We start from the raw sequence: 72089 nt of genomic DNA on the forward strand, positions 1-72089 counted from the left end.
TAATGTTACCGAAGGTTGTTTTGACTTTCCTGTATGTTGAATCTGTCGTTCCGATAATCATTTCTTTTTAGATGTCTTCACATTTTTCCTGCTGCCGTTTCGTCTTAGCTTCCTGCAATTCTTATTTATTTCATTCCTCAAGGACTTGTATTTCTGTAATCCTGAGTTTCACGAAACATTTTTGTACTTCCTTCTTTCATCGATCAATTGAAGTATTTCTTCTGTTACCCATGGTTTCTTCGCAGTTACCTTCTTTGTACCTATGTTCTCCTTCCCAACTTCTGTGATGGCCCTTTTTAGAGCTGTCCATTCCGCTTCACCTGTACTGCCTACTGCGCAATTCCTGATTGCTGTATCTATAGCCTTAGAGAACTTCAACCGCATCTCGTCATGTATCCCACCTCTCTGCGTAATGATTCTTCCTGACCAATGTCTTAAACGCCAGCCTGCTCGTCATCACTACTATGTTGTGATCTTAGTCTATACCTGCTCCTGGGTACGCCTTGTTGTACAATCCAGTATCTGATTTCGGAATCTTTGTCTGACCATGATGTAATGTAACTGAAATCTTCCGGTATCATCTGGCGTTTTTCAGGTATACCTCCTCCTCTTGCGTTTCTTGAGCAGATTATTCACTATTACTAGCTGAAACTTGTTACAGAACTCAACTAGTCTTTCTCCTCTCTCATTCCTTGTCCCAAGCCCATATTCTCCTGTAACCTTCTCGTCTACTCCTTCCCCTACAACTGCATTCCAATCCCCCATGACTATTAGATTTTCATATCTATATACTGTATTACCCTTTCAATATCCTCATACACTTTGTCTATTTCTTCATCTTCAGCTTGCAACGTCGGCATGTATACCTGAACTATCGTTGTCTGTGTTGATTTGCCGTCGATTCTGATAAGAACAGCCCCGTCACTGAACTGTTCACAGTAACAAACTCTCTGCCCTACCTTCCTATTCATAACGAATCCTACTCTCGTTATACCATTATCTGCTGATGTTTATATTACCCTATACTCATCAGACCAGAAATCCTTGTCTTCTTCCCACTTCACTTCACTGACTCCTACTATATCTAGATTGAGCCTTTGCATTTTCAGATTTTCTAGTTCCCCTACCACGTCCAAGCTTCTGACATTCCATGCCCCGACTCGCAGAGCGTTATTCTTTCGCTGATTATTCAATCTTTTTCTAATGGTAACCTCCCACTTGGCAGTCCCCTCCCGCAGATCCGAACGGGGGACTAGTACGGAATCTTTTTCCAGTGGAGAGATCATCATGATACTTCTTCAATTACAGGCCGCAAGTTCTGTGGATAAACGATACGTGTCTTTAATGCAGTGGTTTCCATTTCCTTCTGTATCCTCATGCCGTTGATCATTGCTGAATCTTCCTCCTTTAGGGGCAGTTTCCTATTCCTAGGACAAGAGAGTGCTCTGAATCTCCGTCCGCTCCTTCGCCCTCTTTGGCAAGACCGTTGGCAGAATGAGGGTGGCTTCTTATGCCAGAAGTTTTCGGCCGCCAAAGCTGAATGTAATTAAAGTGTTTGAAATGAGCAATAATTTCGCTAATAAAACGTTCGCTTGGTAGTTGTTTAAAAACTGTTCCCAATCGAACCAATCATTGTTTGCTTCCTGAACTTACCCAGTGAACTGAATAAATACATTACTACCGGTAGGGAGTGGAGAGAGACAGCACCATCGTTTAGCAGGTCTTGTTATACAAGGAGACCGGTGACAAGGACGTCGCATGCTGCAACAGTCTTCGGATCCGAAGCCAGCGTCAATGTATGGGGAGTAAATTTTGAATTTTTAGCGGAACCTCAGTTTTTCAAACAACACTGGACAGGAAAAAAGATGTCGACAGTGAGCTATTAGTTGTAAATCGCGACTGCAGTGCACTTACTTAAATAACGATGACGGGTTAAAAAAAGAATGGTGACGCAATTAAAGAGGACAATGTTAATCAGGACATTGTTGGTACAGATCTCAGTAATGAATGGGGCTAATTATCAGAAATAAATCTGTAGGTGTAGCTGAAAATGGAAATTCTAATTTCAATGGAAAGATTGAATCCCGAGATTCTGGTATAGACCGAAATCATGTTGCTAACGTGCAGATTATCAAAGAATATGTGCATAGCTCGGTGGGTAAGGGTGTTCTCCGACTAATAAGTCGCTGGGTAGGGCCGGCGTTAAGCCTGGAGCGTATTACGGACGATTGCTTGTGTTCTGGTCGAAGGACCGCTGGGTGCGACTGGCATAAAGCGCAGAGTGTGAACAAATGCTGGCTGCCAATCGTCCATTAGCGTTTAAGTAGGCAGACAGATGGATATCCGCATGGGACACATGGCTTGCTTGTTGCACCACAGACATTAATTGCAGCGAGGCTGGTACCTCATGTGGCGTCTGCTGGAGATACAGTATGTAGGACGTTTCCGGCGGACGAAAGGTGCATGGCAACCCGCCAGTCGCAGCTGTACATATGGTAGCAGAAGTGGTCGGCGAATGGCCATGGACATATGCGATGAATTACTCATGAACACGAAATCTTGGAATCTGGAAGTTTTTGACGAATTTAAGCGGACTGAGGGTGACTTCTTATGCCGGAAGTTTTCGGCCGCCAAAGCTGAATATAATTAAAGTGTTTGAAATGAGCAATAATTTCGCTAATAAAACGTTCGCTTGGCGGTTGTTTAAAAACTGTTCCCAATCGAACCAATCATTGTTTGCTTCCTGAGCTTACCCAATGAACTGAATAAGTTGTCTGCCGAGTAACATGGATAGACCATTTTTTGTTCACTAATGAGTTATCCTGTTTTACTTTTCTGGCAAGTCAAAGTAGTCCCATATTCAGGGAATTAAAGTAGGAAACAGAGGCCAACGTCTTCGTGGAGCGGGTTTGCCATTGCCTTCCTGTGACCTGTTGTGAGGTGTCAAGTTTGTATCTACGTCATGTGAATGTCTGTGATGACAGCTTTTACAGTGTAGTGTTGGGTTTGTGTTGTTATGGCTGAAGGGAAGGGAGAGTGTGAAACGGGTTCTATTACACAGGCTGCTCTTTGCGAACAGCACCAGAGGACCGCCGAGCTTTACGTCCCCACCCAATGGACGTATCATCATCAGTAGTGTCACACTGTGGAGAATTCAACCCAGGACATTCGCTCATTAGTGTAATTCGGTGATATGTCCTACATGATAGAAATGATTTCGTTCGTTTGAGTCTATTTCCGGCAGTGGTCGACGCTACAACAAGATTTCATCATTCTACACTTCCATTGTGGTTATCGTAATATATATGTACTGCTGATATCAATGTCCTCTTTATACGCTGAATGTCAATAACAAAATCGTCATGTTTCTCAAAAGTTGATTTCATCATATTTTTTATTTATTACTGTGAGGGCTTTCTGTTCGTACTTGGGGTACTGTTTTTCTTATGTACATAAGCATACATAATACTTCTGCACACATTTTTAAGTTTTACTCTAAATACATATCACGTTTCGGAGTTTTTAAGAAAATTACATTCAGTAAACTAGGTCTTCTACAGATTCATTGTCAACGATCGGTTTAGTGTTGTTGGGTACCATAATGAGTAAAATTGTCCAGTATGTGGGCTCCTCCCTGCTGGCATCAAACCCTTCTTTTTCACCTTTTGTATTTCTAGTCTGCAATAGTCGTTCCTCAGTTTCAGTACATCTACATCTACATACATACTCCGCAAACCACCGTGCGGTGCATGGCGGAGGGCACCCTGTACCACTCCTAGACATTTCCTTTCCTGTTCCACTCGTAAATAGAGCAAGAGAAAAATGACTTTCTATATTCCTCCTTACGAGTTCTAATTTCCCTTATCTTGTTTTCATGGTCCTTACACGAAATGTTCGTTGACAGCAGTAGATTCGATCTTCAATCAGCTTCAAAAGCCAGTTCACTACATTTTATCAATAGTTTTTCCCGACAAGAACGTCGGCTTCCCATCAGGGATTCCGATTTGAGTTCCCGAAGCATCTCGGTGCTACTTGCGTGTTGTTCGAAGCTTCCACTAACACATCTAGCAGCCCACCCCCGAAGTGCTTTGATGTCTCCCTTCTAGATTTGATCGTGAGTGTGCAGCTGTTCTGATCTTAGCAACCGTAATTTCATCCGAAATGACTTATGTGCTTCGAATACTTTACATTTTGTCAATGTACTTTACTTTTTACATACTAAATAGAAATTTAGATATAATACAACTTCTGTACTCTCGGACTTGTTTCTTTTTCTTTTCATCTATATTTACAGTTTCCTAACATTGTCTGTTAGGGTGTTAAGCCACGCAGCTAGCATATTAACTTTACTCATATTTCGTGTTAATCTGTTGAATGCTCGTTTCGAATTTTGTTTTAACATCTTCAGCACGCGTTTCTCCTTGAGCATTCATATCCCCTGAGACTTGCTTGAACATTTCAAGTTGTGCACTCACTTACACACAGATATTGCGACTGAATATGTGTCACGCATAAGAATTTATGCATACTGTAATGTATAATGGTGTAATTACCATCCTGTACTATGTATATAAACTATGTGATCAGTATCAATACGCGCCTATGTAATGCGGAATTGACCACTAGATGTCGCTAGGAGCCGACCTATCAGTATAAAATGAGGTGAGGAGTACTGTGTTGTCAGCAGAGAAGCAGTGACAGCAGAATGGATCGATCAAGTGGAGTTCAGTAACTTACTACAGTAGTTGTTCAGTGTCATCCAAGTAACAAATCCACCAGGTGTAATTCAGCCTTATAAAAGTGCCAAAATCGAGTATTGTGATTGTGAACAGGAAACGCGAAGGTACTACCACGACAAAAACAAGACTTGACAGAACTCTTGCACTGTCGGACAGGACGTGTTGACCATTGCGGAGGGTGATTGCAAAATATCGCGTGGAATCACCGGTAGGAATACTCGAGAGCTCGAAAGAGCTACCAGAAGTCCAGCTGTCGCAATGACAGTCAGCAGGGAATTAAAAGGAATGGGATACACTGGTCGAGCAGCTTACTGTAAGCCACACATTTCTGTATTCAGTGCTAAGCGACGCTTGTGGCAGTGTGAGGAGAGACGCCAGTGAGCAGAGAATGAATAATAACGTGGAATGTGGTGTGATGGACCACGCTGTGGCCCGTCGCAAACCGAGGGAAGGGTCTGGGCTCGGCAACTTCCTGGAGGACATGTCATCTTGTGTAGTGTCAACAGTGAAGTACAGAGGGAATGATGTTATGGTCTGCGGCTTATTTGTACATTCATGCTCATAAATTAAGGATAATTGCAGAATGTGGTGCCACACAACGTGGCACTACACAGAACTGGCGCTAATAGCATAGGCACATAGGGAACACACACGACACATATCTGTAAGTCCACGGTATTGGTGATACGTTGAGAAAACCGTCCCTAAACACATGTGCTACAAAACGCCACTGTTTCCTGCGCATGTACCCCGACATCAATATGGGATATGATCACTATGCACACGTACACAGGCCCCAAAACGGGTTGGCATACTCTGGATCAGGTAGTGGAGCAGCTTCTGGGGTATAGCCGCCCATTCCTGCACCAGTGCCTGTCGGAGCTCCTGAAGTGTTTTAGAGGATTGAAGACGTGCAGTGATGCGTCGACCGAGAGCACCCCAGACGTGCTCTATGGGGTTTAGGTCTGGTGAACAGGCAGGCCATTCCTTTCGCCTGATATCTTCTGTTTCAAGGTACTCCTCCACGGTGGCAGCTCGGTGGGGCCGTGCGTTATCATCCTTCAGGAGAAAGGTGGGACCCACTGCACCCCTGAAAAGGCGGACATACTGGTGCAAAATGACGCCCAGATACACCTGACCTGTTACAGTTCCTCTGTCAAAGACATGCAGGGGTGTACGTGCGCCAATCATAATCCCACCCCACACCATCAAACCACGACCTCCATACAGGTCGCTTTCAAAGACATTAAGGGGTTGGTATCTGGTTCCTGGTTCAGGCCAAATGAAAACCCGGTGAGAATCACTGTTCAGAGTATACCTGGACTCCTCCGCGAACATAACCTGGGACCACTGTTCCAAAGACCATGTACTGTGTTCTTGACACCAGGCTTTATGGGTTCTCCTGTGACCAGGGGCAGTGGAATGCACCTTGTAGGTCTCCGCGCGAATAAACCATGTCTGTTCAGTCGTCTGTAGACTGTGTGTTTGGAGACAACTCTTCTAGTGGCTGCTGTAAGGTCCCGAGCAAGGCTACCTGCAGTACTTCGTGGCCGTCTGCGGTCACTGATAGTGAGATATCGGTCTTCTTGTGGTATTGTACACTGTGGACGTCTCGTACTGTAGCGCTTGGACACGTTTCCTGTCTGCTGGAATCGTTGCCATAATCTTGAGATCACACCTTGTGACACACGGGACGCCCGTGCTACGACCTGTTGTGTTTGACCAGCCTCGAGCCTCCAGTCGCCCTAGTATTCTACCCCTGATCGCGTCATTAATATGTGTTCTTTGAGCCATTTTAAACACACAGTCACCATTAGCACATCTGAAAACGTCTGCACACTTACTCGCTGAACCGTACTCTGACATGCACCAACACACCTCTGCGTATGTGGACTGCTGCCAGCGCCACCGTGCGACGACCGCAGGTAACGCCTGGTTATACCCTGAGGTGATTTAAACCCGCAAACTGCCCACCAGAGCGTTGTTTCACCATGTATCAGCATTGTCCTTAATTTATGAGCATGAGTGTAGTTGTGGTGTGGTCACCTTATTGTGCTAAGAAAACATTAAATGCGGAAAGGTATGAACACAGTTTACAGGACTGTGAATGCGTACATTAGAGGAAGGGCTCGGAAACGATGAATATATCAGCATGAAAATGCAGCACCCTGTCATAAAGCAGCATCTGTAACGTAATTGTTTGTGAACAAAAACTTACCAGAAACGGAAGGATTGCGGAGAGGCCCAACCTTAACCCTGTGAGAACGTTGAATTCGCTGCAGCCCCAGCGCCCAACAGCGCTACCTTCTTTGGTTTCATCTCTTGAGAAAGAATGGGATATGTACACTATCAGATCAAATGATCAAAAGTATCTGGAGACCTATCAGACTGGGTATCTATGTGGGGTATAACCACCACCCTTCGCTTTTAGGACAACTTAAACTTTGATAGCGACAGTTTCAATGAGGTGCCTGAGTACGAACGGTAGCCATTTTTCCTCACAAGCCGAAACCAGATAAGGCAGTCACATTGGATGCCGAGGTTTGCGGCGAAGTCACAGTTCTAACTCATCATCTTCGAAATGTTCCACTGCCGGACAGAGTGCATAGTGCTGTGAAATGTATTACTTTCCATTTGCATTTCGTGTTTTCGTATAAGCAATATGGGGACCACACACTAATGACGAAAAACATACCGTAACACCACCTCCGCCGCGCTTCACTGTTGGTACTGTACGTTGTGGCATGTAACGATGTCCAGAACGTTCTCCAGGCAACTACCAAGCCCAAACACTTTCATCGGATTGGCACAAGGCATAGCGTGATTCATCGCTTCGAAACACTCATTTCCGATCATGCGTTGCCCAGTGGTCTCGCTCTGTACGCCACTTCATGCGTCGCTTAGCTCTGACTTCAAAATAATGTGACTTAAGAGGAGTTACTCGAATATTCTACACCATTATTTTTAGCTCCCTGTGTACCGTCGTTGTGATTCACGGGCTTTTGTTTCCTTCCGCTAATTTCGTATGATTTTTATATGACCCCCCCCCAAGGCTCGACGGTTCCTGATCATGAAGTCTGCTTTGTCTTGGATGGATGTAGAAGCGCTGAAATGTCCCTGATGACTTTTTACTCAGATGATATCCAAAAATTAGTTCACAGTCGTAATAAAAAAGCTCTCTCGATCGACCAATTCTCCTCTTGCTGTGTCTCTAATAACAACACGATACTCCCCATTTCCTTTTCTACTGATGGGGCTACTGCTCGCGACCGCTAGTGATCAATTCTGTAATTCATATTGGTCTCTGGATCCTTTTGGTGAGACAGTGTATCGTATACGTGTGTCTATGTATGTTTCACATCTGCTGCTAAGCTACTGAACCACTTTTAGCCGAACTTGGTACACATGTCACTCTTTGGAGAGAATTGGCGCGAGGGTAGGATCCATGTTGCTATCAAAGGGGCGGCGGTAAGGGTGAAAAAGTTGTGTAGCTCACACACGATGTGCGAATTTGCAAATTTTATTCATTCAATATTTGAGAATGAGAGCTCTTAGTGACTTACAATAAACTTTGCAGACAATTTCAAACTATACGAAACTGTTTCTCGCTGGTAAGTCCCGCAAAATAATAAAAGAAAAAGAGTCACTTACTGAATTTTTTCTGTTCATGCAGTAAATTTGCCCCATTAAGCACGAAGTTTTAAATTACTACTTCTTTACTCCTAACTTCTTTACTACTGACTTGATTGACGCTGCATTTTGTGGACACTATTCACACATACAACCGAATGTACTTACAAAGTTATATTACTGTACGACACATAGTATAGGAGATATGGCGTCATAAACATTGAGCTGCATGAAAATAAAAACTAAAGGGCAAAATTCGCATTACGTACAGGTGAAATATGTGTAAAAATACGTGCGAAATATGTTAAAAACATGTGAACTATATCTGACACAGCCACGTTTAAAAAGCTCATCCTACGCCCCTGGAACGATTTCAACCAAATTTGGTACATTTCTACCTGTCACAAGGAATTAACTCTAAACATTTTCATACCTACCAATGATGAACAAAGTTACATTGACATCTGTCCATGTCTTCTGGATACTTTACTTTTCGACAGGCAAAATATATAAATATATACTATATGACAACTTAGCATTGCATGATCATGTATTTATTCCAGACTTCTATTAATCCATCTCCTCCTTCCCCACACTTTGTCCACCTCCTCCTTCCCCTTCTCTCTATCCCTGTCTTCCGCTTTCTGTGTACATCTTCTCTCCCTATCCCCCCCTTACCTATGTCCGTCTCCTCCTTCTCTCTCTCTATCCGTCCATCTCCTCCTCCTCGTCCCAACAGGAAGCTAATATATCCTGGGCAAGCCTCTTCATCTTCAAATAACCTACTGCGATTTACAGTCTTCTGAATCTGCTTAGCGTATTCATCTCTTGGTCTCCCTCCACTATTTTTACCCTCCACGCTTGCCTCCAGTACTAAATTGGTGATCCCTTGATGCCTCAGAACGTGTCGTACCAACCGATCCCTTCTTCATGTCAAGTTGTGTCACAAATTCTTCTTCTCCCCGATTCTGTTCAGTACCTACTCATCAGTGACGTGATCTACCCATCTAATCTTCAGCATTCTTCTGTAGCACCACTTTTCGAAAGCTTCTATTCTCTTCTTGTCTAAACTATTTATCGTCCATGTTTCACTTCCATACACAGCTGCACTCCATACAAATACTTTCAGAAAGGACTTCCTGACACTTAAATCTATACTCGATGTTAACAAATTTCTCTTTTTCAGAAATGCTTTCCTTGTCATAGCCAGTCTACATTTTATATCCTCTCTACTTCGACCATCATAGGTTATTTTGCTTCCCAGATACCAAAACTCATTTACTATTTTAAGTGTCTCATTTCGTAATCTAATACCCTGATTTAATTCGACTAAATCCCATTATAATCATTTTGCTTTTGTTGATGTTCATCTTATATCCTCCTTTCAAGACACTGTCCATTCCGTTCAGCTGCCCTTCCAGGTTATTTTCTGTCTCTGACAGAATTAGAAAGTCATACCAAACCTCAAAGTTTTTATTTCTTCTCCATGGACTTTAATTCCTCCTCCAAATTTTTCTTTTGTTTCCTTTACTGCTTGCTCAATATACAGATTGAATAACATCGGGGAGAGGCTACAATCCTGTCTCACTCCCTTCTCAACCACTGCTTCCCTTTCACATCCCTCCACTCTTATAACTGCCATCTGGTTTCTGTACAAATTGTAAATAGCCTTTCGCTCCCTGTATTTTACCCCTGCCACCTTCAGTATTTGAAAGAGAGTATTCCAGTCAACATTGTCAAAAGTTTTCTCTAAGTCCACAAATGCTAGAAACGTGGGTTTTCCTTCCCTTATCCTATCTTCTAAGATAGGTCGTAGGGCCAGTAGAGCCTCGCGTGTTCTATTTCTACGGAATCCAAACTGATCTTGCTCGAGGTCGGCTTCTACCAGTTTTTCTCTTTGTCTGTAAAGAATGCGTTTTAGTGTTTTGTAACCATGACTTATTAAACTGATAGTTCGGTAATTTTCGTACCTGTCAACACCTGCTTTTCTTGGGATTGGAATTATTATATTCTATTTGAAGTCTGAGCGTATTTCGCCTGTGTCATATATTTTGCTCACCAGGTGGAAGAGTTTTGTCATGACTGGCTCTCCCAAGGCTATCAGTAGATCTAATGGAATGTTGTTTCGATTTAGGTCTTTCAGTGCTCTGTCAAACTCTTCACGCAATATCGTATCTCCCATTTCATTTTCATCTATGACCTCTTCCATTTCCATAATATTGAGCTCAAGTACATCGCACTTGCATAGATTATCTATATATTCCTTCCACCTTTCCGCTCTCCCTTCTTTGCTTAGAACAGGTTTTCCTTCAGAGCTCTTGATACTGAAACAAGTGGTTCGCTTTTCTCCAAAGTTCGCTTTAATTTTCCTATAGGCAGTACCTGTCTTACCTCCAGTAATACATGCTTCTACATCTTTACATTTGCCCTCCAGTCATCCCTGCTTAGCCATTTTGCACTTCCTGTCGGTCTCATAGTCAACATCTCTTCTGTTATCCAAGGATTTCTACTAGCCCTCCTCCTTTTACCTACTTGATCCTCTGCTGCCTTCACTATTTCATCTCTCAAAGCTACCCATTCTGCTTCTACTGTATTTCTTTCCCCTGTTTATGTCAATCTTTCCCTAATATTCTCTCTGAAACTCTCTATAACCTCTGGTTCTTCCAGTTTATGCACGTCCTATATTCTTAAATTCCTACATTTTTTTAGTTTCTTCAGTTTAAATTTAAAGTTCATAAACAATAAATTGTGGCCTGAGTCCACATCTGCCCATGGAAATGTTTTAAAATTTAAGATCTGGTTCCCAAATCTCTGTCTTACCATTAATAATCTATCTGAAACCTTCCAGTGTGTTCATGCCAGCCGGCCGATATGGCCGTGCGGTTCTAGGCGCTTCAGTCTGGAACCGCGTGACCGCTACGGTCGCAGGTTCGAATCCTGCCTCGGGCATGGATGTGTGTGATGTCCTTAGGTTAGTTAGGTTTAAGTAGTTCTAAGTTCTAGGGGACTGATGACCACAGATGTTAAGTCCCATAGTGCTCAGAGCCATTTGAACCATTTTTTGTTCAGGCCTCTACCATGTACACAACCTTCTTTCATAATTCTTAAACCGAGTGTTACCTATGATTAAGCTATGCTCTGTGCAAAATTCTACCAGGTGGCGACCCCTATCATTCCTTACCCCCACTCCATATTCACTTACTACTTTTCCTTCTCTTCCTTTTCCTACAATCGCATTTCAGTCCTCCATGATTTCTAATTTTCGTCTCACTTAACTATCTGAATAATTTGTTCTATCCCATCAGACATTTCCTCAATCTCTTCATCATCGGCCGAGCGGTTCTAGGCGCTTCAGTCCGGAACCGCGCTGCTGCTATGGTCGCAGGTTCGAATCCTGCCTCGGGCATGGATGTGTGTGATGTCCTTAGGTTAGTCAGGTTTAAGTAGTTCTAAGTCTAGGGGACTGATGACCTCAGATGTTAAGTCCCGTAGTGCTTAGAGCCATTTGAACAATTTCTTCATCATCTGCGTAGCTAGTTGGCACATAAACTTGTACCACTGTGGTAGGCGTGGGCTTCGTGTCTATCTTGGGTACAATAATGCGTTCACTATGCTGTTCGTTTCATTTACGTCAGGAAATGTATACTGAACTTAAAATTTGCGTGTTTCACTTTGATGATGCAGTTTGTTATTGTACTGACCTGGATGTTCATGACTGGATACGTTTGCCTGATAATGCTTTAATCGTGGTTAAATGTTGGTTCAATAACATATAATATATTTATGGGGTTAATACTTCGGCAGGCGATTCTGGGTGTGAGGTTCAGATCATTACCCATTATTTCCTATATTTCCGTTAAGTAACATTCATCAGCTGTCAGATAGCTCATGCTTACATTTCTCAGACTGTAGCTCGGCGTGGAAAGGCACTAGAACACACATGGTCAGCTTTCGTGGAGAGAGACGACCTTCGTCTCCCACCATAAATTATTAAATGACTACACATTGGCCATCAGCATGACTGTAGTACTCAATGCGTAGGGAAGGCAGTAGAACACATAGAACTAGGAAAGGACTTCATATTGCGTAACAGGCTTGGCAGTGTGAAGTTCATCTTTAAATACTTTGATGGAATATGTATACAAAGCAATTAGTACATATGAAGTTTTAAAACAGTTGTTTTATTAACCTTAAAATCAGAAATTACAGTCATTGAAAGAAACGTTCAGTGCAAAATCATCCGTAAAATTCTCCTGTTGGCCGGATAATGATGTCATGAACCTGAAACAAATTAAATGTATTAGTTAAGTAGAGAATTAGGGAATAAAATAATGATAGTATATGCTAAATAAATTCGGTTTCCATAGCTGCTATTTTTTTCATTGACTTGGAGCAGGACTTCTTACCTATCGCCAGCTTCTGCATCTCTGACAGTAGAAAAATTCTCTAACCGCCCACCGGCTCCACAGTAATGGTGATTTATAAAATAGGGAAAAAACGCTACTTGGTGAAAATGATAAAGCAGAATTATTGCAAGTTAAATCGTATAACCTATTACCTACCAACTACTTTATGTCAATTTTTTTTTTTTTTTTTTTTTTTTGTAAAGCTAACGGAAATGCTTTTAACAACCAAACCGCCTGCTGCCCACCATGAATGCTTGAACGCCCACTAGTGGGCAGAAGGGACCAGGTCGACTGCGTCTGACTTATTCTATGACAAAGCATTGGGACGGTGACAGAGGATGACATCACAAGTTCATTCCGCTGCTGGGTGAGTATATGCTGCAAGACGTTAATTTTACATTATTGTAGGCTCCAGCCAGGGCCGTGGTCAGCGAGTCGCATAGCGGCTCCCTGTGCCACGTGGCTGACCACCGGCAGTGGCCGGCCGTGCCACGTGGACCTGTCAGACTCAAACCAGCTGGTGCTACGTCACTTCCGCCGCTAGCATGCCCAGTCGGTACCGTTCCACTGCTCCCGTTTGATCACCTTGCGGCACAAACCATGATAGATACACAGAAGGACGAGGTGTCAAATTAAAGAGGAGATCAAAGATCTTCTGCCAGTATGCAGCCGAGATTTGTTGTGATTAATATAGGTGGGTTGTCCAGAAAGTAAGTTCCGATCGGTCGCGAAATGGACACCACAGTGAAAACGTGATGAAGCTTTGCATAGATGTGTTGGGTAGCGTTTCTAGTATGACTGTAGATCGCATCAAGACGCTCTTTTCAGTTGCGAGCGCACTGTGAGCGAGTAAAGGTGCCTACAACAACGATGTCTCCCACCAAGTAGGAGAGCCCACTGAGACGCTTCGCCTTAATGTATGCAACCCATCTAACACAACTGCCATGCACTTCTTTCTTGATGGCAATTATCAGCTACACTCTGTAGGGACAGTGAAGACGCTCCTACAGCCTTTTCGATGGGAAGTGTTCGATCACCCACAACACAGCCCTAATTGGCTCGTCCTGGGTATCATCGCTGTTCACATGAAACGCTGGATACGAAGACAACACTTGGGTGCAGGCTACGCGCTATAGACCAGCGTAGAGCATTATCGGAAAGCACCATCGTCCAAAATTTAAAGTTAAATATATGCAAAGTTTTGTTGCAGTGTTAAAAATCAGTTCTTAGCCTCTGTGCTGTAACTTATTACAGTAAATATGTATGTGGCGTCATTTTCTTATGAGACTTTTCCTCCTCTTTCCATTGCACTGCTCAGAATTATGCTAGTTGTAATAATTTTTAACTTACAGGTGAAACTATGCAAATTAATAAATAATAAATTAAAGCTTAGAGAGTAAATGTTGGACGTGGCTTGTCATTATGTCCGCCAACACATGCTGCATTGCTAATGGTTTGTGTATCTTTTATTGAATTATATGCTGATTTTAATCAAAGTTAAAAAGTGTCTCACAACTTAATCAGTTATGATATGTTACATGTGAGTAGATCTATCGTGATGCATTACTACGAGCCACAATAAGCACTTGATCTTCTTTGTAACACAAATATTAGAAAAGTTATTAATGATATGCTGAAGTTCAGGTACATAAATCTTCTTGGAGCTGTATCTTCTCATATACGAGGGTTGTCCAGAAATTAAATTCCGATCGGTCGCTAAATGGAAACAACATTGTCAATCAGAAACATTTTATTTGCAAGAGTTAGCTACACTTTCCAGATACTTCTCTAGATAGTAAAATTATGTGTAAAGTTTCAGTCATGCTTAGGATTTTAGTGCACAGCTAATAGCGCAATCAGGTTTTGGATATCTTGCATGTATTAAAGGTTGTGAATCAGCCTGTTGAATGTACAACACATTAGGCGACGTAGGTTCTGGGTGTTTCCATGAGGGGGAGGTCTGGGGCCTTAAAAGGGCGACGGCCACCTCGCAGTCGCTCACAGTTTGGTGTGAAGCTGAAGAGGCAAAAGTTATGTTGTCTGGGTGGTATACTAGCTGCACACGTTTTCGGTGACCGAGATATTCTGTGTCGTCAGTCGCGACACTTAGTTCGTTGGGCTTTAAGATTTTGCTTCTATAGCCAGGACTCTGATTTATTTCTGCCAGCAGTTCAGGAGAACTTTTATTTTTGCGTCTGAAGTTGATTTGGACTCTAAATTTGTGCACAGAGTCTGGAATTAATTTCAGTTTGCCGAGACAGAAACATTGCACGAGGCGCCTCGAATTCGTTTCATTTTAAGTTTTTAGTAATTGTCATTCTTAGATATTTAGTCGAACAGACAGTCTTTAAATTTTTGTGATTTATCGTGTAACCGAAACTGAATGGATTTCTTTCCGCACTCATGTGAATGATCTCACATTTTTCCTTACGAGGTGCGGCTAGAAAAAAACCGGACTGATGCTGGAAAAAACATTTATTTACAATTATTTACAATTTCATGTTATCTCCTTCAATGTACTCTCCTCCTCGGTCTCTACACCGCTCCATACGAATTTTCCACTGTTCATAGCAATGCTGCAGATCATTTTCGGTAAGTCCATACATTACTTCCGTCGCTTTTTCTTTTACTGCTTCAACAGTCTCAAATCTAGTTCCTTTCAAAGCTGACTTGACTTTAGGGAAAAGAAAAAAGTCACAGGGGGCCAAATCAGGTGAGTAGGGTGGATGATCTAAGATGGGAATGTTGTGTTTTGCCAAAAACGTCTTCACTGACAACGCACTGTGAGCTGGGGCATTGTCTTGGTGAAGGATCCATGACTTTGTTCTCCACAAATCGTTCCGTTTTCTCCGTACTCGCTCACGTAGGGTAGCCAGGACGCTAATGTAGTAATGCTGATTCACTGTTTCTCCCCCTGGTACCCAATCAATGTGCACAATCCCTTTGATGTCAAAAAAAAAAAAACAATCATCATTGCCTTGAATTTCGATTTTGACATTCGTGCTTTTTTTTGTCGTGGAGAACCAGGAGTTTTCCAATGCATCGATTGGCGTTTAGTTTCGGGATTGTAAGTAAAAAACCACGATTCACCGCAAGTAATAACATTTTGTAAGAAGGTGGGATCACTTTCAATGTTTTCCAGGATGTCAGAACAAATCATTCTTCGGCGTTCCTTCTGTTCAATTGTGAGACACTTTGGAACCATTTTTGAACACACTTTATTCATGTTGAAACTTTCATGAAGAATCTGCCTAACACTTTCCTTGTCAACTCCTGTTAACTCAGACACTGCTCTGATTGTTAAACGGCGATCTTGTCGAACAAGTTTACCGATTTTTTCAATGTTTGCATCAGTTTTTGCTGACAATGGTCTGCCAGTGCGAGTGTCATCACTGGTGTCTTCGCGGCCATCTTTAAATCGTTTAAACCACTCAAACACTTGTGTTCGCGATAAACAATCATCGCCGTACACTTGTTGTAACATTACAAACGTTTCACTTGCAGATTTTCCTAGTTTGAAACAAAATTTGATGTTAACACGCTGTTCTTTCTGTACACTCAACATTTTCCGACGCACAGACAAAACGTCAACTACTTAAAACAGACGCCACGGGCAGACTGAGTGCAGGAGGCAGATGAAACGCGAGCAGTAGGCGGAGCGAGAGTCACTTGACAGGCCACGCGACTTTCAGCCTTATTGCATTCGTTTTATTGTTTCACCAGTACTAGTCCGGTTTTTTTCTAGCCACACCTCGTATTCCAAGGGAACTGCCACTTTTTGCGTCAAAGTCATTTTGCAATTGGTTTTGATCTACTGATAACTTTTCTAGACAATAAATCACTGCATCATCAGCAAAAAATCCAAACGCACAACTCAGATTGTCTCCTAAGTCATTTACTTAGATTAGGAACAGCGGAGAGCCTGTGACACCTTCTTGGGCAACGCCAGATATCACTTCTGTTTCACTCCTCGATTTTCGGTCATTACGACGTACTTTAACCTCTGTGACAGGAAATCACGAATCCAGTTGCATAAATGAGTCGATACTCATTAGGCACGCAATTTGATTAGTGGTTTTTTGCGACGAACCGTGACAAAAGCATTCGGAGAATCTAGAAATAGTGAGCCAACATGAGATCCCCTATGGTACGAGGAAACAGCTAGTTGCGTTACACAAGAGCGATATTTTCTGAATCTGTGAACTACCTTCATTATCAATAAAATTCAACAACAGCCGTGTACTTTAAGAAATTATTTTATTTTATGCTCAAGGCTACCAATTTCGGCACTTCATTACGCCATCTTTAGGTTCCATACGCTTCTGTCCAAATAAACAAACATGTCGTATAGCGCCATAAATCAATGGATATCGTGAATTCAATAGTGACACAATTGCTTCATCCGAAGACCTGACAGCAACTTCAAGGTAATTCGTAATGTTGGAACAAAATATATGTTCCAAAACTCTACTTCAAATCAATGTAAATGTCAGCGGATTATTGCAAATCCCTTTCTTGAGTATTAATAAGGCCTAGGAAACTTTACAGTCTTTTCGTACGTTATTTTCGTCGAGTGAGCGATTGTATATGATTTCTACGTAAGTAGTTATTACACTGAGGTGACAAAAGTCAAAGCGTACGTCCTAATATCGTGTCGGACATCCTTTAGCCCCGCGTACTGCAGCAGCTAGACACGGCATGGACACTTCTAGTTATTCGAAGTCCCCTGCAGAAATACAGTGACATGATGTCTCTGTAGCCGCTCATAATTGCGAATGTGTAGCCGGTGCAGGATTTTGTGCACGAACTGATCTCTCATTATGTCCCGTAAATGTTCTATGGGTTCATGTTATGTTATGTTCCTCGTACGTCCCACATTGATTTCTACGGCTGCTTCACGCACTACTTACAGAATGAAATTTTCACTCTGCAGCGGAGTGTGCGCTGATATGTTACTTGTCTGTTAGCACTGACTACTCTACGCAACGTAGCTGCTCTGCCGGCCACTGCGTTGTCCATGGTGAGAGGTAATGCATGAAATGTGGTATTCTCAGCACACTCTTCATACTGTAGATCACGGAATATTGAATTCCCCAACGTTTTCCGAAAGTGAATGTCCAATGCGTCTAGCTCGAACTACCATTCCGCGCAAAAGGTCTGTTAATTATGGTCGTGCGTCCATAATGACGTCAGCAATCTTTACACTTGAATCACCTGAGTGCAAACGACAACTCCTCCAATGCACTGATATTTTATACCTACATCTACATCTACATCTACTTTTATACTCCGCAAGCTACCCAACGGTGTGTGGCGGAGGGCACTTTACGTGCCACTGTCTTTACCTCCCTTTCCTGTTCCAGAAGCGTATGGTTCGCGGGAAGAACGACTGCCGGAAAGCCTCCGTGCGTGCTCGAATCTCTCTAATTTTACATTCGTTCTCGCCTCCGGAGGTATAAGTAGGAGAAGCAATATATTCGAGCCCGCATCTCGTGGTCGTGCGGTAGCGTTCTCGCTTCCCACGCCCGGGTTCCCGGGTTCGATTCCCGGCGGGGTCAGGGATTTTCTCTGCCTCGTGATGGCTGGGTGTTGTGTGCTGTCCTTAGGTTAGTTAGGTTTAAGTAGTTCTAAGTTCTAGGGGACTGATGACCGTAGATGTTAAGTCCCATAGTGCTCAGAGCCATTTGAGCCAATATATTCGATACCCCATCCAGAAACGCACCCTCTCGAAACCTGGACAGCAAGCTACACCGCGATGCAGAGCGCCTCTCTTGAAGAGTCTGCCACTTGAGTTTGCTAAACATCTCCGTAACGCTATCACGCTTACCAAATAACCCTGTGACGAAACGCGCCGCTCTTCTTTGGATCTTCTCTATCTCCTCTGTCAACCCGACCTGGTACGGGTCCCACAGTGATGAGCAATACTCAAGTATAGGTCGAACGAGTGTTTTGTAAGCCACCTCCTTTGTTGATGGACTACATTTTCTAAGGACTCTCCCAATGAATCTCAACCCGGCACCCGCCTTATCAACAATTAATTTTATGTGATCATTCCACTTCAAATCGTTCCGTACGCATACTCCCAGATATTTTACAGAAGTAGCTGCCACCAGTGTTTGTTCCGCTATCATATAATCATACAATAAAGGATCCTTCTTTCTATGTATTCGCAATACATTACATTTGTGTATGTTAAGGGTCAGTTGCCACTCCCTGCACCAAGTGCCTATCCGCTGCAGATCTTCCTGCATTTCGCTGCAATTTTCTAGTGCTGCAACTTCTCTGTGTACGACAGCATACCTTGTGAACGCGATACGACCGCCATGTGCTTTTCGCTGTCCCATGCTTATTCACCTCAGTTTATATCAGGATACTCTTAAAGGAACTTAACTGGTATGCTATCTGAACCGGTAGACTTGACTTTGTTAAATGCTATAGGTTTATCTACTACCAAATTACTCACATTGGCAGTGGTTCATAGTGAGAAAGTGACGAAAAACACTTGACACGATGGCATAGTACCTCAACATGTGTGAAACAGGAGTAAATGAATGACTGCCTTGAAAGGAAAACTTTCATTGCAAAACGAATACAGGGGTAGGCCTAAACGTGATGACAGACTGATAGACCATTCGGAATATATCAAACGTATGAAAAAGTAAGGTTTTTGGTGATTGATAAATGGTTTGAGCTTTCTTAAATTTAGCTCAGTTTTATTCGTATTTCACAGAAGAATAGGGCCACACATTTTACTGTTCTAGCAGAATTACATTTTACGAACGGTAGACTGACGGAAGAAAACGGCTTTTGCGATTTTATTCGGAATTGCAGTGTTCTACCTTTGAGGTATGGTGTGTCGACAGCACATAGGACAGAAAGTACCATTGCAATTCATGCAAATTTGTTGGAAATATTTCTAAGTCCACGTATACTAGAATTCAAATCTCTTATAGTCAGCAGAATGGAGTTATTGTATATAAAGTCCCACGAAAAACTCCGAAAGCATTTGCTACTATTCTAACTGACGAGGTATTGCTGTTTTTAACTGATCACTGAGTTATAAAAGCATACTCCCCCCTTGAATTCCGGAAAGAGGTTTATAACATGTGTGTGTGAACTTCCCTTGTCGTCTCTGGTCTTGCCACCACAAATAGTTGTGTTGCAATGTGTTGAGGCGGCCAAACTATAATATCTCATTATGAACTTCCTGACTAGGACAACTAATGTAACTGGCACCAAAGCAAATTTTGACACTATTCCCGCTACCTCAACCTGACGAGTTGATCACTTTCTTTTGTTTAAACTTCATCGCTGCTCCACTTGTATAGTTGTTTGTTGAGATCAACAAAATTTTACAGTGGAGTAGGAGGTAGACATTCATCTTTTGCTTGAAAGAGTTCAAAGAATGGAACAAAATACAGCCCGTCGCAATAGTTACAAGTCACGCGATTCCTTTCTCTTTCTTGCATTGTTGATCAACGCAAATACGTGTGAAACAAAACAACAAATGCGAAACATACTATTTACACTAGTGTTGATTCACTTGGTAAGAAATGAGTTACCCCAACTAGAAGCTGAAAATAAGAAACAAGCGTCTACATACAGGGGAAAGTTATGTCTTAGGCAACTATTATTCCACATAGTTCTAACAAAATCTCATGATGATTCCTTTTCACACATTTTTGCCCCATCCCAATTTTAGTGACTTCAGATTCATTCCATTCTTCTTCTTCTTTTTCTCCTTCTTCTTCATTCATGACTTCACCTTATTTCACCACACAAATCCGTTACCAGGGCACGCATCCATACCCCTATTAGAATAGCGATGGATAACCAACAAAACGTGTTCCTCCTTCTCACACTGTTGTCAATAAATCACTGTCGATTTCCCTTGGCGGGCACTGAAATGCGGTTACTGCTTGGGTAAATATTTTTGAATGTGTGGACGATTACCATCTCCATAAGTACTTGTTTTATAAGTAATCATTAAACTACACATATGTGCACTACTAATAAAATTTAAATGGAAATTTTCGAATATCTCTAGAATAAGGTAACTTGCAGTAGCAGAAAAACTCACTTGAACCCTGGGGTGCTGGGAAAGCATATAGACCACGGCTTTTGCTATATCTTCCGCTTCCAAGTAGGGCATTGATTTGAATGTCTGTGCCCACCTTTCAGACTGGTTCATCGCATTGGTTAACACGACCCCCGGAGAAATTTGCTGCAAAGAGAGGAATTAAATGTTAGTTTTCCATATATGTACAGCGATAGATGATGTTTGTAATTCTGTTTTGAATACGAAGGAATTTTGTTATGTATTTTACATATTGCAATTTTTCAGTAAATGGTATCCTAGATTTTTTTTTAAATCGGGAAAACCTAATTCGGTCACAGTATGTTTTGTTATTATACATCTCGTTGGAAATGTACCTTCTTACTAAATATACCTATACTTGAGCTGAAATCTTTTCTTCTAAGCTAGAGTAATACCTACACTAATAAATTTTGACAAAATTATGTCTGAGACTGAGATTCGAGGCCGCCTTTCACATGGGATGGTCAAACAGAGTCTCAATATAGCACCCAGTTTTGTTAAATATGTACTTGTCTACTGCTGTAAAAATATATTTGTCCCTGAAACTTCCTGGCAGATATTTGTCCCTGTTCATATGTAACGTAGTCTGAAAAACTTACAATTACCAAAATTGTATTACTGTGTTTATTTTACATCCGATATGTTATTTAACTATAGATTAAGACAGATATTTCGAAACTAGTTGCTTATGTGGATTACAACCTTACTTTATCGTTTATGAACTCCACATTAAACTTCCTGGCAGATTAAAACCGTGTGCCGGAATAAACTCATAATGAAAAGAACCAATATCAAAGGTAGCATTAAGCAACGATCGACTGAAACAAGGGAAAGTAAGATGAAATAGTCACGGAAGCATAGAGTCATAGAGCCAAAGGATAAGTCCGAGTTCAATGTTCTTGCATAACAGGCGAGATACTGAATTTTACTGTCAGAAAATAAAAAAATAAGCGTGACAGAAAGAGGAATATGGCATAGAAGGAATGGCAGGAGGAGAAATGCAAAGTTGTAGTAGCATGGGGAATGAAGACGCCCCCTGTTGGAAAATTAAAAAGACCTTTGGAGAAGAGAGAAGTAGCTGTAGGAATATCGAGAATTAAGATGGCAAAACAGTACTAAGCGAAAAGAAAGCGATAACTGACATTAGCAAGTATTACCGAACCATTAGTTCGATAAGTCGTGGTTGCAAAATATGGGCCAAAATTATTTACGGGAGAATGAAAAACCTGCTAGCCGCCAACCTCGTGGAAGGTCATTTTGAGTTCCGGAAAGGTGGAGGAATACAAAGACAAATAATTTGAAAATGTTTACTGTAATAGTGTATTTGAAACTCTGAGACTCTCTTTCTTTCTTTCGCTTACGCCATAGTACCACAGCGGTCGCAGGGTCGGCGTGGTTACAACGGATTTGGCACGGATTTGGCAATGTTAGTTTTTAGGGATGGCCGGATGCCCTTCCTGCCGCCACGCCATACCCCCCAGGACGGAATCAGTGTACCCCAACTGTCTGTGTCTATTGTAAGCGTGAAATGGTGCGGACGTGTTTCAAATGTCTGCGACGCGTATAATTGAGGCGGAACTTGGGGACCAGCCCGTTATTCACCTAACGGGATGCGGAAAACCGCCTAAAAACCACATCCAGGCTGGCTGGCATACCGGCCTCCGTCGTTAATCCGCCGGGTGGACTCTATCTGGGGCCGGCGCGCCTCTCTGAGTCCAGGAAGCAGTGGTTAGCGCTCTCGGCTACCCTGGCGGGTATTTGAAACTCCGAGACTAGTAGGGATGAAATACAAGGAGCAAAAATTTATTTACCACTTGCGCAGAAGCCAGACTGCAGTTGAGTCGAAGGACAGAAGCAGAAGTTGAAAAGCGTCTGTGAAAGAGATGAAGTCAAACTTTAGGATGAAGAAATAAATACTTTTACGTTTGCTGATGACATCGTCATTCTGTCAGAAACTGCAGAAGTGTTGGAAGAGCAGTTAACGGAATGGATAGTATTTTGAAAAAACAAAATGAAAACAAGCACAATATAATGCTGTCGAATTACATCAGGCGAGGCTAAGGGAATTGGATAGAAAATAAGACACTGAACGCAATAGATGAGTTTTATTATTTGGGCACCAAAAAGACTGACGGTGGACGTAGTAGAGAGGACACAAATTGCTATTGCCAGCCCGCATTTTGTGTCCCCTCTACTACGTCCATAACTGGTCTCTGGCCTTCCTTGCTATTGCCAGTCCGCATGTTGTGTCCTCTCTACTACGTCCATCGTCAGTCTTTTTGGTGCCCAAATAATAAAACTCATCTACTGCGTTCAGTGTCTTATTTTCTATCCAATTCCCTCAGCCTCGCAAGGAGAGAACAGACGCTTTTTTAATGTTAAAGATCAGATGTCTGGATCAAATAACTAAGAAGAAGGTAACGAATCGATCGAATTGGGAAAAAATGAGATGTATGGCATAGATTGACTAAAAGAACGGAATGTTTGATTGCAAACATCCTGAGACATATTATGAAGAAAAGTGTGTGTTGGTAAAAATTTCAGAGAGAGAACAAAGTTTGGCTTAAACAATCGTCCTCAAATGGATGTCGGCTACAGTAGTTATTCAGAGAAGTGGTCAGGATAGCTTAGCGTGGATCACTGCATAGTACCAGTCTTCAGACTGAAAACCACCGTAGCAACATATTAATCAAAAAATCATTGAAAGGGTGAGAAATGTTGTCTTACCCCAACACGAATGTTGCTCTTTCTGGCGACGAGGTCCTTCCTGAGTCCTTCAGCCATGACCCTCACGGCTGACTTGTTGGCTGAGTGCATCCCGAGGCCGTCACTCAGCGTCGGGATATGGGCCGAAATGCTGGAAAGGAAAGTCACTCATAAAGCGTCGCCGAAGCTCAGGTTGCTCCATATCAAGTTCTCATTCTGCAAACTACTGTGAAATTAATGGCAGAACAAAGGCGGACAGCAAGATTGACTACTAAACTGCCTCTGCATGAACTGTAATTAATTGAACCTTGTCCTAGCAGTCCCTAAAAGAACGGTACGTCGGGGGTCTAGACTACTCAACATTGACTCTTGAAATTTTGTAGCAAGGGTTTGCGGGATAGTCTGTGTCTATCTTCACGTGCCAGACAACTAGGCTGTTTCATCGTCCTACCAAAAAACCGCAGTCTGTCACCTGCTTTATCTGGTACTGAGCCTATGCGATCATTCCTTTTCACATCGCGACAGATTGCTACGTCAAAGTATTTGAATGAATTGACTATTCCCAGCTGTGAGTCATAGTTATTGTACTCATAGGATACTTTGTTTTTGCGTTTTGTAAAGTGCATAGTTTAATATCTTTGAATATTTAAAACAAGTAACCAATAATGGCATCCCTTTGAAACTTTTTCAGTATCTTTTGGGACATTTCTGCAGTTTCTTTTCAGGTAGTACTTCATTGCAGGATAACTTCAGCATCTGCAGAAAGTATGAGTTGATGATAATGTCTGCCAGACCATCAATAAATAACACGAATAGCAAGGCTCCTAATACAGTTCTCTGGGCAGACCAGAAGTTATTATAATCTCTCGATGACTCTTTACCCAACATGTTGGAACCTCCTTACTAAAACTTGTTAATCCACTCGCAAATCTCTTTCGATACTGTATATCTTCGACCTTTCATTAATAAGCGTTGGTGTGATGCAAAGTGAAATACTTTCCAGAAGGCAATGAAAGTAGCATTCGACTCATTACCTGGATCCAAGGTTCCCGTGACGTCATGCGACAAAAACGCGGGTTTGGTTCTCAGACCAATGCTGACTAGACCGGAGGAAGTCATTCTGTTCTAGATACCTTATAACGTTTATCTCAGAACTGTAATGTTTCCTCTCCCTCCAGTGCGAATTTTTGTGCTACTAAATTTAAATAAGAAAGTACAATGTTAACGAAGGAAAGACAAATCACACTGCCAACAAGAAAAGAAAACGTACAGTTATAAAAATTGGAAGAACGCATTGAGCCTTACACTGGCTTCAAGGTATAAAATGGATTTTTCAAGAGCTTATTTCTTTACTCAAGCGGGTTTTGCTAAAAGCCCCGAAGTCGTCGCTAGTAACAGAAGACTATTTCAGTGTTTTCAATGCAAAGAACTAGCCAATACAGTAATAATAATAATATGATAATAATTACAATTAGACATCGTTAAAAAAACTGCAGGTTCAACATAAAAATGTCGAAATGTGTAGACGATATCGCGCTTAAGGCGAGTGATCATTGCGTCACCAAACTGACTACCCCCCCCCCCCCCAAACTAATATAAAAGGCCAAGAAATGTACGAAATATTTCTTTTTAAAGGAATGACAGGGTAATGCACTCATCTACAAAAATAAAGTTGTAAATGACTTAAAACAGAAATCATGATACCAGAATGATATAACATTCTAACAGTGAGGCTCGAAGAAGAAGAAGAACGAGACGAAGAAGAAAGACTGTAGTTTTTTTAAGAAAAAGTGATCGACAGCTTCAAAGATAATTATGACGTTGAAGTAAAGTTCATATTCTGAAATACAACCTTCTAACTACCATCGTAGAAACACAATGACATGGTAAATATATTCTCAGGTTCTACAAGACATGGATGTCACTGACACTGGACGCTAGTTTTGTGTATCACCTCTTCTTTGACCCAGTCACTGGTCAAAGTTAGTGGTTCGAGAGATTTGCTGTGGGGTTTGGTGAAAAGAGGAGCTGACCCAAACGTTAAATATCTACGTAAACTGACAACGATCCCTTCGGTCCTGTGGCCTTGTCTGTTTTTGTCCATTTGTGGCTGCACTGAGAATTTTTCTTTCACATACAACTTCAAGCGCTGTATCTACGGTCAGTAACCGCTCCTGGATATCTGATGATCGATAAATTCCGAAACGCGTTATACGAGCAGTAGTCATTCCTTGCCTGATGTCTTTTATCACTGCGACGAAGTCAATCTGAATGGAGAACTAGTAATTACTATAGTAACGGTCGTCTCCCTGTCACATGACTTTAGGTGACATATTATTGAATTTAGAACTATCTTGACAATCTTGGAATACCTGAGAGAGATATCCTGCCAGTATCAATGTTGATAACAAGCAAAAATAGTCGAGATGTTCGATTCACGGAATTGATGGACTGTCTATACACGTAATTAAGATTGTACGTAACCCTAAGTGTGCGAGACCTTCTCGCACTTGGCCAGTAGTTTAGTAGCGGGATGACACTTTTGGACACACGCATTACTGTAGTGAAACTTTGACCGGCTTCGAACCGTCCAACTGTTCGTTCACGATCGTAAGAACTCGATGTCCTGCAGATGTCTTGCCGTACCACGGAAGTCACACTAATAGTTTCCACAAAAACTTCGTCACACACCGTACTGCATGAACTGTTGAATGCATACAGAGCGTTTGTACAAAGGATTCGCATGCAGTTAACACGTCCACATTCCTCTTACTATCATTGGTCGGTTGTTCCGTAGCAACCGATAGTTGTTTCTTAGCAAGTGAGTTGTTCCTTAGCTATTGTCACTGTATTCTTACTTCCTGGAACCGAAGAATAAACCCATGAAATGACAGCAGATCTACTCGGCCTAAAATGTTGTTCGAACGATCGCCACACTGAGTCGTGGTAACTAATTTTTATAATGTAATCGTCGTCATTCACGAAGATATTGTGGAATCGCTATATCATCGACAGTCAGTGATATACTGAAACACTTACGAAACTTGGAGGTCCGTGACGAGGAAAGGGCGCACGAACTGCTCCAAATTCATCTTTATACTTCACGAATGCGGGTTACTTCGACAAAAAATTCTGCCGCACAGGAAAACGCACTACTCTGCTATCCCCCATTCACTGTACAGCCCGTATCTTGCGCCTCCGAAATCTACACTTTTGACTCACCGCAAAAACGGCATTAGGCGTTAGTCGTTCCTCAAGGAGGACTTGGAGGTGGAAAACTCTGATCAGGGTAAACGGCATTCCCACTACATTTGTCATGTGGACAAACTACACCTCTACAAAATATAAAATGCAATGTCCCGACTGACGGACTCACGCACTCAGTGATTCATAATTGCCACAGCCCAAACTACTAAGGATGGAAAATTGAAATTTGCCGAGGGTGTTAATTTCCTATTCTTGACGTCGTTTAAGAAGGGATTTTTGGAAATTTCACCCCTAAGGGCTGACAGGGGGTGAAAGTTTTTTTAACATGTCGCTATTAAGGCAATTTTGAGGCTAGACCTGCGAAAATTGGTATTTGGTTTCTCGGTGTGAAACAAAGAAGTATATGTTTCAGCATTTTTAGAAGTTTTTCCCCTATGCGAGTGAATTAGTGGTTCGAAGTATTTTCAGAAAATGAATCATTATCAAAAAACTACTACAGTATTTTTAACGCTACATTTCTTGCACGTAAAGAAAACATGTTTCAGTGTCGTTTTGGAAAGTCAGTCCCTAGTGGTTTGAAATTAGGGATAACACGTTTTACGAAAATATTTCAGTATGAGAACATTTTTAAAGTTAAATCTATGAAGATCTGAATTTGGCTTCTCAGCTAGAAATAAAAAGAAGCGTTTCACTGTTTTTGGAAATTCAACCCATAAAGGGTCGAAATAGGGGATGAGTGTTTTTATGGAAATATTTCACAATGCTATCATTTTTGAAATTAAATCTAGTAAAATCTCTATTTGACAAAATAATTACGAACTCTTCCTCATCGTTCTTTCAGCAGCTCTCTTACATGGCCGACCTTTACTAGATCGTTCCCATTCACTGTTCTCCAGGTAAATTTTTGGCAATCGTGGTTTAATACTGCAGGTCACACTTTGCCTGTAATTTGTGTTAAAGGTGCCGTTGTGAAGGGAATATACAGCATGTTTACATTACGCCATTAATTTCATCTGTTAACGTCTTTAGAAGGTTATTAGTCCACTGTAATATTCATAACCATATATCAGAAGTTAGTGTCGAGGATCGCACTCTTATTGGTAGATACTTTGATAATTTTTATTAGTGTTTGCATCATTGGGCAGGTGTTGAAAAGAATTATGGAATAAAATTGTTGACGTCAAGCATCTTCCCTGGTTCCAAAGTAATGGAGAACACATGCTGTCAATAGTGTTTCCACCATAGGATGGAAAATTCCCACTCCCCCTGAGAATAACTCAGATACGAATCCACAGCGATATTCAAAGAGATTTAAAAATTAGTATCAATCAGATAGACTAACACAATTTCAAACCAATGAGCGGACATCTACATTTAAGTTTTGCTATGTAATATGTTTATAACTACGATTTCCGTTGTATTGTGCATCCTTCGTGTGTAACGTACGGTATTAGAACCATAAACTTCTACCGCTAGTCTCGGAAAAAGTACATAAACATATTTACTCTTCAGTCAAAGATATTCCTAGTTAAAGATATTCTTACGACTGATTTGGAGATGACAAGCTGTCAAGCCATTAAACGCATAAAAGGTGGGTGACCTGCGCAGTCTATTTGTAAAATTAAAGCATTTCATGTGAGTACTCACAAGAAAATAAAAATGCCCGTCCTATAGTTTCTATATGTGAAATAGAAAACCAACCAAAAGTGTTTAATAATACTGTACTGAATAAACGGATGAGACTTGGGTGACAAAATATCTTTGTGTAAAGAACAAAAAAGGAAAAAAATCGTGTTTTGCAAAAGGCTAAGTTTTAAAAACCCAGAAACATGTTCCCATCTCCCCATGTTTATCTTTCTCTTTCTCCACTCCACTGTATTAATTTTTGTTAGATTTACACGCTCTCGATATCAGTGCTAAGTAGCTGCAACTTCAAGAACTTGACAAGGGTGCAATTTTGAGACTAAACCTACAATTGTTCTGGTGTGTGGGTGTGTGAGTAAGGAGTCTTCCGACTTGTGACAGTTCTTGCATCCTTGTAAGGAACCTGAAGGTCCAGCTACCTGGCACTGAAATCGAACGCAATTAAATTTGGCATCAGTAAATACACCTGCCACGTACGCAGACGTTATGAGAACAAAGATTGTAGCAATGTTCATAATCATTATCGAGTTTGCGAACTCATTGTCAGTAAACATTCGATTTGTGGCTACCAAGAATTTTGGCAAACGTTAGTGTCCGAGGTGGCTGTCATTAAGAGAAGAGAAATAGTGCATATAAAAATGGCAACAAGGACGCTAAGAACTGGTGGGGTGACAGATGAATCACTATTATAGTTCGTCGCACTGCGCTTACTATTGTAGTTTCTACTTACGGAATTATTCACAAAAATTTGTACACTGTGTGTGTGTGTTACGAGCCTCATCGTGTAAGCGCTGGCTCCTACCTGCTGATGTGGATGATGAAGCCGTCGTCGACGCCCCTCCTCATCATGTCCTGGACCGCCTCCCTGCTGCAGATGGCCAGGCCAAGCTCGTTCACCTCCATCATCTGTCTCCAGTGTTCTGTTTTACCGGCTGTGTAAGTCAACACAGATGAGCATCAGTCACTTTTCTAAATATGGTTACATAATTTAAATCGCAGTTTTGACACACCAGTATTAGAGAAAGAAGCAGGTAAAAAGTACGTTTCACACTTCACAGGCAATAATATGGGGATTTATGCTTATAAAGAAATCTATCAAGAAAATAAATTAAGAGGAGACCTGGTACGTGTCGTGCCCACGTTGAATTTACATTGATCGTGACTCGTTACCTTAGAAGCTTTTTAGGACAGAGATAGGAAATTTCTACCACATATTAACTACACTTTTGTTTTGTAACTGTAAACAATGAAGGCGTTTTCGTTAATACGAATGTCACCATATTTTGTTACTCGGTATCAATAGTTTTGACAGATTTTTCGACAGTGTAAACGTAATAAAATTAGCACTTAACTCACGAGGTGACTCTTTTGTAACGTATATCATGATGTGGGGTCTCTGCGGCTCTTACATTTAAACTGATATTTAATGCCCAAATCGTCTGAAATTGTTCATTTAAGTTAAATAACATTTATTTTTACAAGTATTTAAGTGTTGTTGAAATACTCATTGTTAATTTAATAGCACTAAATAAAAACTGCAATATTTTACTTTTCGTGTACTTCTTTAAATAGTACACATAAACGAACTGTTAGAGAACGTAATCTTACGTCCTGAAAATTGTAGTATCTTTGTATAAAGTAAATTTTTACATAAAGCTACATTAGAGAGTTTAAACTTGCACATCAAAATAGATACAAAAAGAAAGTCTGCAAAATTGACATTCACTACTGGGATCTATATTTTTCTTTATCGCCAATCCCTACACATTTTATTTTAACTAACACATTATGTATTTTATTGGAGAAATTGAGTTGTCAACATCACAGTTGTCCTGAAGTTCCTTCTTTGAATGGTCCTCCGATAGCAGAACTGTGATCATTGGCATTTGAAAAATCGTCGTCTTTTTCGTCCGCTTCTTGATGTATATCACTGAAAACATCCTCCATCCACCGAAAAACATTTTCTTTACACTTAGAATCTATAAAATTGACGCATTCTGGCGAGACCACATTTTGAACTAAACTGAAGAAAACAGGTAAGAAGTTAGCGAGGCGCGGCTTACATGGCATAGACTCGGTCGCCTGGTGCAACTGAATCGATCATTCATTGGAAATGGCTATATACGGCTACTTGAAGACCATTTTCAGCCATTCATAGACTTCATTTTCCCAAACAACGATGGAACTTCTATGGATAACAATGCGCCATGTCACAGGGCCACAATTGTTCTCGATTGGTTTGAAGAACATTCTGGACAGAACGAGCAAATGATTCGGCAACCCTGATCGCCCGGCATGAATAGTATCGAACATTTATCGGACATAATCGAGTGGCCAGTGGTGCACAAAATCCTGCACCAGCAACACTTCTGCAGTTACGGACGGGACCAGAGACAGCATGGTTCAGTATTTCTGCAGGGGATTTCCAACCACTTGTTGAGTCCAAGCCACGTCGAGTTGCTGCACCTCACCTCGGAAAGAGGTCCAACATGATATTAGGAAGTATCCAAAGATTTAGGGTATGGCATGAACTGGAAAGGGCAATGGTTCCAAGAAAACTGATATAACTAACAAAAGCACGTATAGAAGAAACAACAAGCACGGTTAAAGTGAATTAAAAGATGTCAGAAGAGACGATCAACGTGAGTACTGGGGTGCGATAGGGAGAATGCCTGCCCTTACCCTCCCCCATCTCCACCGCCCCCCCCCACTTTTCTGTTTAATGTGATTCTGGAAAGAGCACTGAGAAAGGAAACAATCTTGACTACAGCTGGGCAGAAGGATCAGTACCATGGCCTATGCGGACGATGTAGTTCTAATTGCGCAGAACACGATGTGCTTCAGATGACAAGAGTATTAATGAGAGAGGCAATGAGAGGAGGTTTTAAGACGAATATGGATAAGAGCAAATACCTTTTAGTGAGCAGTTAGAATGTTAACAGACCTTTAGACGTGGATGGTAAGATCTTTGAAAGGCGAGAGAGTTGAAATATACTCCTGGAAATGGAAAAAAGAACACATTGACACCGGTGTGTCAGACCCACCATACTTGCTCCGGACACTGCGAGAGGGCTGTACAAGCAATGATCACACGCACGGCACAGCGGACACACCAGGAACCACGGTGTTGGCCGTCGAATGGCGCTAGCTGCGCAGCATTTGTGCACCGCCGCCGTCACTGTCAGCCAGTTTGCCGTGGCATACGGAGCTCCATCGCAGTCTTTAACACTGGTAGCATGCCGCGACAGCGTGGACGTGAACCGTATGTGCAGTTGACGGACTTTGAGCGAGGGCGTATAGTGGGCATGCGGGAGGCCGGGTGGACGTACCGCCGAATTGCTCAACACGTGGGGCGTGAGGTCTCCACAGTACATCGATGTTGTCGCCAGTGGTCGGCGGAAGGTGCACGTGCCCGTCGACCTGGGACCGGACCGCAGCGACGCACGGATGCACGCCAAGACCGTAGGATCCTACGCAGTGCCGTAGGGGACCGCACCGCCACTTCCCAGCAAATTAGGGACACTGTTGCTCCTGGGGTATCGGCGAGGACCATTCGCAACCGTCTCCATGAAGCTGGGCTACGGTCCCGCACACCGTTAGGCCGTCTTCCGCTCACGCCCCAACATCGTGCAGCCCGCCTCCAGTGGTGTCGCGACAGGCGTGAATGGAGGGACGAATGGAGACGTGTCGTCTTCAGCGATGAGAGTCGCTTCTGCCTTGGTGCCAATGATGGTCGTATGCGTGTTTGGCGCCGTGCAGGTGAGCGCCACAATCAGGACTGCATACGACCGAGGCACACAGGGCCAACACCCGGCATCATGGTGTGGGGAGCGATCTCCTACACTGGCCGCACACCACTGGTGATCGTCGAGGGGACACTGAATAGTGCACGGTACATCCAAACCGTCATCGAACCCATCGTTCTACCATTCCTAGACCGGCAAGGGAACTTGCTGTTCCAACAGGACAATGCACGTCCGCATGTATCCCGTGCCACCCAACGTGCTCTAGAAGGTGTAAGTCAACTACCCTGGCCAGCAAGATCTCCGGATCTGTCCCCCATTGAGCATGTTTGGGACTGGATGAAGCGTCGTCTCACGCGGTCTGCACGTCCAGCACGAACGCTGGTCCAACTGCGGAGCCAGGTGGAAATGGCATGGCAAGCCGTTCCACAGGACTACATCCAGCATCTCTACGATCGTCTCCATGGGAGAATAGCAGCCTGCATTGCTGCGAAAGGTGGATATACACTGTACTAGTGCCGACATTGTGCATGCTCTGTTGCCTGTGTCTATGTGCCTGTGGTTCTGTCAGTGTGATCATGTGATGTATCTGACCCCAGGAATGTGTCAATAAAGTTTCCCCTTCCTGGGACAATGAATTCACGGTGTTCTTATTTCAATTTCCAGGAGTGTATCTTGTGCCAGTACTCAGTGAAAGGAATGAGACAGACCAGGAAATAAAAGCAAGAATTAAGCAGGAAACGTGCCAAGGTTTGCACCCGGGAAGCAGATTATGATTCACAGGGCAGTAATACTAGAGCAGAGATCTAGATTGAGAGTTCTATTGTGAGACAAATTTTTGGATCAGTGAAGGGTGGAAAAGACTGGAGAAAAAGAAAAAAAACAGCGAATTGCTGCAGCTGGAAAAGTCGCTGAACATTGTAGGTGTGATTATAGAATAGAGATTGAAGTGTTATTGGCAAGTAATGTGTCGAGAAGGTCAGATGACAAGGCAGGTGGTGGAAGAAGACAGTAAAGGAAGGCAACAAGCCGAGGGGAAGACAGCGGCTGAGATGGATTGACGGGATCAAACGGGACGTGAGTATGATGGGACAGGCTGAAGAAGAGTACTTGGACTGAGGAAGATGGAAGCGCTTGATCGACGAGGCCAAAGTCCGACTGCAGCTTGTCTGGCGTAGTAAGTAAGTAATGTGATTTTGTAGATTTTTATGCAACTGAAGAACTGATCTTATGTTTATTTTCTGCTTGATGTCTCGCCTTAAAAGACTCCATATGGATCCTTGGCTATGTTTATAGTATGGAAAAGACGTTTATGGATGCTAAGTGATAGCTCTTAATAGACTAGAAAAGTAGAAAAGAGAAAGACTCTAGTAAAGCAATACCACAAAACACGACGGGGTCGAAGGTTATACACTGATGAGCTCAAACACTATGACGACGGACTTAATACGTGCCGGTCCACGTATTGCCCACAATACACAATGACTCTTCTGAAGCCAACACGCTTTTAAGACCTCTTTTTCTTTTGGCCTTTGTGCTACTTTCGGTAGTTGTCAATGAGGATACTCAATCTGCCATTCATAATTTGGAACTCGCCAGCCATTTTTTATGTTAAATTTCATTTTAACCACAGTCGTCACATACTATAATAGTCACGTAAATTGTATAAAACATTTATTGTGTTTTTGTGGAATAACAGCTCAGAAAGCAAGCCCGCCGTTTGCTACACGAGTGTGGGCGACACGCTTTGAGGCTGCAGCCAAACCAGCTATGAAACGTCCCCTTAGAACAATTATACATGACTGTGCTTAAACTGACACACAATATTTTTAGCGCAACGCAATCTGACTTTCAAAAATCCCTACAAAAGAATGGCCCTGACTAACATTAACCTATACCTTTCACAAATCACTTACCTCACAAAAATCTTCGTTACTCAAGCTACAGCAATACAGCGAGCGCCACTACTGCCAGCTAAATAAAAGATTCAAACTACCGAAGGCACTAACTACTGATATGCATAGTTAGCAAATGAAAGATTTTGATAGAGAACAAACAATGTATTTACCTTACTAGTGTTCAAAAGTCATAATATATATAGCAGTTCATGACAACCAGTCTTACAAATTTCAAAACTCCGCCATCTCTCTCCCCACATCCACCACTGCTGGCGGCTCACCTCCAACTGCCAACGCTATGCGCTGTTAACAGCCAACAGCCCAACACTACAATGGAGAATATTATAACAATGCCACCCAGCCGCAGACTGCACACAGCACAGCCAGTGATTTTCATATAGAGCGCTACATGGCGTTACCAATATAAAATCCTAAACAGCCTACTTACACAGCCAGAGTGCCGGACCAGTAGGCGTTAATTCCGTTCGCAGTAGCTACGCACGTCTGATTCGTCTCTTTGTCTTGAAGTACTTCTTTGTTGACATTAAAACGTACAGATATGCTGCAACATTAGTAAATATTTACTGTAGCTGAAAATGCATTCATAATGAATTTTCTCTTTGCAGCAGTGTGTGCGCAGATGAAACATTCTGGCAGATTAAAACTGAGTACCGAACCGACTCTCGAAATCGAGACCTTTGCTGTTCATCGGCAAGTGGTCCGCCAAGTGAGCTACCCAAGATAGACTCACGTGTCGTAAGTTGTGCTTTGGCAGCTCATTTTGTAGAGCACTAGCCCATAAAAGGCAAAGGTCACAACTTCGATACTTGGTGCAGCAAACAGTTTTAACCTGCCACGATGATTGATAATGCGTTCCTCCACATTTATGATCATTTATACATTAATTCAACGTAAATTCATTAAAATGTAATGGAAATATTTGATTTTCTGTTTGCATACATACATATAAAATCAGTGTCGTAGTCGGCACCGGCGCTGTTGACGAGGATGTCGACTCCATTGAGGTTCTCCCTAATCCACTTGAAAGCTGAGAGGATACTTTCTTCTTTTCCCACGTCTCCCTGAAGAGCGTACAGTTTGCCCGGCGACCCCTTCACTTCAAGAGCCTAAGAAAAAACAGAAAGAATGATTTTAAGTGGTTCATGAGATAATAATGTCAACAGTGATATGAAACACGGCACTGATAAGTTGCTCTACCACAGAATCAGCACCACTGTAGGTAGTCTGCAGCCGCGTGACTCTTCGGCCCTTTATGTGGACACTGTGGCAGGTGGCGTACCGGTTTTAACTGAGAATCAAGTAGACGAGATTGGAAAGAAGAGTGGGAAAATCGTTGTGCTGTTTAACTCTTCATATTGTTGTGGCAGTGGCCTCTGCTACAAACACCGCTGTTCACGAATTCAAACAGAAACCTGACAAACTAAAGTTAGTGTGCCATTGACCAACTTAAATACTGCTACCGCGAATAGCGCGAGGAAAGAATGGTTGTCGTTACGCCTCTGCATTGACTCTAATTTCTCGAATTTTCTAGTCGTCGTCATCACGCAAGATGTACATGTTGTCCAACTCTTCCCGGAAAGCGCTTTCTCTAAATTTCAACCAGCAAACTCTTTTAACGTCCTCCAATGGAGTTTGTTGAGCATCCCAGTAACGCTCTAGCGCCGACTGACAAAACAGGCAGCTCTTCATTGGATCATCCCTATCTCTTCTATCAGTCCTACCTGGTGAAGACCCAATATAGATGAAAAATGGTCAAGAACCGGTCGAAGAAGCCACTTCCTTCGTGGATGAGCTATATTTCCATAATAGTATTGGTTAAAAACAGTCTTGGTTGCAATGTGACTCGCTCCTGTGAACGGGAACGCGTTATGCAGATCTTGGTTCCTCTCGCGTCCAGCTAGAAAAGATAACCTGAAGATGCCTAAATAAGGCGAAAAGCGTAGTTGAAAAAAAAAAAAAAACTAAAACTGCAACCAAGACTGTTTTTAACCAATACTGTTAAGCACTGGTTTGCTGTATGCCACATACGGATTGGAAGAATTTCTATATTTCCATAAGATTCTTGCTGTGATCTCTCTCAGATCTGTTTTTACTTCAGTTTGTTTTAAGCGATCATTCCACTAAACGTCGCTCTGGATAGTTACTCCTAAATATTTTACGGTAGATGCCGTTCTTAGCAATTTCTCATCAATAGTGTAGTTGTACAATAATGGCTATCTCTTCCTAGGTATGCGCAATATGTTACATTCATTTGCGTTCACATTCCACTGCCGGAGCCTTGTACCATTCTTCAATCCTGCGACGATTCTGCAAATCGCTACTGTCTTCTGGCGTTGTCATTTTGAAATAGACAACCAAATCGTCTGCGAGCAGTCTTACAGAGCATACGACGCTTTGTACTACATCACTTATATACATTTTAAACGGTAACGGTCCAATGAACGTTGCAGTTTTGGAAATCAAAATGGTTCAAATGGCTCTAAGCACTACGGGACTTAACATCTGAGGTCATCAGTCCCCTAGACTTAGAACTGCTTAAACCTAACTAATCTAACTACATCACACACATCCGTGTCGAGGCAGGATTCGAACCTGCTACCTTAGGAGCAGCGTGGTTCCAGACTGATGCGCCTAGAACCGCTCGGTTACAGCGGCCGGCTATTGAAAATCCTGATCAGTGACATGTAGAGGATGTCAAAATTTGAGTGTGGTCAGAAGTTAGAGTACCACGAATTATTGAACCAATTTTTTTCCGCCAATACATATTTATTAAGGTCGTAGCCTGATTTTTTTAGGATCTGGTGTACATTTTGGATGCTCAAGAAGAGTGGTTTGGAGGCCGCCATGTTACTCTCTCAGGTAATTTTCAGTTGCCTCCTGAAGAGTGGGTGTATGCAAGCAGTTAGTTAATCTTGCTTCTAAATGGAAACTAAAAACGTTATTTGCAAGGAACTTAAATTAATGTTACAGCGAGTTTATAATAGCTTTGGTTTATTTTCTTTGACTTCACAGCATAAATAAATTTTATTTCTTTTCCTATGGAAAACATAATGTAATGTAACTACATACATTCAGATAAATAGGCATCTCTCGAGGAACTAGAACAATAGGTAGATGCAACATGACAAACAGGGGAGATTCGCTGATCGTTCAGTGCCGAGGACAGTGTGTTCCTATTTGCCTCACACGTCTCAGGAATGATGAACTGTCGAGTCTCTTGCCAAATACATAAAAGGAATAAATACGGATTTATCGTGATGAAGTGTTTGATTCAAATGGTTCAAATGGCTCTGAGCACTATGGGACTCAACTGCTGAGGTCATTAGTCCCCTAGAACTTAGAACTAGTTAAACCTAACTAACCTAAGGACATCACAAACATCCATGCCCGAGGCAGGATTCGAACCTGCGACCGTAGTGGTCTTGCGGTTCCAGACTGCAGCGCCTTTAACCGCACGGCCACTTCGGCCGGCGAAGTGTTTGAATATATCTGGGTTATTAGTAACGATATCTTCAACAATGGAACTGTGAAAGATTGTATTCTCCGATCTACTAACGTAAGGTAGTTATCATATAAGCATTAATTGGGCCTCTCGGGGGGAACTAGAAAACTGTCAATTGCAGTATGTCAACACATTTTGTTAACCTTTCGGTGGGTGATCGCCCATCACTGTCGACTCTGTGTAAACAGTATGCTACACAGTTCTGAAGAATGATGAACTGTGGCGTCTCTTGCTGAAACGCTGAAGAATAGCTGTGGATTTATCGTGACAATATACGGAAATATGTTTATACAGTAATAGCCCCTCCTACACAGAAGTATGTGAGAATTCCTTCCGAAAGGATTTGCTGAACCGTCCCTCGTATTCTTGAGGAAGGACCTAAATGTAGTTAGGAGTGTTCCACAGACTGACCTTGATCAGTTCCACCCTCCTGGCGAGGCCGACCACGTGGATGCCGTTCTTTAGCAGCTCCTGAGCGATAGCGGCGCCCATGCCGGAACTGGCGCCAGTAACCAAGGCCACGCGGCCAGCGTACTTCTCGATGCCCATGTCTGATGCTGCTGTCTACTGCTGCTGTCTAATGCTGAGCGCCCCCTCTAGCATCAGTGGTTGTTATTTATAGTGGTGGGAGCGGAGCACAGACGCCACACACTACTACGCCTCCCACTTCAGCAGATTACGCCGCCAACGTCACGTGACCACGTAGTAAAGATAAGACAGGTGTGTAGTCCATTCGTACCGTACAGCTGAACTTCGAGATTTCTGTTATTTATCGTTGCATCGTTTGCCTTTATCGCCGGCCGCGGTGGTCTAGCGGTTCTAGGCGCTCAGTCCGGAGCCGCGCGACTGCTACGGTCGCAGGTTCGAATCCTGCCTCGGGCATGGATGTGTGTGATGTCCTTAGGTTAGTTAGGTTTAAGTAGTTCTAAGTTCTAGGGGACTGATGACCATAGATGTTAAGTCCCATAGTGCTCAGAGCCATTTCTGTTTGCCTTTATCGACAAAGTAATTACTCCCGACAGCCAAACGAGTTATGGCGTTCGGTTATTTGCACAGGTCAGCAAGCTACTTGCGTGGGATCAATAGTTTCTTCGTAAATTAAATTTGTGCTAAACCTGTATAATACTACCTGAAGAACCCAGAATTTCTCTAGTATTCACTTTGCCAATTTTCTGTTAGAAACGAAAACAAAAAACGAACAGTGTTCGTTGGGGCCGGCGGAGTGGCCCTGCGGTTCTAGACGCTACAGTCTCGAACCGAGCGACCGCTACGGTCGCAGGTTCGAATCCTGCCTCGGCAGGATGTCCTTAGGTTAGTTAGGTATAATTAGTTCTAAGTTCTAGGTGACTGACGACCTCAGAAGTTAGGTCGCATAGTGCTCAGAGCCATTTGAACCAATTTTGTTCGTTGGGTTGCACAAAAGATAAGAGCAAAAGTCCTGTAAAAGTGTGCCTCGAAAGCAATACTCGCTGATGAACGAACGACCCACGCTATCCTATAATAACCTTCTTTTCACACTACAGGTGGCGTAGATACCCTGCAGCCCGCTTTATCAAAGAATCTCGAATTTACGTGAAAACGCCTTGTAACGGTTTTTACATTGCAAATATTCTACCTTCACTGTACTGGGACAAACATGCAAGAGCGCACCGCAAGGGCAGTGGGTAAGAGCCACTATTGTGTGTTTAATACTCTGTGGACCGCTTGGTCGCCAGGTAATTGTACAGCGTTAGGACATTCTTTTTAGAGGCACAGTATCGAGCGGTTGAATTGTAGAGAAGAAGATCTGATATTCGTGAATCTGGGGGAAACTGCGTGTAATACTTTATTATGATACTGAAAACTTGACTGTAAAGCTATTTTCTGGACTGTTCGGATGGACAAGGTTTTTGGAGGAATATTTCAAGGTAGTCAATGAAATGTTTTTTTGTCCCTCAGATAACTAATAATATTCATGATTCGTGTTAATTCATCTCAATGTTTTTATTATATCACAAATAACGCAAACGTTTGTAAATTGTGTAATGAGTGATTTTTCTAATTGTTAGACTCTGATAATGTTGTACAGTCTTTATAACGCTTTTCTTTAAAATTTAGCACTTCTCCATCATTCTTAGTAAAGTTTTAAATTTTTGACGCGTGATCATTGCACCTTTCGCCACTCGCAGCTCAGGTTGTCTTTGACAAGGAAAGAAAAATTTACTGATGAGTATATTATTTTTCTTTAGCTGCCGCATTTGCTGACCTCAATTTCCTTTCGAGAACGTCAGTACGCAGACACAAAACACTAATTTTGGACAACTTGCTTGTCGAGAAGAAGCAGCGATTAGTATGATTAGTCAGTTATTCAAAAACTGTCTTAATCGCATTTATTATTATTATACCGCCAACCGGTTTCAACCCGACGTAGGGGTCATCTTCCATTGATCGACTGCTGGTGGTGTCTCTCCTGTCTACATAACGGCAGTCCACCAATGGAAGATGACCCCTACGTCGTGTTGAAACCGGTTGGCGGTATAATAATAATAAATGTGATTAAGACTGTTTTTGAATAACTGACAAAACACTATGCTGAGCGTGAGGGAAGTCACCTTTTTTTTTCATTGTCGATCTCACTTTGAATTCTTCTGAGTAAACAGTACATAGGCTGAATTTTCAGGTGTTGTGCTAACTAAGCAGATTAATTTACGGTGAGCCATGTAGGTAAACTTAGACTGTTATTTTCTTTATAGTTTAGCATTATTTTATTTTGTAGAGTGTTATTTTCTTTAGAACTGAGCACTATTTTATTTTGTGGATATTTCAGGTCTGACATTGCACTTCATATAGGAACTTTCATAACGTACTTCAGTATTGAGTTTCACTTAAATAATTTTCACTCAGCATACAATTAGTTTATTTTGAGATTTAATTACGCTGATTGTCATTATTTCAGATTCAGCATTACTATGATTAAAGTTTTGTTTCACGTCGCTGTTCGCTAGGGCAATACAGGGCCAGCTAACAGTCAGTGTTGCTCAGTAGTTCAATACGTTGTCTTAAGGATGCTGCACACAAGCAGAAAGTTTTTGAAAGGCAGTATTCAGTATTTCAAATGCATATAAATGTCATAGAAAGCTTACAATCTGGGTGACCTCAGATTCCGTCCAATAATGTATATATGTTATCGCTGGCAGTGGAATATGTCACTGTCCTTAAAGTCTTAGCCTCATGAGTAAGGTCGGATGTGCTGGGACGTCATGTTACTGGATATTCTCGAGCTATCTACAACTCATTAAACGTTTGTTATCAGTACCGTCTAAGAAGCTTAGAAATTGGGTGCTACTCAGTCGTGAATAAACTACACAACTTCTCTTTCGCAAAGGCACAATTCCTGTACACACATTGATACTAAAGCGAAGCTGATGTCTTGCTTTCGTGATCGGTAGGGGATTATTATGTGACTACATGGGGCTTTTGTGCTCCTGTATTGACATGTGGCTTTTCTGCTGCTGTATTGTCCGACTCTTTGTGAGACCCGCCAGACTAGCCGAGAGTACTAACGCGCTGCTTCCTAGACTCAGGTAGGCGTGCCGGCCCCACATCGAACCCGCCCAGCGGATTAACGACGAGGGCCGGTGTGCCAGTCAGCCTGGATGTGGTTTATAGGCGGTTTTCCACACCCCAATAGGTGAATACTGGGCTGGTACCCATGTTCCGCCTCAGTTACACGGCTCGCAGACAGTTGAACACATTCGCACTATTCCATGGATTCCACTAGATGCAGACAATTGGTGTACACTAATTCCTTCCCGGGGGTACAAGGTAGCGACAGGAAGGGCATCTGGCTACACCTTAACATTAGCATGCCACATCCATTTAACCAGTAGACCCCACAAGTCGGGATAAATGCTTGGAAAGAGAGAGAGATTGTCCAACTCTGTGTGAAATCCACTTCGTACGCAAAATGTCAGCTGTGTACTGCGGTTGTCCATTGCTTGTTCTTACAGTACATTGACAGTATTGTAATCTGGCATAATGATCTTGTAGCCTGAAAGCCCAACAGCTTTGTAACTGATATGAATAAATTAACTCTTTGTGCAGAAAGGGCCACGCAAGGGCCCAGTTTGTGCCTTGAACAGCTCCAAATCACTGCACACTTGTTTCAAGATCATCCCATTAAAACAGTGGCTCCGGAAATTTGTGAACTGTGCGAGGTCTAACATGATCATCAAGTTGCTGTTTCAACTTCTGCAACCTCTGCACCTGAGGATGCCATCCGGCGTGCAGTCGATTATCGTCGTAGAGTAGGCGCTCTTAGAAAAAAGTGTTCCTAGACTGTTACCAGAAATGCTCCTCCATGATACTGACAAGAGGGAGATTGAATTAATAATTAAATCACTAACGACCAAGAACTCTCATGGATATGACGGGGTATCTAGCAGAATACCGAACTATTGTTCTATGGATGTTAGCCCAGTACTTAGCCATATCTGTAACTTTTCCTTTAGGAGTGGTCGGTTTCCTGACCGATTAAAGTACTGGGTAGTGAAGCCACTTTATAAAAAGGGAACAGGGATAATGTTGACAATTTTAGACCTATTTCTATGCCATCGGTGTTTGCTAAAGTTATCGATAAGGTTGTATATACAAGGTTACTGGAGCATTTAAATTCACATAATATGCTGTCAAATGTACAGTTTGGTTTTAGAAATTGTTTAACAACTGAAAATGTTATATTCTCTTTTCTCTGTGACGTTTTGGACGGATTAAATAAAAGGTTGCGAACGCAGGTGTTTTCTTTGATTTAACGAAAGCTTTTGACAGTGTTGACCACAAAATAGTATTACTGCAGAAGTTGGACCATTATGGAGTAAGGGGAGTAGCTTACAACTGGTTCGCCTCTTACTTTAAGAATAGAAAGCAGAAGGCAATTCTGCGCAATATTGAGAGTGACAGTGATGTTCAGTCCCAATGGGGCACTGTTAAGTGGGGCGTTCCCCAAGGGTCGGTGCTGGGGCCATTGCTGTTTCCTATTTATATAAATGATATGCCTTCTGGTATTAGAGGTGATTCAAAAATAGTTCTGTTTGCTGATTACACCAGCTTGGATCTTGTGTGTAATATTGAAACAGTATCAAATAATGTAGTTCATGAAATAAGTTCGTGGCTTGTGGAAAATAATTTGATGCTAAATCACAGTAAGACTCAGTTTTTACAGTTTATAACTCACAATTCAGCAAGAACCCATATTTTGATCAGACAGAATGGGCATATTATAAGCAAGACGGAACAGTTCAAGTTCCTAGGCGTTTGGATAGATAGTAAGCTGCTGTGGAAAGCTCTTGTTCAGGATCTTGTTCAGAAACTAAATGCTGCTTTATTTACCATTAGAACAGTATCTGAAATAAGTGACAGTTCAACACGAAAAGTAGCCGACTTCGCATATTTTCATACGCTTATGTCGTATGGTATTATTTTTTGGGTTAATTCTTCTGATTCAAGAAGGGTATTTTTGGCTAAAAAACGGGCTGTTCGAGCTATATGTGGAGTAAGTTCGAGAACCTCTTGTCGACCCCTATTCAATAGTCTGGGAATTCTGACATTGCCCTAACAGTATATATTTTCTTTAATGTCGTTTGTTGTTAGCAATATTAGCTTATTCCCAAGAGTTAGCAGCTTTCACTCAGTTAATACTAGGCAGAAATCAAATGTGCATGTGGAATGCACTTCCTTGACTCTTGTGTAGAAAGGGGTGCAGTATTCTGCTGCATCCATTTTCAATACGCTACCACAAGAACTCAAAAATCTTAGCAGTAGCCCAAACACTTTTAAGTCTAAACTGAAGAGTTTCCTCATGGGTCACTCCTTCTATTCTGTCAAGGAGCTCCTGGAAGAGCTGAAAAATTAAACAAATTCCAGTGTTACAGTGTTGATTTTCTTTATTTAAACTTACGACTTGTCGTCTGAATATGTTTCTTATATTTCATTTTATCTGTTTCTACTATCATGTTATAATTTCATGTATTGACTCGTTCCGTGGCCATGGAGACTTCTCCTTAATATCGTCCCACGGAACAATAAATAAATAAATAATGTTACATGAACATGAGCAAATTTGCAGAACTGTGTATTGCATACAGCAGAGGACAATTGGGATGCCAGCGTCGAACATCACTACTCTCTGATTTCGGTTTTTGAGGAAGAATGGTGTGCCGTTCGACAAACAGACATTCAGACACCTTATTGAAATTGTTTCCTGTAGATTTGAAGCCCGTATAAAGGTGAAGGATGGACAGCCCCTGTTAATGTCCACTGTTAACGTTGTTCATCCTACATGGAATCACTAAAATGGGTCTGACGCCAGCATACGCTGAGAAAAATCCCTAACGAATGGCTGATATAGGAGGGTAAATAAAGTACTGTCCTTTTTTTAGATACTGACAAATGTTTCTGAAGCATACATAGCTTTCCATTTTTCTCAATAACGTATTTCGTACGCCTATCAAATTTTAATTTATTTTCGTGCAATTTGAGCCGTGCGCGTGTTGGAATCGATTCTTCCCGGTCATGAAACTTTTTTGCGTTTCCATGCGACAGTTTGCTCGGCGTCTCACGAGTGGGTGCGGAGTCGCTAGCCGATTTCACTTAACAACACGCTCCCCTCCTGCTCCACGTGGGTCGGGCCTTCTGTTTAGAAACTATGGTCGCTCACCGAGGACGGAGGTCCTGTTCGTCATGCTGTCAGTGGCTGTGGAAGAAGTGTGCATACAACAGCTGGAGAACTATTGCTTCCTTCAGCTTGTACAGTCGCGTGTTTGCGTTTTCGAAGGCGGTACGCTTCTCGTTTTGTCTGCCTTACTTGTGGATGCTGCCGTGCCAGTATTGACATACAGCTAAGCTTGGGCTTACAGCTGAAGTGTCATTGCTTCCCTCTGCCTTCATGGTAGTGCGTTTGTCTCTTCGGATCCTGTGCGTTTTTTTAAATAATTTTTGCTGCCTTTGTTGTGGATGCTGTGCTGTTGGGATTAACTTGGAGCCAAACAAAGGCGTAAAGAGAAAACGGTGATCACCTCAGTTACGTGTAGCTAAAGGACGTAAAAGGCTGTTATCATTCGCGAAATGCCATGTTCGTTGAGCGAAATTCACTTTAGGTTTTCCTGTAGAACGCTGCTTACCTTTCTCCCCGATGAGGGTTCAATTTGCTGTAGATCTTTTTCGGCGTTAACAGTTCACGTCAGCGTTATTTTGAACTTATCTGAAAACTTAGGAGCCTGTTTGTAAAGGGCAAACAGAATTTTATGTTTTAATACTGATCGTTCCGTAAAATTGTCATTTCTGCAGCCATCTATTTACAAGCTTTTATTTTACACCTCAAGAGTTAAGACCGCCAACCGTTTTCCATAATTCCTTTTCCTTTAAATGTTACAGTAATTCCTCTAATTCAAGATCGCTGTGGCGAGGTAGGCAAACTTGAATTGTTTAGTGAAAACTTGTGGCATGCAATTTGTGGTTTCTGGTTTTAATGTTACTCTATGTATTGTTTTAGAGCTGAAGGGGAGCTATGTCTGACCGAGCTCAAGCTGGTTGCTTTATATTACTACGTCATTTGTTTTCAGCTCTTTTGTGAGTTATTGTTTGCAAACCCGTGATCTCACTAACGTTGGTCCTGTTGCATGAAGGCCATCTAGTCAAGCCTACAAACTTTATAGATTTTGGTAAATGTTATCATTTTCACTGTCGTAATTATTATCGAATTGTAGTAGTTGTTACAAGGAATCTTGTGGTCTTGTGACTGTTTTTTGACATTTTTAATATATATATATATATTGACTTTGTATTTTACCACTCTCTGATCCGTACTCACTACCATTTCGCGATTAGTATCTATCATAAAATCAACAAATATTATTTTTATGAGAAACTTCTATTCATATTTTTAATTAACATTTTTATTTGTTAACAATAACGGAATTAAAACAAAATTTCTTCCAAGATATCCGCACCAAGGGATTTATGTTTAATAGACTCGCCAACTCATTCAGTTACTGGCATTCTGTTTGAATAAACTCGGAAGTAGTAAATAGCGGACAGATATCTTTTAAATTTGAAACGCGATTTTTACGAGATTCTTGAGCATTGCTTCGCATTCCTTTGTCAAGTAGAGTTCTGGTCACTCGCTTTAAGATCGTATAAAAAGACAGGGCGCTTAATAAGTACAGGCCACTCTGGACACAAGCATTGTTTCCAGACATACACTCTGCTGATGCTTTTTTCTAATTTTGACCATACTATCTCCTGTAAGGATAAGGGACACTTTTGGTTAAACACGCAATATAAGATAGATTCGTTATCTGCGATGCAGCACTAATGCTAAAATAAAGAAGGCAGCTGAGACCAAAGGCAAAGGAGATCTGCATTCTACCAATTCTTATGCTTCTTGATCAAACAAACAGCATCTAATCCACTTTCCCAAGAAACAGATTTTGTAGTATTTTTATAGTTATCCCATTCCTGCACAACAGAAAATTTTCTCTACCTGTAACGACAGCATCTTTAAGCATCCTATACGGTTCAGTGATGTTATGTGTAACAAATTACCTTATACTAATATCCTTTGTATTTATCTCTGCTTTTCACTCACCTCTATCTTTAGTTAACGTCGTTATGATTCACTTTTATGAATATTTCGTATCTTTCGTTTCATTTCATTAACTCCCATGGAATTTTCATTTAGCCCATTTCTCCTTTATCCAGACGTTTAACTTTCCTTCTACGTTTATCCCTTGAGGCCAGAAAAACATTGAATTCATATGCTTTACTTCACAATACATTTTTGACTTGGCCCACCCCCGGAAATACGATCTGGGTCAAGTTTAGCTTCTTAGATTTTACAAAAGCTTAGATAATTCTGATTTTAATATATGTGACAATGGTGTTACATGCAGTACGTTGCACAATATTTTGTAAGTTCTTGATGTAAGACGCTTTATCTAGAGTACGATCGAGGGAGTGTCTTGTTTATCTTTTATGTGCTATCTTGTTTTTCTACTCATCCTCTAATTAGCTTCATAGAGTGCCACGGTAATCAAAGATTTAATATCACTAAGTAGTTATTATGATGGATTTGTCAGCTGCTGCAATACCGTTCGTAAGTGGGCTCATCATTACACTTTCCTTTGTCGTTCTGTTACTTCAATTACTGGAGTATAAATATATATTTTTATTACAATTTCCATCTACGTTTTATCTTTAGCTAATTCACTTCCAAGCACACAATACGTTTCAGCAAGCAGCCATCGTCAGATACCAATGGGGGCCCCAGGTACAAACCCAGTTATGTGACCAAAAAACAGAAGCTGAGGCACAGCCTCCTTCTCGTACAGTTTTTTTTACTGGATGCCTATGTTGTATCCATCAGACTGCCAAAATGATTCTAAGACGTTTAAAATGAGGTGAGAAAACATGCTGGGGTTGCAACACCGACCAAATCTCAATCGGTAGCAGAAGAGAACAGAACTTAAAGGAATAATGGGATCCGCAAAGGGTCGGTGCAGAACCGGACATGTCATCTTGCCACACGTTACACTTTATAAAGGTTGCTCTTTCGGGTAGCCTGTGACTAAACTGTTTAGTTTGGCATTATTGGAGAGTATCTCGTATGTTTTTGGTTCTACTACATGGTAGCAGGAACGACAGTACGAGAGGACGTTGTTTTGTGATAAACTGACCGTCCAGCGTCCTAATTCCATTGTTGATTTTAGAAGAAGTTTTGTAATAGGACAGCCCAAAATGGAGTACTTCTTTTGATGAACATGTCGATAAGCCCGGCGAAAATAATGCTGACAGCAGCATTAATCGCGACAGGGAAGAGGTCAAGTCAAATTGCGGTTCCATGAAGACGAAGAAATATAGAGCAATGTGAACGAAATGTCGAATAAAATCAAGAGGTGAGGAAGACCACTTTTTATAGCAATAATCAAATACTACAACTTTCATATTGTTGGAATTAATGACCTACCCACATAACATGTTCTTCGCCTCTTCGTTGCTGCGTAACCTCTCCAAATCTAAAATATAATTCTCCCTTCAGAAACATTCCTCGATAGTACAGTGTACTTGAAAACAGAAACATTCAACTTTTGATTGCTTTCGCATATTTGTACAACTAGCATCTGTTGGATTTCAATTCATTTTTATCTATCTTTAGGTAGCAACCACAAGAGTTTCCACAGATGCTGAAGTGTAAACATTCTGCTAAAAGGATGGAATGTAAGGTTCAAATGGCTCTGAGCACTATGGGACTTAACTTCTGAAGTCATCAGTCCCCTAGAACTTAGAACTACTTAAACCTAACTAACCTAAGGACATCACACACATCCCGAGGCAGGATTCGAACCTGCGACCGTAGCGGTCGCGCGGTTCCAGACTTTAGCGCCTAGAACCGCTCGGCCACTCCGGCCGGCGGAATGTAAGGAACTCTCTTTGCAGGACGTATGACACACCCATGAAAAGTTTTATGGAAAAAGGTAACCGAGACTGGCAGTGCTATTTTGGCAGGTGTAGTCCTTTTAGTGGTGCAGTTACGACCATGCACAAAACATCATATCGTAATGTTTGTGACGTGCATGTCGGAAGATTGTTCGAAGCAGATAAAAAACAATGAGCACACTGATTTTTGTACACAATAAGACACTACACATAAGATATATGCACTTGTACTCATTACACGATCTATTGTTGGTAAAAGGCAACATACATACGGCTATTCAGGTTTCAAATCAAACCGTTTAACATTCTCAGAAAAAAATGTTTGCCACCGTATGCCGATAATCAATGTTGGCGGTGCATGCATTCCTAACCAATACATATTCAAAACAGTAAAGAATCGTCTGCGTAGTGTTGCACTGAATGCAAACGGAAAGAGAATAAAATTGTAAGGAACTAATTACAGGGAAGGAAGGACACAGTTGAGCTTCACTACGTCCTAGCCAGGAGGTCTAAGACAACATAATTTACAACATATGTAACAGGGCAACAACAAATATGCCTATGTTCATCTGTGAAAATGGACTCGATAAGTAACCTGAGCTATCAGTAATAGGAATCTAACCTGCGTAGCACTGTATGCGTGTACTTTGACTGTCATTTAAGCCCTAAACTCATCGTTACATTAAAAACTTAAAACTAACATTTGGATAAGCTATCTGACTGCGTATTTGAATATGAAAAACTACAGGAACAAATGAACCTGTAACTATGTATACCTAAGCTATCTGGCTGCGTTTTTGAACAATAATTTACAAGTGATACAGAATCTGGCTTGTGCAACAGAATTTACCGGATCAGACTACATGGCATGTTGTGGGGTGTCAGTGTCTCTCTTTTGGGTCTAAGTTTTGCACTCACCTCGTTAGGTGACTGCCTTTTTCCATGTGGTTTACAGCAATTCGCAGCAGCATGCAGCAGCAGCGGCTAAATTTTGTTGTTACTAAGAATGACTTGAATAAAAAGAAGTTTGTTTGGGCCCTGTTAACTACTAAATAACTTGTGAGAAGGAATTTCATAAATTAAGTCCATTTAAAACTTCAGAAATCATCATGATCAATAATAGACAATGACAATAACAATGGCATAAGTATCAATAATAGCTGAGTGCCAGATTAACAAATTACTTCAATTCCAAAGTTACATTAACATATAATAACCACAGCATATTTATTAATTAGATGTGGAAAATAATTATTATTATTTTGAGGATAAGGAGGCTTCTTTAAGTGACAAGCAAAGCATGGAATTATTGCAAACTCCGACTAAAAATCACGAGCCTAACCCTGCAATTGCTTTCACGCTATGCTTGCGAATTTTACCCTGAATTCTATCTTCAAGTTAAGCCATCTAAATCTCTCCTGGCTGTATAAATGAAATAAGACCTTGAGTGTGGTAAGATATGCCATGACCGATATCAGGGACGTGTGACACGTGTTCTGTCTCTGAGCTCTCGACCGACACTCCTTAGCGTCGCGCTCCCCTCTCTTAAATTTTGACTTCTGTTTCTTCTTCTACCACATCAGACAAATCTTACACATCATCGAGGCCTGTAGTGTACTCTTTTCACCTATCCACTCTCTCCTGTACATTTAACAGCGAAATTCCCATTGGACTCTTAGTGTTACAACCCTTGCTTTTAATTTCACCGAAGGTTATTTTGACTTGCCTATATGCTGAGTCAGATCTACCGACAATCATTTCTCATGCAGCCATTTCATCTTAGCTTCCCTGAGTTTCCTATTTATTTCATTCCTCAGCGACTTATATTCCTGTTTTCTTGAATTTCACTGATCATTTTTGTACTTCCTCCCTTCATCGATTAACTGAAATATTCCTTCTGTTACCCATGGTTTCTTCATACTTACCTTCTTTGTACCTATGTTTTTCTTTCCAATTGCTACGACTGCCCTTTTTAGAGATGACTACTCCTCTTCAGCTATACTGCTTGCTGAGCTATTTATTATTGCTGCATCTACAGCCTTAGACATCTTCCAGCGTATCTCGTCAATCCTTAGTCCATCTATATCCCACTTCTTTGCGTACTGATTCTTGCTGACTAATCTCTTGATCTTCTGCTTACTCTTCATCACCACTACATTGTGATCTGAGTCTATATCTGCTCCTGCGCACGCCTTACAATTCAGTATCTGATTTCGGAATCTCTGTGTGACCATGATATAATCTGACTGAAATCTTCCCGTATCGCCCAGCCTTTTCCATGTGTACCTCCTCCCCTTCTGATTCTTGAACAGTGTATGCACTCTTACTAGCTGAAATTTATTATAGAACTCAGTTGGTCTTTCTCCTGTCTCGTTCCTTGTCCCAAGCGCATGTGCTGCTGTAACCTTTTGTTCTGCTCCTTCCCCTACAACTGCATTCCAGTCCCCTTAAGACTATTAGATTTTCATCTCCATTTACATACTGTATTACCCTTGCAATACCCTCATATACTTTCTCTATCTCTACGTTTTCAGCTTGCAACGTCTGCATGTATACCTGAACTGTCGTTGTAGGTGCTGGTTTGCTGTCGATTCTGATAAGAACAACCCTATCACTGAACAGATCACAGCAACACACTCTCTGCCCTGCCTTCCTATTCATAATGAATCCTACTCCCGTTATACCACTTACTGCTGCTGTTGATATTACTCTACACATATCTGACCAGGAATCCTTGTCTTCTTTCCATTTGACTACACTGATCCCTACTACATCGAGGTTGAGCCTTTGCATTCCTTTTTCAGATTTTCTTACTTTGCTACCACGTTGAAGCTTCTGACATTCCCCACCCCAACTCGTAGAAAGTTGTCTTTTCGTTGGTTATTCACTTGTTTTCTCATGGTCACCTCCCCGTTTTCAGTCCCCTCCCAGACAACCGCATGGGGAATTATTGCGGAATATTTTACCAAGGGAGAGATCATTACGATATATTTTTCAGCTGCAGGTGACATGTCTTGTGGATACACATTAATGAAGTCATTTCCATTGTCTTCTGCATCCTCATGCCTTTGGTCATTCCTGAATCTTCCGCCCTGCCTTTAGGGGCAATTTCTCACCCCAAGGACAACAGAGTGCCGTGAACCTCTGTCCATTGCTCCGTCTTCTTTAACAAGGCCATTGGCAGAACGAGGATGATTTCTTATGCCGGATGTCTTCGGCTGCCAGTGCTGTTTATTAAGCAAAATTTAAGTGGTGGCGGGTGTAGAAGCAAGTACTTAGGACACCCTGATTATTAATCAAAGACCCTAACCCTATACTACGGATGAGCATCGCTCAGACTTTCGAAACTAACTGCAGATACGTCTCGAAGGCTGTGAGGAAGATTATCTTTCCATGTTTCTTTGTTTTCAACGTGGTTGTTTTGAAGAGTAAGTGCTACAAACTTATTTCAGTTTTTGGTTTTGCATATATCGACCTGTTTTGCTCGAAATGGGTCGTAACAGTGGACGGATATTACAAAAAGGTGAGGAAATGTCGAACTTAACGTGTAAAAGATACAAGAAATTTAAATAACAGTGCTACAGTTGCTGCTCCTAAGTGTGAAGAACAATTTTTAGCAATATCACTGAGTTCATCGAAGAAGAAAATTAGTGAAGAAATTGATGATGGTGTGTGCAGTGCCAAAGATGAGTTTTCCAGTGGGTTAAGGTTAACTGACTAAGAAATATTTGCCCATATGATTAATGTTTCATGTACATGTGGTAGCTGTGGGTCAAAGGGCCTTAAACTGTATGATAACAGTGACAGAATTGGCATTGTAAGTAATTTACATATTCTGTGTATAGTTTGTAAGTATGATGTTCAGTCTTCTGCTTTCCATGGGAAGATGTTCGAGCGAATACAACATTGTGTTACGCCTGCAGAGAATAGGCTTCCAACCAGGTGCAGTCACAATGAATATACTCGGAAGCATCGATGAAACGCGACTGGACGAAGCTCAGGCAGCAGAAGAAGAAATACAGAAGTTAGCTAGGCAAAGGAGGCAGGGGAAGAAAATAAAGATTATGAATACGAAGAGCGTTAGTGACTAGAGGTATCGTAATATTGCCAAAAATTTGATCAAAAACTTTAAATGTGATTTGCCATAAACTGACAGTTTTGAGCAATAATGTACATTATAATTTTATCCATTGTTTTTCAGTGTTTCGTCCGCGACTGTTTTACTTTCGTAAAATGAAGAGCAAACCGCCTTCAGTCACAAATTGCATTTATTTACTGCATTATGTACATTTTCTCAGGAACTATACAACCTAAAATCCCGAAATTTGGCATAGTTCTTAAGAACTACTTACTGAATAATCCTGAGCAGCATTCTTACATTATCTTCTCTCTAAGAAAAGTTCTCCTTTAAAACTTGTCTATTTTTCTCAAGTGAGTAACACCAAACTGAAAAATTAATTTCAAAGTAACAATGACCTTAAACAAAAATCTGTGCCACGTGTTTTATTAGCCTCTCATCCAGATGTAAACTGTGAAATTGCAGTTTTATTGTTTGATTAATTTACGAGAAAAGGTACATATAGAAACAATGGTAATTAAAAATTCAAGTCCTTATAAAATTATGTCGACTCGCAATTTCAAACAGAAATTCCACAGAATATCAAGAAATATGTTGTACATAATAACCTCAAGTTTTACTATTTTAGCTGTAATATTGTTGGAGATATAAAATGCGTTTTGCCCTACGTCTGTCCTTAAATCGTAGTACTCACTTAATTGCCAAAATCAGTAACTGAGTATTCCCTTCACAATTCACCGTTGTGTTTATACCTCCACATGCAATCCTGACGAGACCACCACCAGCAAAAACACATCATATGATAGAAGCAGGTAAGTGGATTTTAGATAAAAAAATATAAGATGTAACAGACTTGTATAACTCCAGTTACGACCTCGCTGTGCACAGTTGCTCTACTAAAAATCGAGAATGATACTTGTCTTGCAACACAAGGGGACGATTTTAAGTGCATCATTGCAAAAGAATCGTCCAATATCTCTTAGGGGCAAGCAGAAGCTTTGATAGACGCCAACCAATGAGAACAGTGGGTATGTGTTATTTGGTTTGGACACTTCATGGAGCTTTGAAAAAACATTCTTGTTCCTGGCTACACACTGAATGGATGTGGTTTTGACACTAGTCTTGTGTTTTCGAGATGAGTTCGTTCAACCGACAACTTTCAGCAGTACGGTGAGATTGTAGCAAGTGAAGTTATTCGAGTTGCATTTATTTGTTTGGAATTTATGCATGCTTCAAGGTCATGCTGAACTGCGTTCCTTTTTGTGGGTCATTATGCATTCGTACTTGTCATGGGGAAAATTACACCTCCGCTTTCTCTTTTGATCTCTGGAGACCGTATACATTACTAATTTAGCCACTATTACACATTACGTCCCTCTTCAACTGTCGGCTGTCCCTGTCAACCAACAGACGATATCGGCCTGTACGCTTTTGTGCTGTACGTGTCCCTTCACGTTTTCGCTTCACTATTACATCGGAAACAGTGGACCTAGGGATGTTTAGGAGTGTGTAAATGTCGCGTACAGACGTATGACGCAAGGGACACCCAATCACTTGACCACTTTCGAAATCCGTGAGTTCCGCAGAACGCCCCATTCTGCTCTATCACGATGTCTTATGACTACTGAGGTCACTGATTCGGAGTACCTGGCAGTAGATGGTAGCACAATGCACCTAATATAAAAAAGTATGTTTTTTTGGGATGTCCGGATACTTTTGATCACGTTTTGTATATCTATGTGGCTCCTGGTCCATGGTATATGTATCTGTGATGGCAGACACCCTACGTGCCAACTTGAAGTGGTAAGTGGTGACGAGGAGAGCGACAGTGGGACGCTTTTGTCAGCATTCGCAGGACACACACACACTCACACACACACACACACACACACAGTCTGTCAGTCATAATCTCCAAGGCTGAAGCCATCTTTTAATGTAATGTATCACTTAAACTACAAGAATAGTAATGCTTCACAGCACCAAGTACGTGGGAAGAGGCAGGATGGGGAGGGAAGAGGGGAGAATAATACATGATGTAACTGACCTTATTGACGGGCTAGTCTAAGTTTTTATTACTTTGGATATCAGGCCTACTTGAGGTTATGTTACTGGTGACAAAGAGACAGGAAGGATGAGACTTTTACTGATCGAAACTATGGTGCTAAGGTCTGCTTTCCAAACGTTTGCAGACTGCGGCGCCTTTCCTTATCGCATTCAAATACTAAGCAATACGAAGAGCTCGTTCGTGAGAGATCTGTACTTGTTTATCCGCCAACGTCATATTTTATGACACTTTAGGGCAATGAAGCATAATAAGAATGGGCCATTTCGAGTCAATCTTTAACGTGATGCACCACTTAAACTTCATATTTCTGTAATATGGAAGAGTAAATACGAAATGACCCAATTCAGTTCACTCGTGGTATTTTTTGTTGACAACAGTGACTCTCACTTTATTCTTCTCCCTCTTCTTGCGTTCAGTACAGAGCGGTTCGGTCTCGGTTTTGGTTTCCCGTCGGTGAAACGTTAACAGTGATATTCAAAGTTATGGATGGGGTTACTCAAAAAATGGTTCAAATGGCTCTGAGCACTATGGGACTCAACTGCTGAGGTCATTAGTCCCCTAGAACTTAGAACTAGTTAAACCTAACTAACCTAAGGACATCACAAACATCCATGCCCGAGGCAGGATTCGAACCTGCGACCGTAGCGGTCTTGCGGTTCCAGACTGCAGCGCCTTTAACCGCACGGCCACTTCGGCCGGCGATGGGGTTACTGATTGGGAGTTGGCCAATATGCACAGCGTATATGGGTTCATTGAATGCAATGGAAGAGTGACACGATGCTACTGCAGCGTAGGTTTTGACGTGAAGGGGTACTGGATTCGGATTGGAAGTTGTGCAGACGTGGGCCTACTGCGATAAACAACTTTTATTAAACCGAAAATATCAACCACAAACAATTAACAAAATAGCAGTTTGACAAACTGTATTTAAATATGTGATCCAATTATATATCCTGAAATATGGACATTAGAACAACACAATAAATAATTATGACCTTTTTCAGCATAATAAGAAAAAAAACGTCACCCCTCGAACCGTAGACCTTGCCGTTGGGGGGAGGCTTGCGTACCTCAACGATACAGATAGCCGTACCGTAGGTGCAACAACAACGGAGGGGTTTCTGTTGAGAGGCCAGACAAACGTGTGGTTTCTGAAGAGGGGCAGCAGCCTTTTCAGTAGTTGCGGGGGCAACAGTCTGCATGGTTGACTGATCTGGCCATGTAACACTAAACAAAACGGCCTTGCTGCGCTGGTCCTGCGAACGCCTGAAAGCAAGGGGAAACTACAGCCGTAATTTTTCACGAGAGCATGCAGCTTTACTGTATGGTTGAATCATGATGGCGTCCTCTTGGGTAAAATATTCCGGAGGTAAAGTAGTCCCCCATTCGGATCTCCGGGCCGGGACTACTCTAGAGGATGTCGTTATCAGGAGAAAGAAAACTGCCGCTCTACGGATCGGAGCGTGGAATGTCAGATCCCTTAATCGGGCAGGTAGATTAGAAAATTTTAAAAAGGGAATGGATAGGTTAAAGTTAGATGTAGTGGGATTTAGCGAAGTTCGGGGGCAGGAGGTTGGTTCAAATGGCTCTGAGCACTATGCGACTTAACTTCTGAGATCATCAGTCGTGTAGAACTTAGTAGTAATTAAACCTAACTAATCTAAGGACATCACACACATCCATGCCCGTGGCTGGAGGAACAAGACTTTTGGTCAGGCGAATACAGGGTTATAAATACAAAATAAATTAGCGGTAATGCAGGAGTAGGTTCAATAATGAATAAAAAAAATAGGGGTTCTGGTAAGCTACTACAAACAACATAGCGAACGCATTATTGTGGCCAAGATAGACACGAAGCCCGTGTGTACGGCAGCAGTACAAGTCTATATGCCAACTAGCTCTGCAGATGATGAAGAAATTGAAGAAATGTATGATGATATAAAAGAAATTATTCAGATAGTGAAGGGAGACGAAAATTTAATACTCGCGGATGACTGGAAATCGATAGCCGGAAAGGAAAGAGAAGGAAACGTTGTAGGTGAATATGGATTGGGGGTAAGAAATGAAAGAGGAAGCCGCCTGGTAGAATTTTGCACAGAGCACAACTTAATCATAGTTAACACTTGGTTCAAGAATCATAAAAGAAGGTTGTATACATGAAAGAAGCCTGGAGATACTGACAGGTTTCAGATAGATTATATAATGGTAAGACAGAGATTTAGGAACCAGGTTTTAAATTGTAAGACATTTTCAGGGGCAGATGTTGACTCTGACCACAATCTATTGGTTATGAACTGTAGATTAAAACTGAAGAAACTGCAAAAAGGTGGGAATTTAAGGAGATGGGACCTGGATAAACTGACTAAACCAGAGGTTGTACAGAGATTCAGGGAGAGCATAAGGGAACAATTGACAAGAATGGGGGAAAGAAATACAGTAGAAGAAGAATGGGTAGCTTTGAGGGATGAAGTAGTGAAGGCACCAGAGGATCAAGTAGGTAAAAAGACGAGGGCAAGTAGAAATCCCTGGGTGACAGAAGAAATACTGAATTTAATTGATGAAAGGAGAAAATATAAAAATGCACTAGATGAAGGAGCCAAAAATGAATACAAACGTCTCAAAAATGAGATCGACAGGAAGTGCGAAATGGCTAAGCAGGGATGGCTAGAGGACAAATGTAAGGATGTAGAGTCTTATCACACTAGGGGTAAGATAGATACTGTCTACAGGAAAATTAAAGAGACCTTTGGAGAAAAGAGAACCACTTGTATGGATATCAAGAGTTCAGATGGAAACACAGTTCTAAGCAAAGAAGGGAAAGCAGAAAGGTGGAAGGAGTATATAGAGGGACTATACAAGGGCGATGTACTTGAGGGCAATGTTATAGAAAGGGAAGAGGATGTAGATGAAGATGAAATGGGAGATATGATACTGCGTGAAGTGTTTGAGAGAGCACTGAAAGACCTAAGTCGAAACAAGGCCCCGGGAGTAGAAAACATTCCATTAAAACTACTGACAGCCTTGGGAGAGCCGGTCCTGACAAAAAAACTACCATCTGGTGAGCAAAATGTATGAGACATGCGAAATACCCTCATACTTCAAGAAGAATATAATAATTCCAATCCCAAAGAAAGCAGGTGTTGACAGATGTGAACTTTACCGAACTATCAGTTTAATAAGTCACGGCTGCAAAATACGAACACGAATTCTTTACAGACGAATGGAAAAACTGGTAGAAGCCGACCTCGGGGAAGATCAGTTTGGATTCCGTAGAAATGCTGGAACACGTGAGGCAATACTGACCCTACGACTTATCTTAGAAGCTAGAGTATGGAAAGGCAAACCTACGTTTCTAGCATTTGTAGACTTAGAGAAAGCTTTTGACAATGTTGACTGGAATACTCTCTTTCAAAATCTGAAGGTGGCAGGGAGCGAAAGGCTATTTACAACTTGTACAGAAACCAGATGGCAGTTATAAGAGTCGAGGGACATGAAAGGGAAGCAGTAGTTGGGAAGGGAGTGAGACTGGGTTGTAGCCTCTCCCCGATGTTATTCAATCTGTATATTGAGCAAGCAGTAAAGGAAACAAAAAAAAATTCTGAGTAGATATTAAAATCCATGCAGAAGAAATAAAAACTTTAAGGTTCGCCGATGACATTGTAATTCTGTCAGAGACAGCAAAGGACTTGGAAGAGCAGTTGAGCGGAATGGACAGTGTCTTGAAGGGAGGATACGAGATGAACATCAACAAAAGCAAAACGAGGATAATTGAATGTAGTCGAATTAAGTCGGGTGATGCTGAGGAAATTAGATTAGGAAATGAGACACTTAAAGTAGTAAAGGAGTTTTGCTATTTGGGGAGCAAAATAACTGATGATGGTCGAAGTAGAGAGGATATAAAATGTAGACTGGCAAAGGTAAGGAAAGCGTTTCTGAAGAAGAGAAATTTGTTAACGTCGAGTATAGATTTAAGTGTCAGGAAGTCGTTTCTGAAAGTATTTGTGTGGAGTGTAGCCATGTATGGAAGTGAAACATGGACGATAAATAGTTTGGACAAGAAGAGAATAGAAGCTTTCGAAATGGGATGCTACTGAAGAATACTGAAGATTAGCTGGTTAGATCACACAAGTAATGAGGAGGTATTGAATAGGATTGGTGAGAAGAGGAGTTTGTGGCACAACTTGACTAGAAGAAGGGATCGGTTGGTAGGACATGTTCTGAGGCATCAAGGAATCACCAATTTAGTATTGGAGGGCAGCGTGGAGGGTAAAAATCGTAGAGGAAGACCAAGAGATGAATACACTAAGCAGATTCAGAAGGATGTAGGCTGCAGTACGTACTGGGAGATGAAGAAGCTTGCACAGGATAGGGTAGCATGGAGAACTGCATCAAACCAGTCTCAGGTTTGAAGAGCACAACAACAACAACAAGAAAAAAAAAAATTAAATTAACAGTTCCCCAGTAACACTAAATTTGGGGTATGATAAATAACACGAGCAGGTCAAAATATAGAATAATGACAAAATGAAAATAGTTTACAAATCACAAAGCACTACAAGCAATAATCCGAAAATAACCCCTCGAATTGCATTAGGGATTCATACGTTTATATTCAAACTAAATACTAGATCTACTAGCAGCTACCTTCACCAGCTCTTCACTATTAGCACGTGTACTATTAAACAACTAAAATACTGCCTACACAAAACTACAATACTGCCCTCTGTACAATACCATATACTATAATAATAATGATAATAATAACAGACGAGGTAACGTAGCTCTTGCTTCGAGAGGAACGTTCAACCTATCTGCAAGCAATGATAGTAACTTCGACAACACACTGTGCATAATGTCCTTCTGTGTGGGAAATTCCCGGCAAATCGTTACACTCAATGCCGATGGCCTGCGCGTTTTACTGTGCACTAAATAGCATACGAACAGGACATGAATCAACATTCCACAGCTTGTCACTAAAACACACCATTAGTGCTCCTCTTGTAATACAGAACCCCTGTCCACGTATACCATGTGATCATCATTCTCTCGCCCAGGAAAGACGTTAAACACCCTCCTGGCCTGTCTAAGTCCACACTCTATGGCCACGGTCCACGTCGATCATCAGTGGAGTCAGAAACTCAGCTCCTCAGCTCTCCAGATCCTCAGTAGACTTTGTGTTCCTTGGTTGTCTACTGACTGACCATGTTGATTCCTCCGTCCTCACACCTTAGCTCCTGTGGTACTCGTATTGATATCGAAACAAACAGGCCACCTCAAAAATATGCCAAAACTTCTCTTTGGCTGCAGGCACTTGTACCCCGAAACTCTTGTCTTCTCGCACATCAATTGGCTGAAGGGAGCACCCATATACTGAAACAGAACAAACTATGTAAACAACCTGCGATAATATCACAAGGTTGCACGTATTACTACAAAAATTAATGAATACATGCTGCGTTAAGTCGTGGGATCTGAGACCTACATTCCCTGGAATATAAATGTTCTTAATTATAGCAGAGACTGAAGTCACAAACCGAATAATTTCAAAAAGGTGCTTTAATGTATAGTAATCGCTATGAGTTTGGTGTCTGACTGCGTTAAAGCAAACATTAACATGAGTTTTGTCCCAATGTGTTTGGTTAGGATGATGATAAGAAATCAGGATCACCCTCAAATTTCGGTTCACTCTTTCCACAAACGATGGGTTTAGGTAATACGCCATGCTATAGAATACCTGATTCCGAATCACATCTGTCTCCCACCGTCAACTACACCAGCTCACCAATTATCTCCGAAGCTCCTGAGACTGATTCACCATACTGCTCACATGGGCGTGCCCACAAATAGCTACTACATAAGACAGTTCCTTGCGCAGGCACAGTATGAACAGTACTTCCCTAGTGGCTATATCTACAACGGGACATGGGAAAGCAAAACACAATCTCTAGTTCACAATGTAATACTATGGGAATGTGGCACCATACCTCCACAATGACCAACCACGCTCTGCTACAAATCGTAGTGTAGGATTTGGGCAGATTGGATTAGGGTCTGGGGACTGCACGAGTGTGGAGTCACTATGACTTATAATGTTTATTATCCCAAAACATTTACCTTGAGAAATAACAAAAAAAAAAAAAAACAAATTGACAGACTAAGTTTAAATATGTAGCCCAATTATGTGCCCTGAGATACGGGCATTGGAACACCATAATGAGTAAACTAAGATTTATTCAGCACACTAATAAATCACATCAGTAACACTTCAATAGGGGGCATCAACAAAAATAAAAAAAGTTCACAATACTCGGCCCCTTGACAAACAATACAATAATAATAAAGTGAAAATAGCTTGCAAACAGAACCTTTTAATATAAATAATAAAGCAGGGAAGCACTTCTCAGATTCAGCTGGGCTTTCATGCATTTCCATTTATAATAATAAATCTAGTAACCACTGCCTTCACGAGCTGCTTATTATTAGCAACACTACTACCCACCAACTTAAATACTACTTTCGCAAAGCTAGTAAAGTATTCTTCGTTCAGTAGCATATGCACTTCTGTTTAGACTCACAGTCTAGTAGTAACAGACGAGGTGAACGTAACTCGCATTTCAGGAAAAGAAACGTACCTCCAACGTGCAAGCAAACACAGCGACCTCAACACCACAGTTTTTACTCAGTCCTTCTGTGTGGAATATGGCTCGTAAATTGTTACACTCAGTGCATGCCGCTTGTGCGCTTTACTGTACACTGAAACTACTTGAATCAACTCATTCGACCAATATTCCACTGTCGGTCACCAAAGCAAACTGTTAGTGCTCCTCTTGTAACATGAAAGCCCTGTTCAAGTACGCTCAGGAATGACTATCCTCTCAGCTGGAAAAGACACCAGCTGTTCTTCTGTCAACACTCTGCAACAGCACCTCACGTCAACCGTTAGTGGAGTCGCAGTCCCGGCCCTCGGTACGCCAGGTTTGCAGCAGTCTCTGTACTCCTTCGCCGTCCACCGAGCTAAGACAATTGACTCCTCGTCTTTGCACCTCGATCCCAGCAGCTGTCACATCACTATCTGCACAGACAGTTTGCTCTCTGAGGGCGCACTGCCACGAAAAGCCGCTAAATCTCTGTGGCCACAGGCAAAACAAATGCACCACTCAATACTGCACACCACAAAACCGAGCTGTTCTAACAACAAGAACAACAACATCGCTGTACTTTAGGTTTATCTGTGAGGTACTACATAAATCAGTGTTTGGTGTTGAAGGTTTTGATGATTACACATGACAGCTCTTTTAAACTCTTGTGAAGATTATTTTGCCAGAAAGAAGTTAATTTTGGTAACAGTTCTATTATTAGTCTGTCAGGGGCGTTTGCAATCCACGCATCCCTATACTATAAAACGCAGAATGTATCCCTACAGTCTGTCAGTGGGGTCCATGTTGGCCCTGTGTAACATAAGCTCCCACGAAAAGCATTCTCGAAATTCCAACACAATTCACCACATTATTTATTTATAGAATGAACCATTTCAGCCTTTGGAGACCTCCATAATGTAACACCCCAGACACCAGCAGCTGCGACAGCCGACCAGCAACCAAAACCAGGCCGCAGTTACCAGCCAAAGCTCAGCAGTATCGGCAGACATGGCTCCCGCAATATGCGCTTCCACGAGAGGTACATCACGCCACCTTCCGTCTCGTGAGCGACTGACTTACGAATTACGCCACATCAGCACATCGCCCCCGCTTCACATGTTTCGAAGTGGTCTCCATACAGGCGGTCTTCTGCAACTGTCATCAGGTGGAAACAGCATTTAAACAACGATGACCAGTCTGTCAGAAAGTCGTCACACCTGAGTCGTCTGTGTTGGTGGCAGATAGTCCAACCCGGGCACAGGGGCACTGCCTCGCCACCTGACAGCCATCAGCCACCATCCGCCAGGAGGCTGTGGTAGCCGCGCCGCCGCTACCGTCCAAGGGAGACACCTGCATCGACACGCCCGTACCTCATTGCTGGGGTTTGAGGATCACCTCCCGTGTCTGCAGTCTGTCTGTTTCAGATGTGATGAACCCTGTCTGTTTGTGTTCATCAATGATGTTTTCTGCACTACCGACCATTAAAATTGCTACACCAAGAAGAAATGCAGATGGTAAACGGTTATTCATTGGACAAATATATTATACTAGAACTGACATGCGATTACATTTTCACGCAATTTGGGTGCATAGATCCTGAGAAATCAGTACCCAGAACAACCACCTCTGGCCGTAATAACGGCCTTGATACGCCTGGGGATTGAGTCAAACAGAACTTGGATGGCGCGTACAGGTACAGCTGCCCATGCAGCTTCAACATGGTACCACAGTTCATCCAGAGTAGTGACTGGCGTATTGTGACGAGCCTGTTTCTCGGCCACCATTGACCACACGTTTTCAATTCGTGAGAGATCTGGAGAATGTGCTGGCCAGGGCAGCAGTCGAACATTTTCTGTATCCAGAAAGGCCCGTACGGGACCTGAAAGATCCGGTCGTGCATTATCCTGCTGAAATGTAGGGTTTCGCAGGGATCGAATGAAGGGTAGAGCCACGGGTCGTAACACATCTGAAATGTAACGTCCACTGTTCAAAGTGCCGTCAATGTGAACAAGACGTGACTGAGACGTGTAATCAATGCCACCCCATACCATTACGCCGGGTGATACGGCAGTATGGCGATGACGAATACAGCTTCCAATGTGAGTTCACCGCCATGTCGCCAAACACGTATGCGACCATCATATGCTGTAAGCAGAACCTGTATTCATCCGAAAAAATGACGTTTTGCCATTCGTGCACCCAGGTTCGACGCTGAGTGCACCATCGCAGGCTTTCCTGTCTGTGATTCAGCGTCAAGGGTAACCGCAGCCATGGTCTCCGAGCTGATAGTCCATGCTGCTGTAAACGTTGTCAAACTGTTCGTGCAGATGGTTGTTGTCTTGCAAACGTTCCCATCTGATGACTCAGGAATCGAGACGTGGCTGCACGATCCGTTCCAGCCATGCGGATAAGATGCCTGTCATCTCGACTGCTAGTGATACGAGGCCGTTGGGATGCAGCACGGCGTTCCGTATTACCCTCCTGAACCCACCGATTCCATATTCTGCTAACAGTCATTGGGTCTCGACCAAAGCGAGCACCAATGTCGTGATACGAAAAACCGCATTCGCGATAGGCTACAATCCGACCTTTTTCAAAGTCGGAAACGTGATGGTACGCATTTCTCCTCTTTACACAAGGCATCACAACAACGTTTCACCAGGCGACGCCAGTCAACTGCTGTTTGTGTATGAGAATTCCGTTGAAAACTTTCGTCATGTCAGTACGTTTTAGGTGTCGCCACCGGTGCCAACCTTGTGTGAATGCTCTGAAAAGCTAATCATTTGCATATCACAGCATCTTCTTCCTGTCGGTTTAATTTCGCGTCTGTAGCGCGTCATCTTCGTGGTGCAGCAACTTTAATGGCGAGTAGTGTATCAACTGATTGTCTGCCTTCTTCGCCCATTCCAGCGCCGACATCCAGCAGAGAACCACCCATCCACTCCTACCCTGCAGTAAAACGTGTTAAAACAAGCTTCTCCAACAGACATCTTGCATAGTTCACCTGTACATCCGCTAATTTTTGAGCAACCATATTCACTCATATTCCGTCTCTCAGAATAATGAATTGCTATGTACAGCAACAGCTAAAAATGCTGTTTCTCTCTAACATAGCGACAACAAACGAAAATTCAGAAACGTTAAGCCTGCGTCGGACTTTGTGGCACTTGGTTCGTTAAGTTTTATCTCTCGTAAAATGTGCTAAATCCCCTCAACATAACAACAACTTGGATTGTAAAGCCCCTCTCTAGATTTTCTTTTATGCTTCTGCACCTGTTGTGCAATGGTTGCGTGAGATTGCCAGAGTTTAAGAGTTCTCTAACTCCCTGCTTTCCACAGACATCTTGTATGGTTCAACTGTTAATGCCTACTCTAAAATGCTTAATAGCCCACAATTGTTTATTAGGAGGATGAGTCCAACTGACAAACGCTTTGCTTTCCGATTATTGTTAAAGGACTTGGCCAATCTTATCACTGACATTGTTTGCATAAGTCGCACCAGAAATGATGTGCTCCTTAGCAATAAGAAAAAATTAAATGTTCGTATGTACATCACAAGACCGTCTTGTGACAGTGTCATGGTGGCTAAAAGTTATGATCATGTGAAGTCTCATGAAAAAATCGGAGAAGGGACTGTCTGTCATATTAAATAAGGAACTGCGTGTGGTGCCTTTAACAGCTACCTATGTGGTAGATTCTCCAATTACATGTCTGTGAGAGACGGAGTCAAGGTGGAAGCACAGTTTCGCTTACACGGGAACAACAGTGTGACAGCAGGTGGAGTATGGGGTAAATATTGACAAGGAAACATCAAAAACCCTGTGACTCTACCATATAAGATGGAACCGACTGACATTAATATATTTGTTCTGTTGGAATAATTCTCTGGAATTCCGCAGCAGCTCTTGGTTCATCTTTGATGAATAGATTCAGCAGTAAGGTAGTAGCCCTTTACTTCTTGGAATGCTATTCAGTTTTGCAGTCTAAGTGCATGGGATAACCATTGGAGTGCTCCAGCTGTCATATGAAATCGCAGTCGAGACCATAATCTCAGGGTTAGATCCATTGTGGCCAGCACACAGACAGGCTGGTTTTGGGCCCTCAATTGGCCTCCTTCTAACCAACGCACCACCATCACTGGCATCAAGTCAGAACCAGCTTTCAACGGAAATCACAACAGACCTCCACCCTGCTCTCCAATGAGCTCTCGCTTGACACTACCCATGCCGCTAACGGCGGTGGTTCAAGGTCAGTGGAACGCACGCTACAGGTCTTCCGTCTCGGAGATGTGCTTGGGGTAACCGATTTGTGACAGTTCGCTGATTTACTGTGGTGCCAACAGCCGCTCAAATCGCCGGTGAAGATGCGATGAGATGCGCCATCATGCCAACATGGCGGTCTTTCCCCTCAGTAGTACCACGTGGACGTCTTCTCGTGACCGCTACTGCCAACGAACGTGTACACTGGCTATATTCTTGTCAAGTGTCTCTGCAACATCACAGAATGAACATAGAGGTTCCCGTAGCTCTATTACACGACCTCGTTCAAACACAGTGGGATACTGATAATGACGTGTTTGTCGCCTTAAGGGCATTCTTAACTAACATCAACTTACCACATCTCATCTCGAAGGTAATTAGCGCCACTCTTATGAGATTGACACGAAATTTTATTAGACATCATCTTTCAGATGTTGAAACACGCCTACCTACTTATGTTTATGTCTGTCAACTCCCTCTTCGTGCTGCGTTTTTTTTCTGTCACTCTACATATCGATAATATCCAGTTTGTGTATGAAATTCTATTCTAGTCATAAGTCGACAACTGCTCTTAGTATTGATAATTGACAGCATTCCAAACGTGGAAGGAGGTCAGGCAGTAATGGAAGTGGAATGTTTGTGCACTAGAAACAGTAAAGTCGCCACCTTTAGAAATGTGTCTGTGTTGAAGTTGGAAGCGGTGACTTAGATCTAAAATTAGAGTGCCTGAAATTGAGTCGCTTTCTAATTTTTGATCATAGTTATGCGTTTCACTCAGTATGGAGTTGTTTGCTGTAGTGATGCTGTCGATCCTAAGGTCAACCTAGACGTCCAGCACGAATTTGCTCTCTCGCAGGAGAGTTGACTACTTAGACGGTGGCTGCCATCGATGCAGGGATAGGCGACACGTCGCAACTCGGTGTGGTGTGCTTGATGGTGTGATACTCCGTACATTGATCATGCATATGTCTTAGTGGTCTGTAGAGTTGCTTAATTGAAATAAACCATCCAAATAAATAAGACAATTCCCCAATACTGAAATAAAATCCGCTAGTCTAAATCCACATCCTACTTCACACAACAGTGATAAAATCGTAGCTAAGCGTTTACAAATAGAAACGACGAGACATGGAAATTTAATAGTTTTATAAAATGAACTGATATACGTACTCATGACTAACAAGGACGGTTTAAGCTGTGATTTATAAGCCTGTGGTGGTGCTAGTAATTTATCAATCTAACAAGCTGTATTTCAACAGCTCAGTATGCATCTGGAAACTGGAAAGCATTTTATCGAGTTTAAAAACTTAACTATCATTCTCTACTAAGGTGGTAAAGACTTTAGTAATATATGCAACTTTGAGGTGTAGAAATAACTCCCACAAACCGTACATACTTTACATAACAGAATTTTCCCACAACTATTGACGGGCATGCAATCTCTTCGCCGTTACCGTCCATTCTCTTGGAATACCGCACTGCGCACGCAGTCTTCGTGAATATCAAAACAATTAACGCCATATACCTCCATAAACCTACCATTGGTTTGTGGCACGCAGCATGAACGCTGTATTCGATGTAAAAGGTATGCCAATACCTTTTTAAGCAGATGATCATTCTTGCATTCCATATTTCCCTAAACTCGTAAAGAAGACGATGGTGTTAAACTTCGATTTATAATTATAGTGTTTGCCTCTACAGAAACAAACTTTAACAGAGTTGAAATAAATGGCAAGTGATACATACATTAGCAAAATGCGGAATATCACGCGAGATTTAGAACTGAAGAACTTCTTAAATTGGAACGTAAACCTTAGAAGCCAACGGGTATAAATGACAAAACGTTACTTTTGGGTAAATAATGTTCGAAGTTGAGACATTCCAGAAGATTCCATAAATAATTTACAAAAAATAAAATAAAATAAAAAAATAATAAAAACAAATAAAATTAAAAAAATTACGTGCACATTTTTGAAGATTTATTGCCTACCTCATCCAGAGCAATCAATGCTGAATTTTGTCAGTAACTCTTTATTAATAATAAATATTATAGATTACAGAAAAATTCTAAAATTGAAGAATATTCTAACATAGAGATAGACATGAGGAAGAGGCGTCTAAAATTCTATGGCCACATAATGAGACTTCCCGATCACAGACTTACAAAAAAAATAGTAAGATACGTAGCATCCCTTGTTAATGGAGGAGAATGGATCAAAAATGTAAAGAAAGATCTGGAATTAGCCAACATTACTACTGAAGACATGAACAAAAGAAACAATTTCAAACTTAAAGTTGACAAATGGGAGGTCAAACCAGAGACAAAAGCGCCGAGAACTGGAACAAAATGGAGCGAAGAAAGAAAAGCTGAATTCTCGCAAAGAATGAAGACCTGGTGGGCAAACAAGAAGAATGAGAAGCCCCAGAAGTGAACCATCTTTACTTAGCGTCTTCCATGTTGAGAGCTTTACGACTAATAATAATAATAATAATAACAATCATTGACAAATGCGTCATTAGTAGGAATACTTTACTAACAGATAGTAACTTAATACGTGAGTTGAACGTGATTATGAGTCTACTCAAAGCCCGTTTGTAACACCCTGTCGTGTTCACTTTCTGAATAGTAGTCAACTTCTTCATGATTTTGTTTAACTGGCTTCAGTGTTCTTGCAGCTTAATACTGTGTAAGTTTCTGGTAAAATTCATCATGCACTGGTGATACAAATGGAAGTAGAGTCTCTAGGTCTGAGTACTTCAAATATTTTAATCTTTAACCCGAAATATCTCTCAAATACGTGTAACTAGCAACCTGCGCTCTCGTAGACATTTTAATATTTTTTATCACATAACTCCACAATAGCTGACAAAAATAAATAGTCAACCATTTCATATTACAAGGAGATGACATACTATTCAGCGCTGCTATAGTCTTCGTTGATTACGTTATTTAAAATAAACACCAAACATCGTGAGTATTAGTAGTCATGGCCGGCCGCGGTGGCCGTGCGGTTCTGGCGCTGCAGTCCGGAACCGCGGGACTGCTACGGTCGCAGGTTCGAATCCTGCCTCGGGCATGGGTGTGTGTGATGTCCTTAGGTTAGTTAGGTTTAAGTAGTTCTAAGTTCTAGGGGACTTATGACCTAAGATGTTGAGTCCCATAGTGCTCAGAGCCATTTGAACCATTAGTAGTCATGTAGTACGAGTCTCGAAATTACTGTTAGTATTGTTCAGTCACGATATTTCTGAGTATAATTTACAAATAGTGCAGAAATTTAAACGAAGGTAGTAATCAAATGAACTGAAAATATTAGTTCACAGAATTTCTGCACATTCGACGCGCATCTTCCAACTTCATTTCAAACTAGCTAACAACATTTGGTGCGCTTATAATACTGCTTTTACTCCCCTTTCCTTCTCTTTGATACAGGGCACTTCGAACACGTCTGCCTCTTTTCCATTCCATCAGCTGGTAGACCTCTAACACGTCGTCATCAAATAACTCTCCTATATTTGAGACTTGGTAGGTGCTAGCACCAAAATCAGATTTTTGCTTTTAGTACAAGCATTCCTCGTTTTAAAGTGTTGTGTTGAGGTGTTTTTCTTGCTCTGATAGACTTTGAAAGTACCCACTTAAGATTATCTTTGCGATAAAAGACTATGTTTGCTGTGAATAATTATCTGTGGTACGGATATCAACTGGCTCTTCTTTAATGAAGCATTATCTTCACTAGTATCACGCACTGTTTCACGGTGACCCCACTTATTACAAAATGAAAATCAGCATCAGAATCGTCAAAAAAGTTATCGTCATTCCCATTTTTCTCTTCACCCATATCACGTAACTGCTACTGCATGTAAGCTTCAAAATTTGAATCAACTGCAGACGTATTATTCTTCTTAGAAAATCGCCCCATGCTATAATTGAAAACTAACGAATTCAAGCATATAATCAAAGCCTATGAACTTAAAAAAATTAGAAAAATCAATTCAAAGGAAAATTTGCAGGACTACTCGATTTACCTAATTATTACACGTAATGTGGAACATGTACCAAATTTGGCGCTCGGTTCTAAATAATACACTTTATCGTTAGAGTGATAAACTCAAGTTGATTGTTGAATGTTTCTTTACATATGGCAAGTATTAAAGCGCAGATACTGAAAAAGAGAGAGGGTGGTTTTTTTGCAGTTCTGCCACATTCAATGTGTAACGTGAGTTTTAACCTCGGTTTTTCATTATTTATTTCCAGAGCAGAGAAGCAACTGATATTTTTATCGCAACGATGTTCTTTCTTTTTATTAACATTTTGAAAATCTTCCAGCTCTTCACTGAGAGATTCTTTGAAAAACAAGATGAAGGAGACTTCTTTTGAAAACGCAATCACAGAATTTTTCTCAAACCTTTCACTGAGTCCCTGAGACAATAATTTATTCACTTAGTGAGATAAAATCATTGCCAGTCATCTGGACTTTCATAAATTTCCTACTCACCTTGGCAACCTTCTCAATAACTCCAAAATCTTGATCGCATTCCACATAGGAATGACTAGAAATCACCAATTTGTGATCTGCAGATTCAGTGCGTGTATTCTCGTTAATTTAATGCCAGAATTTTATAGTGTATTTACTTTTACGTAATTTACCACAGCGTTATCACTATAAGCTGAAATGTGTTTAACTGATACGGGAAATCTTCTTACATCTACAAGACAAGTGTCAATTTCCTGCCACCCACGAGCACCTCACTCTCATACCAAATGTATATTGTTGCAATTACAGAGGCTAAATCGTGTATAGCCTACAAAAATTGTAGGTCCACAGCTGCCTTGCACAATAAGCTCTTCTGCAAGAAAGCACAGGTGTATGGAATGTTTTCTGTACGTCATAACCTATTGCTGTTTGCGAATTGTTATGTTCTGAACATTGTGTTGCCCTGCCTTTTCCTTCTCTAGCTGCTTGTGCTTTGCGCAAACGTAATTTATTTTCAAAAGTTGGCGTCTGAACACTTTTTGGGTCTCCATGAACTGTCAAATTCCGCAGCCTGCCACCCATTACACAGGCAGCAGTACAAGGTGTATGGAAACCCAGACTGAAGGGCGTGTTAAACACAAATCTATAGTCTCTTTAACAGGTCGTAAATTATTTTCTGCACAGAATTCTTTATAGAGTTCATACGTTCTGGTTATATTTATCATAGGATCCAAATACTAAGAGTTACGAAATTTCTTGCCACTATAATGATTCCCAAATTTTGGAAGTGAGTTAATATGGTCCTTAACAATCTGAACGTTTTCATCATGAATCTCTTTTTCCTGTTTTTTTATGTGCTCTACAGTCTCTTGGCGGAACTTAAGCTGGAGACTTCTTAAACAAGACACTATTAACACGATTGTTACTTACATCCAACATCATCGAGAAAAACTGTTAACATACTCTGAATCCTTTCAGATTGCAAGTACAGTTATTTTTATATTCATGGCACCTCTTTTCGGCCACACTGGCTCTTGTACTGAAATTGAGTAGCTTCCTGCTTTCTCCATTCCAATGTTCATCAAATATTTATATTTATTGTGTTTAATCTTCATTAATATTTTTATTACATTTAAATTCACAGTTGTCAACATACAGTCTTACCCTCTTGTGTTCACGAACTTTCCCCTGCAGATCTGTATATTGTTTTCCTTCATTTCGAAGTTAGGGACATTTTTTTTCTTTTCCAATTCTCTGGTCTTCTTCATCTCTTTGGCTATTCAATTCCAGTATATTTAGCAGACTCTGCATCAGATTCAAAAGTTTTATCTTCATCAGTGTCAGGAAAAGAAGTACACAGTATTATGCGTACTTTAATCTTAAAAACTTTCTGACCCCATTTCATGAATAAATGTAGTACAGAGAGTATACTGTAATCTAAACACAGTGACTTAGTTAAAAAATAGATATACATGTTAATACATGTACCCTACTTACTCAAGAATAAATTATTCGTAAATTTTTTCACAGGAAAAGATTTAAAAAAACGTAAAAAATCCCTTACCATCACTTAAATTGAGGTTCCATTCACTTTCTCCTATTTCAGTGATTTTCCACAGATGTGCCATTGTTTTTTATAGTTTAAAACTTATATAACGTTATCGAATTTTATAGGAAATAAAATAATAACACTGAATCACAAAGAACAACTGCACCTACACCCTTTGACTTCCATAGAAAATAAGAAATTGTCTTAGCAGTTTTCTTTTCAGCCATCAGATGTCAGCACCAGCCTGATTGTTACTTGTATCTAGTGGCCATGCAGATATTTGTCTGTTTTAATTACTGAAATTGTGTTTACCTCCAAAATTAAAAGTTTTTCACTTATACTACTTGGTCTCTAAGGGTTTATTGGACAAAGTTGTGTGGAAGTTGTAGCAAGGACTGCATTTTTTTGGAGGACACTCAGAAGATGCAGTAAATCCAACAGCCAACATTACGCTTGTCCATCCTCTGCTGGAATATTGCTACGCAGTATTGGCTCCTTAACAGATAGGATTGACAGAGGACATCGAAAAAGTGTCAATAAGTCCAAATAGTTTTATATTATCACCCAACAGGGGACACAGTGTCACGGACATGATACAGGAGTCGGGGTGGCAATCGTTAAGAAAGGTGTTTTTCGTTGCGGCGAGATCGTTTCACGAAATTTTAATCTCCAACTTTCTCCTCCGAATGCGAAAATATTTTGTTGGCGCTCATCTATATAGAAAGAAATGATCACTGTAAATAAGAGCAATCAGTGCCCACACGGAAAGAAATAAGTGTTCGTTTCTGCTGTGCGCTGTTCCTAGAGTGGAGTGGTTGAAAAACAGTGTGAAAGTGGTTCGAGATACCTTCCGTCAGGCACTTAAGTGTGAATCGCAGATTAGTCACGCACAGTATATGTAGATGCTGATGAAGAGGTCCTAGGAAATAGCATGTTGTTCATAACGGTGGGTGAGCTCTTTATG

At 41.5% G+C, this 72089-nt stretch overlaps 1 protein-coding gene across 1 annotated transcript; it reads right to left on the reverse strand.

Annotated features, from left to right (window-relative positions):
• Positions 1-12552: 12552 nt before the first annotated feature.
• On the reverse strand, positions 12553-38172 carry LOC126237182 (dehydrogenase/reductase SDR family member 11-like). Its single transcript, XM_049947058.1, has 6 exons — positions 38006-38172; positions 35036-35198; positions 29233-29362; positions 23601-23730; positions 20856-20999; positions 12553-12650 (listed from the first exon to the last, which is right to left on the reverse strand). Exons 1-6 carry the CDS (start codon positions 38141-38143, stop codon positions 12606-12608), a joined length of 750 nt encoding a protein of 249 aa, XP_049803015.1. The 5' UTR covers positions 38144-38172; the 3' UTR covers positions 12553-12605.
• Between the last annotated feature and the right edge of the window lie 33917 nt (positions 38173-72089).

Source organism: Schistocerca nitens, chromosome 2 (assembly GCF_023898315.1).
Source record: "Schistocerca nitens isolate TAMUIC-IGC-003100 chromosome 2, iqSchNite1.1, whole genome shotgun sequence".
Classification (NCBI taxonomy): Eukaryota; Metazoa; Arthropoda; class Insecta; order Orthoptera; family Acrididae; genus Schistocerca; species Schistocerca nitens.

What these genes read in the sequence shown, in the direction of transcription:
- LOC126237182 (XM_049947058.1), bottom strand. Translation starts at nt 38,143, where the DNA reads ATGGGCATCGAGAAGTACGCTGGCCGCGTGGCCTTGGTTACTGGCGCC. An exon ending in GGAGGGTGGAACTGATCAAG is followed by an intron (nt 35,199 to 38,005) that starts GTCAGTCTGTGG and finishes GTTTTTTCTTAG; the next exon opens with GCTCTTGAAGTGAAGGGGTC. An exon ending in CTACGACACTGATTTTATAT is followed by an intron (nt 29,363 to 35,035) that starts GTATGTATGCAA and finishes TGACTTACACAG; the next exon opens with CCGGTAAAACAGAACACTGG.